This window comes from Glycine max, chromosome 10 (assembly GCF_000004515.6).
Source record: "Glycine max cultivar Williams 82 chromosome 10, Glycine_max_v4.0, whole genome shotgun sequence".
Classification (NCBI taxonomy): Eukaryota; Viridiplantae; Streptophyta; class Magnoliopsida; order Fabales; family Fabaceae; genus Glycine; species Glycine max.
This window is the reverse complement of record NC_038246.2, coordinates 41269329-41326617: the sequence shown is the minus strand read 5'-3', so window position 1 is coordinate 41326617 and position 57289 is coordinate 41269329. Positions and strand designations below refer to the sequence as shown.

General features: G+C 32.1%; 4 protein-coding genes and 2 pseudogenes across 6 annotated transcripts; 3 read left to right on the top strand and 3 right to left on the bottom strand.

Moving 5' to 3' along the window:
• Positions 1 to 15456: 15456 nt before the first annotated feature.
• On the bottom strand, positions 15457 to 21775 carry LOC100780404 (pyruvate kinase isozyme A, chloroplastic). The gene is made up of 6 exons (XM_003536151.5): positions 21075 to 21775; positions 20786 to 20876; positions 20507 to 20700; positions 18363 to 18484; positions 16685 to 17163; positions 15457 to 16121 (listed from the first exon to the last, which is right to left on the bottom strand). The coding sequence occupies exons 1-6, from the start codon at positions 21597 to 21599 to the stop codon at positions 15820 to 15822; spliced, it is 1713 nt and encodes a 570-aa protein (XP_003536199.2). The 5' UTR covers positions 21600 to 21775; the 3' UTR covers positions 15457 to 15819.
• Positions 21776 to 22810: 1035 nt separating this feature from the next.
• LOC100779870 (ADP-ribosylation factor-like protein 5) lies at positions 22811 to 24593 on the top strand (annotated as a pseudogene).
• A 305-nt stretch (positions 24594 to 24898) lies between these two features.
• On the bottom strand, positions 24899 to 29617 carry LOC100779336 (guanine nucleotide-binding protein subunit gamma 2). 2 transcript variants are annotated; one of them, XM_003536149.5, is made up of 4 exons: positions 28965 to 29617; positions 25230 to 25282; positions 25084 to 25128; positions 24899 to 24996 (listed from the first exon to the last, which is right to left on the bottom strand). In XM_003536149.5, the coding sequence occupies exons 1-4, from the start codon at positions 29097 to 29099 to the stop codon at positions 24909 to 24911; spliced, it is 321 nt and encodes a 106-aa protein (XP_003536197.1). In that variant the 5' UTR covers positions 29100 to 29617; the 3' UTR covers positions 24899 to 24908. The 2 variants fall into 2 exon arrangements, with proteins under 2 accessions (XP_003536197.1, XP_014618733.1); XM_014763247.3 differs by having other exon boundaries at positions 24899 to 24991; positions 28965 to 29611.
• Positions 29618 to 34842: 5225 nt separating this feature from the next.
• Positions 34843 to 38758, top strand: LOC100778811 (2-methyl-6-phytyl-1,4-hydroquinone methyltransferase, chloroplastic-like; annotated as a pseudogene).
• Positions 38759 to 39483: 725 nt separating this feature from the next.
• LOC100526848 (uncharacterized) lies at positions 39484 to 42289 on the bottom strand. 2 transcript variants are annotated; one of them, NM_001248024.2, is made up of 3 exons: positions 42188 to 42289; positions 41812 to 42028; positions 39484 to 40236 (listed from the first exon to the last, which is right to left on the bottom strand). In NM_001248024.2, exons 2-3 carry the CDS (start codon positions 42001 to 42003, stop codon positions 39877 to 39879), a joined length of 552 nt encoding a protein of 183 aa, NP_001234953.1. In that variant the 5' UTR covers positions 42004 to 42028; positions 42188 to 42289; the 3' UTR covers positions 39484 to 39876. The 2 variants fall into 2 exon arrangements, with proteins under 2 accessions (NP_001234953.1, NP_001387322.1); NM_001400393.1 differs by having other exon boundaries at positions 41812 to 42272.
• Positions 42290 to 49143: 6854 nt separating this feature from the next.
• SCAM-4 (calmodulin) lies at positions 49144 to 51013 on the top strand. Its single transcript, NM_001250973.2, has 4 exons — positions 49144 to 49309; positions 49453 to 49610; positions 49770 to 49850; positions 50549 to 51013. The coding sequence occupies exons 1-4, from the start codon at positions 49234 to 49236 to the stop codon at positions 50684 to 50686; spliced, it is 453 nt and encodes a 150-aa protein (NP_001237902.1). The 5' UTR covers positions 49144 to 49233; the 3' UTR covers positions 50687 to 51013.
• Positions 51014 to 57289: the final 6276 nt, after the last annotated feature.

Genomic DNA, 57289 nt, shown 5'->3' with positions numbered 1-57289 from the left:
ATAATTATGTAATATTTTTGGGTTCGTCCCGCTTAACCCGCGGACTGTGGGGGTTTGGCTCGTGAAATCCACGGGTTGCCCGTAAGTCCGCTTAATCCATGGTTTGAAAATCTCACCAACTACAACACCTTAAGAATTATGTTTAATCCAAATCTTTCATTGTTGACTTATGATATTTTGAGCATCTAAATTACAACTATGACTTCCAAATCGGTATTTAGTATTGGATCATGGGTGCTTGACAAATATCGAACTAGGTTTCTTGGTGACAATGTGCAAGCCTTGATATGTACTAAAAATTAGTTACTAGGATTTGATGAGCAAGGTAAATAATATGTAATAATTGTTGTCTTTTAATCACTTAACTTGAGTTGATTCGAATATTTATTATCGCTTTGAGTTTTAGGAAAAGAATATGAAGATGTGAAGATGGAGAAGGTTTAGGCTACTTCAAATATGAAATTATTTGTTGTTAGAGATGTTTAAGTTTTATATTTTAGATTTATTACTTGGATTTTTTTTGTCACGACATTATTTATTTTATTGATGTAATTGACTAATTGTTGATATTTTATTTATATTTGTGTTGAACTTAATTTGATTGTGTTGCATTAGTATTGAAATTCTTTTAGAATTAAGCCCGCAAACTGGCCCGTTTGATCTGCGGGATCCACGGGACGGGAGCAGATCAATTTATTAGGTCCATAAAAGAATGCAGGACAAACTTACCCGGTCCACTACTAATATGGGCTTATACGGACGGGCGAGACGGACCGACCCACTTACCCACTCATGACTAGTATAATAGAGAGGTGAAAAGGTCCTCATTTATTAACTAACATTGATTATTTCTTAATGACAGAATCTTGAACCTTGACCATTTTGAGAGGACGAACTCGGTTTTACTAATTCAAAGTCTACATAAGCGATTTATAATTAATGAAATGTATTTTCTTTTAATATTTGTAGTATTTACCTTGCATACCAACATATACAGATACAGTTATGGTGTACAGTAGATTAAACGTAAAAACCTGTACCATCGAAAGCAATAAGATGCTTTTAATGTAAAAACCCCAAATTCCTAAGGCGTTACTTCACTAAAAATAAGTCATATCCGTATGACTAATTAATGTATTATCCAAAATCATATTCGTATGACTAATTAATGTATTATCCAAGATTAGAAAAAGTATATCTAATATAATTTTAAAATATATAATTTTTTTAAACAAGTTAGGGAGAAAATATTATGCATTAGACAAGGAAAATTGTAAATATTTTTTTCTCTAACGTGTTTTAAATTAATCAAGATAAAGATAAAAAATAAATATTTTGAAATTTTATTAGATATATTTATTCTAATATTGAATAAAAAATATACTTGTTGTAATGTTAGATAAAAGATCATTATGAAATCAGTTTATTAGATATAATTAGAACATTTTATTTTTTTTTAAAACAAAGAAAAAAATATATTAATAACACTCAACTTTTTCATAGGAAATAAAGAGATGAGGACTCTTCTACAAGTGGTCAGTGCTAGCTAGCCAAGTAGGAGGCTGGCACGTGAAAAGTGCTCTAATATTGACGATGCCACGATGGTGAGAAAGATTATAATAGGAAAGAGAAGACTATATTTAGAATCATGAAGAATAGAAATTAATTAGGGATAAAAATGTATTTTAAGAAAATATTAAATTAAACATAAAAATATTAGATTTGTAAAAAGATACTTTAACTTTAATTGTAAAAACCAAAATATTAAATTAAATTCTCTGATGTAATAATGTAAATCAAATTATATCACATAATTGAATAATATATAAATTATATCAATGTGACTTGTTTTCACATCACATAAAAATAACTATCAATTCATGTACATAATTATATAAGAATACACATTTTTTTTGAGTAATTATGTAAAATTTCTTATTTGACACTTAATTTCTAAAAGGATAGATTATTTTGAGATAAAATGTTACTTCTTATTTTGATTCCATGCTCAAACCAAAAATCAAACTTCAGTTATGGGATCCAAAATTACATATATATTGAATTTTATGACCAGGCACAATATCCAATTAAGAAAGCCTTCCATAAAAAAAACTAAGAAAACCTTAAGCATCTCACATTAAAAAGAAATAAAAGGAGAACCTTAATTATAATTAAGATAGAACCAAAAGGGAAAAGAAAATGCTGAATTTTTTGTTTAAACAATAAAAATGCGGAGGTTGATGTAGCAAGCTAGAGAAATTTAATTACACCACTTTTTTTTTTTAATTGTACCAATTACCCGGCCGCAGAGAAAGAAAAACAAAATTTTTATGAAGGATATAAGAGAACGGTAATTTGCATGCATCAATTTCTTTTTGGGACCTCTTGTTTTCATTTTTCAATTTACTTAACCATTAGTAGGTTTAGATTAGTTTTCACGTACTTAATGTTTTCGTTTCTTTCAATCTTAACTTTCGGCGTAGGAAGGTTTTATGTCATAATTTCCATGGAATGTCCAGATCAATCAAAGTAAACTAGCTAGCCTGTTTTATATTGATTGCCAATGTAATGAGCAAAGTAACTTATTTGGCACTTTCTTAAATTTAATAACTTTCACAGAAACGGGAAGACACATATTTAAGATTCATCCATGTGACTTTCATTGTCTCACGAAAAATAAACACACACCGTTAACACCTACGCAAGTTCTTATATATTAATTCCATAATTTACTTCAATTTTTTTTCCATGAAAGTCTTTCTATGGATAAGTTGACCTTCTCCAATAGGTAAAATTGCAAATACATAAGGTCTTTGCACCGTTTTTCCCGAGTAAAGTTTATAATAGAAATTGGAAAAATATAAATGTGCCTTATCTTTATCTAATAATCTAATACACCTACACAACACAATTCTTACACTCTTCTTTGATACAACTAACCCAATCAGAATACAAAGTCATGTTCAACATACATCACAAATAATTGCTAGATCAAAAAGCATGATCATGTAGAGAGTCAAAAATGTGGGTGACCACCCAACAGAAGCAACCGAAAATTAGAGAAGAGCCATCCACCATTTAATCACTTAGCTAAATAGAGAGAGGCTATTGGCAGACATGTTGGTCACTGTCCACACTCCCCAAAAGTACCTCAATAGTTGGCCTACCATTGCATCATTTAGTATTTACCCGTATACCTAGTCAAGTGTACATATCTTGCTCACCTAAGAGAACCGATTGCAATGTCATGTTTGTATAATTTGAAGCAATGTGCCACATGAGATTGGACCCACTTTTGTTGATTCATTGCAAACATTTGATTTTCCTATGAGTTGTATATATAAAATAATAAAGAATGCTTTGTTTGACCTAGTTAGTTCCACTAATTGATATGGATATAGCAGCTATAGTCCAAAGACAGCATTTAATTATTCGAACCCTCTTTCTTATCGGTCTATCTTATTATTTTATTGCGGTGCCTTATTGATATAAATTTTGTGAATTATATAATAATGGCTCTAATGCAATAATTATGAGTGTACTTGCTCAATCTTCTTGCTTACGGGAAGTTTGAACTCCTCTTGCGGGTTGGTTTTCCTTATTTAATCAAATCAAGTTATAAGTGTATTTGTTGTGAATATGATAAATAACACACCACAATCAAATGTGTGGCTTATCATCACGATAAATGGCCGCTTCACTGTGGGTTATTCTAACTATAGAGAAATTAGCATTTGTTTGTATCAATTGCAATAAAAGTTGGTGTCTCAACCATACTAATTTTTCTAGGCAGATAAATAAAATAAATTTGCAGATGATGACTGATAAGGACACAAAGTGTTTGATAAGGAAGGCCAAACATGACATGATGCCCCAGACCCCAGACCATGTTCCTCCCCAGCAAAACCATCTTTGGGATTTTGTGGTGAGATTTTTGTTCGGTTTGAGTTTAATTTTCACATCCTATTAACATAAATTTTTTTGTATTATCAATCAATCAAAGAATTATCACTTTTTTAATATAATTATTATAAAAGTTAATAGACGCATTATCCATGATTACATGATTGTAATTGAATGCCAATACAAAAATCTTAACACTTTAACTACATGCATTATCCATGATTACATGATTGTAATTGAATACCAATACAAAAATCTTAACACTTTAACTACATACGATATTTACTCTTCTGGTTGAGTTTTTTTCCCATGTTAAAAGCCAAACACTCGGCTTCATACCAAGATTGTACCCTATGATTTGATTTGAGCTCTCGGTTATTGTGCTCAAATAATGCCACATTTTAACTGTTGTATGATGATGTTATACACATCATGAGCTGAAAGAGTCATGGCTGATGATGAATCTGTGAGCCACATAATGGTTTTCCAAATGGGGCCCATCCGTGATGATGCTATAAGAATTTCACAATATTACAAAATCCATAAAAAATAACAGCTTCTTTCTTTTTTTCCTAGATGATTTAACCGGCCGTTTGAATCAAGTGATTTTAACCTCAGCAATAAATATCTTCTCACGTGTGATGATCAAATGTTCAGTTTTGGATGATCTCTTTGTGTAGATATTTACTAACCAAACCCAACTAGGAATTTTAACTTGAAGACTATGAGGACCTTATGTCATTTGTCAGTGACCATAAATAATAATGGGTAGTGTAGCAGGTGTTATATGGTGGTGCTTTCAAGTTTTCAAGTCACCTTCACATCTTTTTTCCCCAACTTGAAATTGCAATTGCGGGTCCACTGAATTATGGAGTTTGGAGTTTGATAGTTTGAGCCGAATCTGTTGGCCTTGTGTGGTAATTTGAAGGCCACTTTACTACTATGTGGTTTCAATTGATTTCACTAGGATACTTCTGACTCATTACACAGCATTCTAGTTACTCTTGTATCAGATAGAAAGATAATTTTTGCACCACTCATTTTATACATATTTGGTGCTGCGCAGCACCATATAAATTCAGTATACTCTGGTTAAACAAATTCAAGATGTTATAAATGTACTGCATTGATTGTTAGGACCGAGCTCTTCTCAAGAAAAGTTAATTTTTTCTTATAACTTCTTAAAAGATTTAAATTTTAAAAAATAAATTGATGAACTAAACATGCCTTTAATTGTAAGCAATGTGCGCGAAATGATGTGAGAATAAGGTACCTTACCTTATAGGTTGTGTCTTTAACTTGACTGAGAGATATTATTTGGTTCATGAATGCATTGGATATACATGTGAAATTGGTATGCAGATGAGCATCTTCTCTCCCTTTTTTTTTTGGATTTTTAGATGGTGGGCTCTATTTGATTTATTAAATTTCTTCTTTCGTTTGTTCTGTGTATCTTTAGGTTCTTTCCGGGTTCAAGTTAAAGAGAAAAGAACAATAAAGAAGGAACAAAAAGAGCAGTTGTACCCCTTCAAATTTTAATTGTAAAAGTTAAATAGCCACATCTGGAGTTTTTGCATTGCTTGGAAGTAGCTTAAAAGCATTATAATAATACTGCACATATATATGACTTTTATCAACGTAGTTAAGGTTACTTACGCATCCCACGTCTTTTTTTCTCTCTTCCTTTTTGGCCCTTTCCCCTTTCTGGGTGGGGTTGCCCTTGCCCTGGAAGACAAACAAGCCAAGGAAGGTACCTGTTCAACAGTTCAAGGGACCATATAATATAGCAATTTTAAAAAAATGACTCAGTCAAACAATTTAATTACCCACTGCAATTAAGTTCATTTACTAGACAGATGACATTGAATAAGTTCATTTATACTATAGGACTCAGTACTGTACCCAATAGATTAAAAAAATACTAGTACTATAGTACTAGTACATTACATTTGATGTAACATTTTATAATAATTTTAAATGTTATTTTTGTTTTTATATAAAAAAAATTAACAAATTTTGTTGACGGGATTTTTGTTCACTTAACTGATGCACCTTAATGAAATCTTTTAAGTGGGACAATACAACTTCCCATCAAATTTGATCAGGGATTTTCATTATTTTCCGTTGAGTAGATGCTTTGTCGCTTTTTAATTTAAGTGTGCAGAAGGCACAACAACACCTTGCTTCAAATTTCAGATTTCCAACTTATGAATCTTAATAATAATAATAATAATAATTAGAGGACAAGATTTGGTAGTAATGACATTATGCCCCCATCTATTTTCTATGCTCTCACTTATTACGGCATAACCTATCATGTTGATTTTTCCTTTGCCGTATAGTATATTGTGGTCGGGTACATAAGAAAGAAAACCATTGAATAATTCTATTCTTTATCCGTATTATGCATAATTGTACGGAAACTCTTAAACTTGACTAATAAAGAATGTTCTAAGGTAAGCATTACATTATGTAAAAGCATGGACAACGTGTTACCAGTTTCTTGGAAGAATAAATTTGTCAAACTCAAACCTTTAACAGTTCCTTTGTGAATGAGCTAGCACCTGTCCGTTTATGATTTTAATCGTTGAGTGACTTTGTAGCGTGCATTCTACATGCTTTTACCTGAAAAGAAAAAGACGAAAGAAAAAAACTGAAGTAAATGAGGTTCTACTCAAAGCCAATCCTCTGAACAATACGAAAAATGAAGAAACGTTGCTTTGGTAAAGTTACTCATTTTCTTTCCTCAGTCTACTGTAAGGACTTAAAATTCTTCAATCACACTAGGAGTATCCCAAAAGTATCAAATCTAATGTTGCTCAGTGAAGCAACATGAGGTGCATACAAAAAATTTGTAGCATGAATACTGTTCTGGATATCTAGGCCTACCCTAAGTCCAATAAAATCCTCCCATTAGCTAGCCCAATGAAGCCCAACTACACTGCCTGGCAAATGGCAATGGCATGATGCCCGTGTTGCTAGGTGCACCAGGCATATTGCTTGTGCACCCAACATCAAAACAAAATTCCAAAAATATTTTTAAGTGTTTTATGCTTCCTTTTAAGTATTTTTTTTATATAGCTTACGGATTGGTTAATTCGTATGAGTTATACGAATTATATAATTCATAAGAGTTATATGATTTTTTTAATTAAAATAAATATTAAATTTTTGAATTTTTTAAATTATAAATATGTTAATATGATTGTTAAAAAAGAAACAATAACTATTTTAAAAAAATTAATATATTTACAATTAAAAAAAATACTATTTAAAAACATAACACAAAATAATATATTTTTATTTAAAAAATAAACAATAACTATTTACAAAAAAACAAAACAATATATTTATATTTAATAAAAAAATAACTATTTAAAAACAAAAAATCAAAATAATATTTTTATAAATAAAAAACATTTACCATTAAATAAATAAATAAAATCAATTTATTAATAAATTAAAAAAAACATACAGATTAACTAATCCGTATGAGTTATACGGATTAACTAATCCGTATAACTCATAGATTAGGTAATCCATATGAGTTATACGAATTAGTTAATCCTTTTAACTTAATTCACATAACTCATACAGATTAGGTAATTCGTATGTGTTACATGAATGCCAAATGTGATCTTAAACCACGAAAAAAAAAAAAAACCTTACCTCCATGGCGAAAAAGCACGGCGATGGTGTAGACAGCCTAAAGGAAGCCAATGGAGGTTAACGATGATGACGACACGACAACGATAACCCAGAGACAGAGGAGGAAGAAGCTGCGTTATGGCGGAAGCATGTACGAATAACGCAAAGGAGATGAGAGAGAGGGTTTTTAAAATTCAAGTGAAGGATATTTTTGTCACTTCACTTAAATTGCTGAGTGCACAAGCAATATTACTGGGTGCACCAAGCAACAGCCCATGATGCCCCATCCTTATGTATTTTCAGACCGCTATTGTCATTAGTATGAAACTCAGGCAGTTGCTTCCTGCACCACATGTGCTTCTTGCACCAATTCAGAATATAATCTTAGATTTCGGATTAACCTTTATGGAATGTAAAAAGGATGCAAGAAACCATTCATTAGATGTAGGATGCAACTGCCTGAAACTCGTCTGATAGTAAATGTGTGAATTGGAGTAATTACACCAATCCCACTCCATTTCATCTTGCACTTTTTTTTATACAAAGTTAGAACTTACATCTTCTTGCATACTTTTTTTATCAATAAAAATTAAAGATAATGTCATCGTAGGAATTTAAGTGTGAAGAATTGTTACGCCTTCTTGCATACTACTCCAACTAGGTTGATCTTAGTAATATAATTTTGCACCTTTAAATACTAAATAACCATTACACTTCTAAGTACATTTTCTTCTAAATGTTGCAGTTATACTTCTAAATATTTACTTGGATGTCAGAATCTTGCAAGTGATCTTCATCGCTTTAGAGTGCAGATCTGCTGCAGTCAAATGGAGCAATCTTTGGCACAATAAATCAAGGTTAGTATAACACTTTATAAGTCTGACCACACTAGATCTCTTTTTTATGCATACTCACATTTATTTTATTATTTCCACAGCATAAAGAAGGAATTGCAGGTTTAATAATAAAACAACACGTTACGTTTCATTATACAGCTTAAGTGACTTGGTATAACTAGTAGTAGGCTTCAAGTTCTCTCATTGAGGTCAGGATGTTAGAATTAATGTCTCATGTATATGTGACTTATGTAGGGATTAATAAATAAATAATTAATAATTAAGGACTAAACTGTAATTGAATTAAATAGGAAAAGTTTTTGAAGATAACTGCTATCAATACTATCAATATGAAATGATTCATTTCATTTTTTAGTCGATTCAATCTTATAAATTGATCATTTTGGAGAAATAAAAATTGAGTAATTTTTGATTTTTTGTTTTCTAAAAAAAATATAGCACATAGCACATTTAAGATAAAGAATAATATATTTTTATTTATTTAGAAAATATCCAAACTTTGATCCCTAAAATCCCATAAATAGCTCGAACTGTATAACAACAATAATCTATTTTCGCTCGAATGGTTTGTAGAGGAACCCTACCTTCTCTGCTACTTGATGTGAGTAATGATTATAAAAGGAGGTTAATACCCACTAACGTGAAACAAAGTTCCCTTCTTGACAAAAAAGTTATCTCTCATCTATAGCCATCATCACAACCGTAGAGAGTTAGAAAGAATAGTCTAAGGCAGTAAAATCTTGTTTATCTCCTCTTCCAAGAAAATCAAAGCACACCGAAGAGAAATCTTCCTATGAAGAAAAGTACGCATTATGTGTTTATTTATTGTTTGTGAGAATCATAGGTTTCAAGATCCTGTTGATTTTTTATAATTGATAATCTAGGAAATCCCTTAAAGTTTTACATGTGGTATCAAAACATGTGCTATGAAATTTATGATTCTTCAAGAATGATTTAATTTCTCCCAATTATGCATGAATCCTAATTATGAAATTTAGGAATTTTTTTTCCGCTGTAAGTATGAAGCCTTATATTGAAAAGGGTATCAATTAAATTAGCTTTCAAATCACAAGTATGAATGCGGAAAATTATATTATTTTGATTGCGTTCAATGAAGAAAAACTTATGATGTTTGTATGGGTACTTCGAATTGTATATATTAAATTTGGGAAAATATTTTAGATTTATCGTTTTGTGTTATCTAATTTAATTTTATTATAATGACTAGTGTTGGTTTTTCCTTTTAACATATATTGAATGTGGAAAAAAACACTGCCAGTAATGGAGAAAGCATCCGCCATCAACATGTAAGTTCATGGTTGGCAAAGGAATTTTGAAATTGCTATTTGCAACCTTTTTTTGCTATTTTCAATCCCACTTGCTTATTTTTTTTTTTCACAAAAATTATTATTAAACGTGATTAAAGGATTGAAAGTTTATATCCTGTAATTAAATTAACGTGAATGCTTTGAAATTATTGGTAGCAGTAAATATATATATGCTGCATATTTCTTTGAACGTGTTTGAATGTAAAACACAAATAAATATGAATATTATTTTATGGCTTGAAATAAAATTAATAAAATGAATATGAATTGTTAATAGCAATAAGTATGTGCAGACTGTATATATTTGGTTAGAATTAAATTATGTTGAATTTTTTAGTCACCAAAGTGGCCAAATTTATAAGATTATTTAATTCCAAATTAATTATTATTTCAATTACTCATACAATAATGGATGCTAAATTATATGATTATTGATTTATGGGTAATTGAAATTCATTGTTATAAGGCATTTATGGATCGTCCAAAGGTTGATTAATTATTCTTATAATTAACGAATATAATTGTAGGCGATTTGTGTGTATCATTAGTTTTATTTATATACCCAAAGGAAATAGATACTACTAATTGATGCATATTTAATTGTCAAATAATGTTACGAATTTTTATTAGCATCATCATGTTTGTATGTTGTGTGTTGGTGTATCACCCAAAGGAGAATATCAATATACATTGATTGTTATATGAATGAATCATATGTATGACATGTATTTTATGTTTTAAAACACTTCTGTGAATTTTATTATGTAATACGTGTTTCTAATTCACTGAATTCTCATGTATCATTTGTGTCAATTTTCATGGGCTTAAATTCTCTGACTGGAATGAGCAAGTCCAATTTCACCTTGGTGTTTTCGATCTTGATCTTGCTATGTTGGAAGAGAAGTTTGTTACTATTATTGATGTTAGTAGCAATGAAGAGAAACCCACTATAAAGCTTGGAAAAGATCTAACAGACTCAGTCTAATGTAAATGATAATTACTGTTGCAAACAACATTAAGACAACTCTCCCTAAAATCGAAAGTGCTAAAAATTTTATGGAATTAGTGGGAGAGCGCTCTTAAACAACTGATAAGTTTGTTGTTGGGACATTAATGAGTACATTGGTCACCATGAAGTTTGATGGTTCACGTACTATGTATGAACATGTCATTGAGATGACAAACATTGAAACAAGACTAAAGACCTTGGGAATGACTGTGAATGAGAACTTTTTTGTTCAGTTTATTTTGAACTCATTATCGTCTGAGTGTGGCTTTCCAAATGAGCTATAATACCATGAAAGATAAATGGAATGTGCATGAATTGCACATTATGTTAGTTCAAGAAGAAACGAGACTTAAGAATCAAGGAAGTCACTCAGTTCATTATGTAAGCCACCAAGGGAATCAAGGAGCTGGAAAGAAATTTATGAAGAAGCATGATAAAGGCAAAGGGTCATTAAAGATCAATGACAACTCTTTGCAAATCCAGAAGAAGGTATTAAAGAGCAATAATTGTCAATTTTGTAGGAAATCAGGACATTTCCAAAAGGATTGCCCAAAGTGTAAGTCTTCGTTCGAAAAGAGAGGCGAGCTTAATGCTCATGTATGTTTTGAATCAAACTTAATTGAAGTTCCCCATAATACATGGTGAATTAATTCTAGATGTATGACTCATGTTTCTAACACTATGCATGAATTCTTTACAATCCAAACCATAAGCCCAAATGAGAAGTTCATCTTCATGGGGAATAGAGTGAAAGCTCCAGTGGAAGCAGTCAAGACTTATTATTTAAAACTCGACACTGGACATCGTTTAGATTTACTGGAAACTCTTTATGTACCTAGTTTATCTAGGAATTTAGTTTCATTATCTAAATTTGATGTTACTAGATACTCTTTTAATTTTGGTAATGAATGTTTCAGTTTATTTAAACATAATCATCTCATTGGTATTGGTGTTCTTTGTGATGGTTTATATATATTGAAATTATATGGTTTGTATGCTGAAATTGTTTTAACTCTGCATCATAATGTTGGCACTAAACGTAGTTTAGTGAATGAACGATATGCTTTCTTGTGGCATAAACGTTTAGGTCTCATTTTTAGAGAAAGGATGGAAAAATTAATAAAGAATGAAATTCTTCCTTATCTAGATTTTACGGATCTAAATATTTGTGTGGGTTGTATTAAGGAAAAACAAGCAAAACAAACAAAGAAAGGAGCTACAAGAAACACTCAGGTTCTTGAAATTTTGCATACTAATATTTGTGAACCTTTTGATGTTAGTTCTTTCGAAAAGGAAAGATACTTTATCACCTTTATTGATGATTATTCACGTTATGGTTATGTCTACGTACTGCATGAGAAATTTCAGGTAGTGGATGTCTTAGAAATTTACTTGAATGAAATAGAAAGACAATTAGACAGAAAGGTGAAAATTATTAGATCTTATAGAGGTGGTGAGTATTACAGAAGATACGATGAAACTGGGCAACACCCAGGTCCATTTGCTAAACTTCTTTAGAAACGTAGCATTTGTGCGCAATACATAATGCCTAGTACACCACAACAAAATGGTGTATCAAAAAGGCTTAACAGAACTTTAATGGATATGATTAGGAGTATGTTAATCAATTCAAATTTACTCGTATCTTTGTGGATGTATATTTTGAAAACTGCCACGTATTTGTTGAATAGAATTCCTAGTAAGGAAATTCCAAAGACACATTTTGAACTGTGGACAAATAGGACACCTAGTATAAGGCACTTGCATGTTTGGGGTTGTCAGGCAGAAATAAAGATTTATAATTCGCAAGAAAGAAAATTGGATGCTAGAATAATCAGTGGATATTTCATTGGTTATCTAAAAAAGTCAAAGGGATATATGTTTTATTGTCCTAATCATAGTATGAGAAATGTCGAAACTGTAAGGTTCACTGAAAATGGTGAAATTAGTGGAAGTACAGTTCCATGAGAAGTGGAAATTAAAGAAGTTAGAGTGTAAGTTCCTTTAGCTTGTGCCTCTATCAGTAAGATGATTGCTCATTTAGTTATTGTTACAAACAATAATGAAGAAGCACAACACAATAATGAGTCCATGATACATAATGAACCTATTATGGAAGAATCGCAAGAAGTAGCATTAAGGAGATCTCAAAGAGAAAGGAGACCAACTATTTTGAATGACTATGTGGTATACCGACATGAAACAAAAACAAACTTAAGCATTAATGATAATGATCCAGTTTTGTTTTCACAAGCTGTAAGCTATGATAATTCTGAGAAGTGGTTAAATGCCATGAAAGAAGAGATAAATTTCATGGAACATAATGATGTTTGGGACCTTGTACAATTACCAAAGGATTGTAAGAGAGTTGGTTGTAAGTGGATCTTCAAGACTAAACATGACTCTCATGACAACCTCAAATGTTACAAGGCTAGACTTGTTGCTAAGAGATTTACTCAAAAAGATAGCATTGATTACAAAGAGATGTTTTTACCGATCTCATGAGAGGATTCTTTCAGGATTATCACGGCATTAATGACCCATTATGACTTAGGGTTACATCAGATGGATGTGAAAACTACCTTTCTTAATAGAGATTTAGAAGAGAATGTTTATATGGACCAACCAATGGAGTTTTCAGTTGAGGGAAATGAACACATGGTTTGCAAACTAAAGAAACCAATATACAATCTTAAAGCAAGCTTCCTACCAATGGTATTTGAGGTTTAATGATACCATTATTTCCTTTAGATTTAAGGAAAATATTGTTGATCAGTGTATGTATTTGAAGGTCAGTGGGAGAAAGGTTATTTTCTAATTTTGTATATTGATGATATCTTTCTTGCAACTAACGATCTTGGTCTAAGAAATTTCTCTCTAGAAACTTTGAAGTGAAAGATATGGGTGAGGTAAGTTATGTGATAGGGATAAAAATATTTCGTAATAGATTACAAGGATTGTTAGGCTTACCTCAGAAAGCATATATCAATAAAGTACTAGAGAGATTCAAGATGGAAAGGTGTTTAACATCACCTGTTCTAATTTAAAAAGGAGACAAATTTAGTCTCGCACAATGTCCTAAAAATGATATGGAACGAAAACAAATGGAAGCAATTTTGTATGCATCAGTTGTTGTTGCATTTAAAAGCTAAATTTGTAGTATGTTTTAAGGCTACAATTCAAGCTAATTGGCTGCGGAACTTTATTTCAGGGCTTGGAATTGTCGACAGTATTGCTAGACCGCTGAAAATGTATTGTGATAACTCTGCAACAGATTTTTTAAGAACGACGAGTACTTTAAGGGTGTTAAACATGTGGAATTGAAGTACTTTGCCGTGAAGGAAGAAGTTCAGAAACAAAGAGTGTCAATAAAATATATTGGCATAAACCTTATGATAGCTGACCCTTTGAATAAGGGATTACCGCCCAAGACATTATAGAACATGTTGAAAGTATGGGCATTATTGTTATTGATGATCATTAAATGTAATTTATCTTATGCATTTTAGTGACACTCTGAGCTTAATTATGATATGTTTCTGATTACCTGTTCTCTATGTTTTCATGCATGTTTGTGTTAGAGTAATGTTAATAGATTTTGTCTTGAATGAAGACATTATGTTGGACCAATTATGTACTCCTAACTAATGATCATATTAAGGAAAAGACTAATTTATAGTACATGGAAGGGACTATGTCGATTAGATGATGTACAATCGTCATGACTCGAATTGGTTCCTATCCTTAATCATGAAATTATTATGTACCCAATGTATAAAATGATTTAGTCATTTTTTTAATGCGCATTATGTTAATTTAATCTATTTATTTATTTAGTTCATAATGTTTAGTAGTCTATGTACATGTGACTTATGTAGGAACTAATAAATAAATAATTAAGAATTAAAGACTAAATTATAATTGGATTAAATAGAAGAAGTTTTTGAAAGTAACTGCTACTTAATGAGAGTAGTGGTTATAAAATTGACGAGAGTAGTGGTTATAAAAGGGAGTTAATACCCACTAACGTGAAACAAGATCCCCTTCAAAAAGTTATTTCTAATCTATAGCCATCACAGTAGAGAGGTAAAAAGAATAGTCTAAGGAAGTGAAATCTTGTTTATTTCCTTTTTCAAGGAAATCAAAATATACCGGAAAAAAATCTTCTTATGGAGAAAAGTATGCATTATTTGATTATTTATTGTTTGTGAGAATCATAAGTTTCAAGATCCTGTTGATTTTCTATAATTAATAATCTATTTTCTATAATTAATAATCTAAAAAATCCCTTAAAGTTTTACACAGGATTCACGCTACTGGGTATGGTGTTTAAGGCTTCCAAAAGTGGAATACATTGTTTGATTTCATCTGATCATGGGAGGTTTCTGGTCTAAGAATATACTAATTTAGCATAATTCCAATAACTGCACGTCAATGGAATTAAAATAAATAAAACATAGTATATTACACACTGCCAATTTGAAGAACATAAAATCTCAACTGAAATCACGGCCAAATAGAGAAAAATAATAAAATAAATGAGAAAAAATAAATGTGGATATGTATAAAAAAGATCTAGTGTGTTCAAGTGCATAGTTTAAGTATTATACTCACCAATGAGCTACTTGCTGTACCAAATACTGCTTCATTTAACTGCTGCGGATATGCACTGTAACATTTAGTTTACACAGGACAAATACATTGTGCATAATGATAGGCAACTACAATGGAATCTTTATTGCAACCTTCACATTTTAGTCAACATTGAAGTGGACAGCTAATATCATGATATAAACATAGGAAATGCATATGTGCCTTACAATTTAAAAGGGTAACTACGCTATACTATCTCACTCGACTAAAAAAGACATCTAGAGCTTGAAGGTGTATGCAATAAAATAAAGAACTTCAAGGCCATAATATTAACTCTCCCAAACTTCAGTAGCGTCCTATAAATTAAAATGACAGAACGACAAAATTCATTCGTGTAGTCTCTGCCCATTTTAGTCCTCTAGCAGCATCCCAGGTTTTGAACAAACGGCTATGTTGGCTTTCAGAAGAAATGAACATGTTCTCAAGGAACATTCATCACTTGTATTGACTGCAACATGTCAGAGACGGCAACGACAAGGTCACCTGATTTGATCAGATTTCTGGCCTTGAGCAATGAAAAGGTTCTGTTGAGATTGCTCTCCATATCATCTGTGAAGCTCAAGCGGAAAGGTATCAAGCCCCACTGAAGATTCAGACGCCTACGCACAGATGAAGTGGTAGTAAAAGCAAAGATTGGGCAGTCAGGACGGCAGCGTGACAATAGAGATGCCATGTGCCCTGTCTTTGTGTACACAAAAAGTGCATCCACCTCTAAATTATTGGCTGCCAAAGTTAAGTCTCAAGTTAGCATACATCATGAAACAACTAAAAAGCAAACAAAACTGAAAATTAAGAAGAGCTTTCGGGTTCTCTTGAACATTAGAAGAGACTGAAAATTACATGAGTAAAACAAGTGTTTTAACCAGTCATTAATCATTATATAGTGTTTCAGATATGAAAACTATATACTGTGAAATGGTCGTCAAAGAATATCAATGGTCAAGAACACAATCAGCCTGTTATATTATGGTATGAAAAAGACAAACAATAATGAATTATTATTAAAGACTTCCAGCATATACATTTCTTTTGTGTTTTTTTTTGGAGGAAGCATATACATTTCTTTAAACAGACATTCTTACAGAAACTATCATGGTTTTAGGCTCATTGCCTTGATTATAAAACTTTTAACAATAGGAAAGTAGTAAAGCAACCTATAAAAAATAATTTAAGTTTGAACTTTTAAACAGTATACACTGATGCGGCAAATCAAATCAAATATGCAACAGTGAAAGTCATAAAAAATAAGGAAAACAAAGAAGTTTTAAGGCTTAAAGACGGCTTACCCATCTTAGCAGCTGAATTGCAGATTTCTTCAGATATCTTCTCTGAAAAATAAGACCCAACCGATGGGAGCAACATAGCTTCATAGCGTTTCTCTTCCCTCCACCATTTCTCAATTCTCAAACTGACACTCCTTAAAACAGTTAAGGCCTTCTCAGGGTACTGGCCCATGGCTGATTCACCAGAAAGCATCAAAGCATCAGCTCGTTGCCTGACTGCTTCAGAAACATCTGCAACTTCAGCTCTGGTAGGTGTAGGGTACTCAATCATGGATTCAAGTAGCTGAGAGGCAACAATGACAGGCTTATTCAATTGCCTGCAAATTTCAACAATCCTTTGTTGAGCAGATGGAACCTGTTCTAAAGGTATTTGAGCTCCCAAGTCTCCTCGTGCCACCATAGCTCCGTCTGCCGCTAGAATGATCTCTTCTATGTTCTTCAATGAGTCAATACTTTCTATCTTTGCAATGACAGAAATATCACTGTCACCAGATTCATCACATTACAGTATGTTAATCTCAACTCTCAATGTTAGCATATTAAAAAATATATATAATAAAGGCGACATTGAAAACAGTGCATAAAATTGTATGAAGTGCTGATCTTAACAGGATTAACATTAAAGGTCATATTACAAAAGCACAGAACTTTCACCACTTTGTCCTCCAACATGTTTGGTATATGCAGGTATTTGTGCAGAAACCCGGGACCATATTGTTAGGCACTGTCCTGCAGTTATTTTTGTTTGGAATAAGCTGTTTGAGATTTTTGGAGAATATTGGGTCTGTTCTAAGGGTTTACATCAGTTCCTCTTGATTCATTTTAGAGGTTTTGGCTTGGGCAAAGATGATAAAATTGTGACATTGGCTTGGGCATGCCTTATAAGGACCACATTGGCAATATTTCTAGTCCATGTGGGATCTCAACACACCACCTTACACCAAGAAATAGACATTTAGAGCATAGTTAAAGGAGGCCAAATCTGTTATTGAGCCTATCTTAGAATTTGGACTTAGGACCTAACTCAACCCCACAAAGGTGGCAAAAGGCATGCCAAAGGAATTGAGATGAAGAACCAGTGAAAGGGTCAGAACCTCTTGGTGTTTGAAGGGAAGGCCCCTTTACTCATTTGCATTCTTTACCACCTTATATTTTTTAGATTCAGGTAAGGTGATAGACTTTGCACCTCACTGAAATTCATGTGGTATTCAACACAAAAAGGAAGTCTCATTAAAGGGTTCAAAAAGCATGCCAAATGCAAAAGGGCAAGAAGCACCAGGAGGATTAGATCATCTGGTGTTTGAGGCAAGGCCGCCCTTTGAACACACCTGTCAATAGCACCTCTGGTGTCTGTTTGGTTCAGATAAGTCATTTGTCAAAAAAGCTAACTCAATATGTAGGTCCACAGAAAAGGATCAAGGCACATTCAAATATTGAGACACAAATTTGGAGGATACGATATATGGACATAAATCTAAGAAAGGAGATGAAACTGAATCTGATATAATTCCATAATTCATGAAACTCTGTCAATGGTGTTACTTGTTAATTAAGATTCCTTAATATAACAAAAGGGGTAAATAATAACAGTATACTTCTCAATGGTGATAAAATAATAGTACTAAAAATTATGTGTTGCTAATAACTTTAAAAGGAAATAAAATAAAAGCTCAGTGCATACCTATCACGAGATCGTGCAGCAATATAGCTTTTAAGATGAGTAATAACTTCAGCAGACTTGACAAATGAAATAGCAATAAAATCAACACCCTCAGAAATACCAAAATCAATGTCTAACCAATCCTGCACATGGAAAATCAGATAAATGAATTACATTATTTGGGACAGATGGTCTTTCTGATTAAAGGAAAATTGGCATCAATACATGAACCACCTGAAATCTAACATGAATGGTTAAAAGCATAAAGCCCCCCAAATTTGCATGATAACTATTAGACTTTAGAAATCACCACCGATCGACAATGCAGCATGGTAAATCACCTGCCATTACCATATACATTGAAAAGGTTCAAAATTTTTAAGATCTTGGACGTGGTTTTGTCATCAACTTGTCATGATCCAAGATCAATACAAATCATAGTCCACATGTTTCCCCCAAGGCCTACAATGGGTGGACAACAACAACAAACCCTTATCCCACTAGGGGATGTCGGCTACATGGATCACACGACGCTATTTGGTACGATTAAAAACCAAAGTTTCAGAAATATTATTAAGTCTAAGATCTCCCTTGATGATTTCCTCCAACATCCTTTTCAGTCTCCCTCTCTCCTTTTCCCCGAGCTAAAAATCATGCAATCTACTCTTCTAATTGGTGCCTCTTGTGGCCTTCTTTGTACATGCCAAAACCACCTTAACTGATTTTCTGTAATCTTTTCCTCAATGGGTGCTACACCAATCTTCTCTCACATAACGTCATTCTATATTCTATCTTTCCTTGTATGACCACACATTCATTTTAACATTTCTTGTATGACCACACAATGGGTGGATAATAGTGCAAAAAAAGTTATCAATTTGCCCTTGGTGATACTGTTAGGGAAGGGAAAAATGGTTAAGGATAGTTAGAAAAATTAGTTAGGGGATCAGTTAGATAAATTGGGGGAATATAGCCTAAATTAATCCCTTGAGGAATCAAGCAACATGGTTATCATAATCTTTCCCAAAACCATTAGATTGCTCTAATTTTGGGTCTTCATCCAGTACATGACTGGTATATCGGAGTCATACTAAAGCTGGAATCGCTTGAGCACTGCCTTACAAACTCAAACAAAGTTGCTTGAGGGTTGCATAACTTCCACCGAAGCCACCAGTTGAAAGCACAGCTTCTAAGAGTCTTTACAGCCCTTGGTAGCCTCTCTGCCTCAAGTGTTCCTGTTGCAGCAAAGTACTCCTCCACCTTGATCAACCACACCCATATGCTTCATTTCCTTCAAATTCTAGAATTTTCAATCTTCTCCAATGTCCTTGTTCTTCCTTCCTCCAACGCTCAAACCTCTTGATAATTTTCAAGAATTTCAACCTCTCAATGCTTTTCCACTTTTTCATCATAGAATCCAGTACCACGGTTCCTGGACCAGAGCTCTGAAACCAATTGATAGGAAATGGAATCTCACTATTCAAGAGAAAAAAAACTTAGATAACAGGGCTCTGGTTACAAGGGAATTTGCAGGTATAGAAAATGAGAATGAAATAAAACCAGACAGAGAAGGAAAACTTCTCTGCCCTGTAGCTACAATCATTCTGAAACTATCAAATGATTGCCTTCCTCTCTCATTTACCGCTTCTTCCCTTACATCTAAGCCATCATCTAACTTTACCACAATTCTTCCTACACTTGTTGCCATGCATGCAAGTTTGTTATAGCCTAAATCCCTCTTTTTCCCTTCCCCATATAAGAGTGCCTAACACTTACAGTTTAGAATCATCACAACCAACATGTTCCTTCATTGTCAGACCATTGGCTCTGTATGATAGTATCTATTCTAAATTCCTAATCTCTGCATGATATTCCAGGTCAGTAGCCTGATAAGAACTGTATACAATAACTATAAACCTTTTGTATAACTCGATAAACTCATGGTTGCTAGAGTTCTAGGGACCTATGCACACCAGTAGCTCCCAACTGTGACCTAGGAATAGGATTGAATAATACAACAATAGTAATACTATAGCATCGACAAGCTTCATTTCTTCACTTAAGGCAAAGTTGATGACAAAAATAGATTTTATTCTTTGCCGGAAAAAAATAGCAATGAAGAGATGCAATGCAAGGAAGCAAAAGGCAAAGGAGGAATTGACAACCTTGGAAGAAATAGTAGGAAGCATGGCATTCCTTTCTCGCACCAAACTACCATTCCTCCAGAATGTGAGATTGGCCCTCGGCAGCAACAAGCCAGGATCAGTACAACGGCACTTAACATCTGGACCTATCTTCTGAATCACCTCAAACCTAACCATTCCTCCATCCACCAAAAGCTCATCCCCCACTTTCACATCTGCCACATCACAATCACATTGCAATCATTAGAGTCTAACAACAAACAAACAAACAATAGATAAAATTTGGTGAAGTTAGTTAACCTTCGGCAAAGCCTTCATAATTGACATTGATGGTGTGTTGGGGAAGAGCCGAATCGAAGGCTCTAACACTGAATGTCCAGATCTCACCGTCCTGCAAGCAAGAGAGTAACACAATACAATGACAATGAGTACTGAATTTTTTATTTGGTAACCATGTTATTGGTATAGAGTATCCGACCACATTTTTTCCCTCACAAGGCTCGAACCCGAGCCTTGTTGGTGAATGAGTATTGAATTGAAGAAGTGATGATAACAAAAAGGGGAAACTAATTAATAGTAGTAATAGTACATCGGCTTTGGCGGAGGAAGCGCCGCCGAGATCGCCCATGTGAATCTCGCTGCCTTCTGTGTCCATCATGATGGCGACGGCGAAGCCCTTCTCGTGGTTGAGCCGGCGGACGCGGTCGATGACCTCCTTGTGCCACTCCCTGGTGCCGTGGCACATGTTGATTCTGGCGACGTTCATGCCACCTACGGCGAGGGCCTCCAACTTGCTCGAAGCCGCACGTGGCAGAGGCCCACAGTGCATCACGAGCTGGTTCCTGCGCGTGCTGGTGAAGCCGTTCTCCTGGAGCTCGGCTTGCGTGTCGGAGTCCACCTCGATGGAGCTCGGATCGGAGGGGGGCGGGGGGGAGGGGGCGCCGTTGTTGTCGGAGACCAGGGTTTCCGGGGAGAAGGAGGCGCGGAGGGAGAGGAAGCGGCGGTGGGCGGCGCGCGGGAGGAGGAGGGTGGGGGGAGGGAGGTGGTTGTGGGTGGGAATGGCGGTGGGGGGAGGGGTGAAGAGGCGGAGCTGGAGGGAGTGTGAGACTGACATGGTGGCGCGTGGCGGAGAGATAGAGAGGGAAACGAAGTGCGAGTTCGAAGTGAAGAAAGTATAAAGTGTTTTGGGTTTTGAGTGTTGTGTTGTTATTAACGGAGTTGCAGTTGTCTCTAAACCCCAACTGCGGAGACTACGAGGTGAAGTACTGTGATGTGCTGGCAAGAAGTGTGTTTTTCATTAGGGTAAATGCTATGCTACTACTAGTACCACTACTGTATAAGTAAAAAATATAAACTAAGAAGAATTTTAATACAATATACTATCAATATAAATTAAAATATTTCTAAAAATACGTATAACTTATTTTTAAGATTTTTCAAATTTAAATTTGTTATTATTAGGGATATTAAAAGTGGTGTGATGTGTGTTGATCGTTGTTGTCCGTGTTAGCTAATGAACAATGTCACTAGGAATTTCATTTTTATTTTTATTTTTGCACTTTTTTTAGGGGGGACTATTGATATTATATAAATAGGAATATGCAAACAAAAAAAATATAAATAGAAATAATTTGTGAACAAATGTTATGAAGATTTGTAATGGAAGTAGAATAGCATTTAAATGTGTTAATTGGTGACATTAATTTGTGAATAAAATAAGATAATGTTGAATTGAGTGAATCTCACACCAGCAACAATAGTATCATCTCAACCCACATCATATTCTAGGCTTATATTGATGACCATGTTTTCATCTCATTTCATTAAAATGTAAAAGACACACGACATAAAGGATATATTTTTGGGTGAAAAAATTGTAAATTGAAAATACATTTTATTAAAGACTACAAGTGACCACGTGAGATAACCTTGTCATCTTTCTCAAAGTCACTCATAACTCACAAGGTTTGAATTCAACGGTTAAGTTTGTATGTTTGAAAATATATTTATTAGATAAAATATATCTCTTAAATAAATATCAGTATTTTTAAAGATTACTTCTTAAGTCTTAAAAGAATGTTATATTTACTTTTGCTTAATTTTTTTAAACAAGATGTATTTTATGAAATTAAAAGTTGAATAAATCACGCATAAAAAAGTATATGAGGATAAAATTTATAATAAAACCATTAAATTTAAACTACAAATTAGAACATAAATAAGAAAATGATATTTTTTGTGTGTGTGTTTGGTTGCACCAAACGAAAATTGTTGAATAAATAATTAAAGTTTTCTACGTGGCAGCGACATCAATGCGCTCCACGTCATTCTAAAGTTCAAGACGTAGTTCCTTTGCTCCATGGATATCCAAATCAAAATTGTAAATTCGTTCCCAAATCGGAAACTGGGGTTCCTTTCAATTCAACGGTTCCAATTCACACAGCAAACAACTCCAATTCTCTTTACAATCTAATCAGAAACAACGGTGTCAGGTTCGATAGAATCGTTCTTCACGTTTTTTGCTCATTTTATCAATATGCAAACTTGACATTCTGATTCAACGCAAGCTCGATGCTTTTTTGGTTAAAAGTCAGGTTTTAATATACCCTTTATGTTCCTAATTAATGGGTTTGGTCTGCTGATTGTTTAGGTGATTAATTCAGAAGCAGATAAAGGATGGGAGCAATGATATCGAGGTTCTGGTTTATGTTATTCCCTGCAAAGGAGTATAAGATTGTGGTAGTTGGATTGGACAACGCGGGAAAGACCACAACCCTTTATAAATTGCACTTGGGTGAGGTTGTCACAACCAACCCTACTGTAGGTAGCAACGTGTAAGAGCTCGTCTACAAAAATATAAGATTTGAGGTTACTATTATCACTTTACTACTTTATTTATTGATATATTTTGTTTTAATGTGTTAATCTTGCTTCAAGGGTTTAATGTTATATTTATTTGTTGCTGAATATGTATGTATGAGTACGAGGACTTGTCTATTCTTAATCTTTCATTAGTCTAATCAAAGTAATGTCCGAAACAGCACCCTTTGGCCCTTATTAGACTAGACCCCCTACTTAGTCTTGGACATTGTTTACTTGTGTGTCTATTTTTTTAAAATGCTTGGCTAACCTTGATTCTCGACATTTCCAACCTTCAATTTGCATCTGATGTTGAATCCTAGGCGTTTCTGTATGAACTTAGTCTTGGACCCTTCGCTTTGTCATAGTAAACAAATGCTACTGTGTTATGGTTAGTAAATTATTAATAATTGTTGAACTATGCTAATCAAGATTGCTTAGAGATATTATTTTTATATCCAATTTTCTCTATTAATATTTATAACAGTATACTATTCGTATTTTCCCTTGCTTTCTCTTGCAAACCAAACAAGGGAATTCCCATCTCTACTTCCCTCTCCTTTGAACCAAATGCAGTATGGGAAGGGGGGAAGAGATGTCTGAAGTTGAAAACATCGTTCTACTTCCCTTATCTGGGTTGCTAGATAATTATTTTTCCCCTTTTTCCATTAACAATCCATACTTGTTTTTAAACTACATTAGGTATGAATATTTGGAAGCTTTACTGTAGTGAAGGATTAAGACATTACTCATTACACTTTATCATTCATTTCAGGTTTGGGATCTTGGTGGACAAGAAAGACTGAGGACATCATGGTCAACATATTGCTGAGGGACAAATGCTGTTATTGCGGTGATAGACAGCAGTGATAGAACCAGGATCACTATCATAAAGGATGAACTTTTTAGGTTGCTGGGGCATGAAGATTTACAACATTCTGTCATTCTTGTCTTTGCTAATAAACAAGATATCAAGGATGCTATGACTCCTGCTGAGATCACTGATGCACTCTCACTTCACAGCATCAAGGATCATGATTGGCACATACAAACTTGTTGTGCCCTCTTAGGAGAAGGGTTGTATGATGGTCTGGGATGGATTGCCCAGAGAGTAACCGGCAACACACCAAGATGATGTTAGGTTGCTGAAAACTTAGAATGAAATTCATTTTTCTTGTATTGAATTTGTCATAAGCGACAAATTATATGTATCATTTATACTTCAAAGAGCCAAGCTAGATTATAGATTCTTGCAGTTTCACTTTGTGTAATCAAACATATCATTTACCAAAGATCTGTGAAAATGCCTTATTCCACACGCTTTGCAATGGAATATATATATATATATATATATATATATTGTCATCATGTGTTGGTAATCATCGTCTCAGCAATCAAGCTGTCATCTGAAACATAAAAACTATGTATTTGCTATAATTGTCATCCGCACAAGGGAGCATTCATGAAAATTTGCCAATGACAATATTTTTTCAAAACTCATTTAGACCAATATTGGATTAAAAGGGGGGGAAGGGGTGGGGTTGGCAATTAGCATTGATCATCATCAGAGAATCCAGCATCTACAGCAGCTTTTAGAATCTTGGGGGCCTTCAAACCATCGATCCCATGCAGGACTTAGGGGACCAACTGTTCTGTCACCCCCCCAAAAAAATTGTTACACGTCAAAGATAGCACGTGGTTGCAGCATAAATAAAGGAAGTTCAAATAAGAGATCTTACGATGGTAGTAATGGATCAGGTTTTGTTTCTACATTGCTGGGCATTCTGGCAAAACAAACACCGGATGGAAATTCAAAGTTAAACCAACACAAATTATATACATTACACATTAACAATATCAAATCATTTTCTACTTCTAAGCTTACACTTTGCACGTTGTAGATGCTTTCTCCGTCTTTTCAAGTTGTTCCAACTCTTCCTGCATTCATTTTATAATGACTATTGAGCATTGAAACACTTGCAACCCAAATTTGAAAACTAGAACTAAATACAAGTCATGGATAAGAGAGCCTAAGAACCACAATCAGCCTTTCCTATGAAAAGCTCACCAGATGGCTTCTTAGACCTCCCATATATTTTCATCAAAGACTAAGGAATTTAATCCTACAGAAATAGTGAAGATACAAACATAATAATACTGAAACTGAAAGGCAATGTGCATGCCAAACAGCCATAGATCAAATGGCACAAATCCCTTACTGTAAGCTCTAGATCCCAGGATGGAATCCTGCGCAAGCTGCGTTTCCTGCATCCTAATTCCTAGCCTTACCACCCCTCTCCTGAACTCAGTCACACCTAGCCATAGGGAAAAAAATGTGGAAAAAGGAAAAGGGAAATGTAAACAAGACCACATGGAAGAGGATTGGACTACCCTTTGGTCAAGTGCTACAACTACAATTACCTTCCCATTTCACCCATATCTAGTCATCTTGATCAGAAAACAATATTCAGTTCCACGTGGTATTTTGAAACTTGTACCTTTCAAAAAATATGCACGAAAGAGATTTCAAGTCCTTGGAATTTTCATATCCCATCTCCCTAAAGACTAAGATACAGAGGGAAAATAATCAAACCAATACAAGACTCCTAACAATGAGCTTATGCCAACTATGAGAGATATAATATAAACAGAGAAGGAAGCAGTTTCATAGGTATATAGTAAAAAAAATAAAAATTAATCCTCCCTGTCCAACGGTGCAATCCACTTAAGAACAGATCTACATAGTTGACCTTGACCACTTAAAGCATTAACAAAAAAATCAACCTATATATCTAAGAAATTAATGGTTGCTTCTTTCTATCCTCTCCATGAATGAAGTGGGCCAGATGATGAATACCAAATAATCTTAACCAGGTAAGGACTTGATAGCATATTCCAGATCATGAAACTGTTATTAAACAAGATAATAATATTTGAGACAAATGATCACTAAAAAGTTAGAAGCGTCCCTTCATCAACTCTATTGGTCATTGGCAAATCACCGAAAAAGCCAAAGGAGGGGACAGTGAATGATGTCGGCAACATTATATTACTCCTAGTAACCTTGATGCCGATGAAGTTAATAGCACAGAATTTTGCTAGTTCTCTGAACACTCAATGATATGATTGCTTAATTGCATATCCTTAACCAAGCAGAACAGGAGCTCAAAAAGGTGTTAGCAATGATCTATACAGTTTGACAAACCCTCAATTTGATGTTTCTAAATTTCCTTCACACCTAAATTTGAATGTTTTAGGTTGGTAAGGATAAAAGCAGGCAACAAATCTAAATCAAGTTCTTAGAGCCTTCTCTCCATTCCCCAATTCAATATGCAGAACCTTCTTGTAAGTGATCTAAAATATCAAATTTTGGTTTCTAATTTGTCATAGAACTTACAATTCATTATCTATACCTTCACCGGCTCATATCAAAGAATAAGAACCCAAGAATTGGAAGGATTTTGGTGAAAAATCATATTCTCTCTGTAGTTTGTCCCATGTTTTAAAGATTGCTAGTTGAGAAATGGAATCTCAAATCTCAATTATTTCCAAAAGCATGGTTGAAATATTTGAGTAATTGATGCTTAATTGCTTATAACTGTACAAAGTAAATCAAAACAGTAGGGAAGTAATAAACTATTGATAAATGAGAAGCAAATGCAAACAACAAGATTTATTTTGGAATGGATGTCCTACTTCATGAAATTATTATCCCCCAGTTCCAATAAACAGTCATCAGAAAATAACCTAACAAAGAAGGTACATTCATATATTAAGCCAACTATGTCAATTGCAATTATATATAAAAGGAGGTAGACTAGCTAAATTTCTCCGACTTGTTTAACTTTTTCCCATGAACAGAAAATGCTAAAGTTGATTTGTGCACACTGTTGTTAAAATAACCATCTTAGTGCCGCCATAACACTATCACGTGACATTTTTCAACCCCTTTGCCTTAGGCAATCTATGAAGGGAAGCCCACTATGGCGGCGTCATATGCCATAATGGTGTGTATATAGGGCGGAATTTTGGCTATCCACCAACATTGATAAATTTGTTTGTGCATAAACAAACATTTGGAAAAATCAACTGAAATTTTAATACAGAAAACTTCATAAAATTTTCAACCGGCAATATTTGTTGTTAGACAGTTATCAGTCATGATAACTTGGATAAAGTTATTAAAAGCATGCTAGGTTCCATATCTTGGATGCGATTTTAAGAAGCTAATAGTTATAGTTTTCATATTCCAAATGTGATTCTTCTCATCAGGTCTTACAACGTCTAACCTTTGAAACGCAGCAGCTGAGTTTCAACAAATCCATTCAAAAGTCAAGGTGCATATTCCATTTTTGCACAATTACAATTATGAATCACATATGATTTTTAAAATTCTACTGCCGTTTTAAATAAAGTAGCCACTAGTAATAAGAGTGATAAAGTAAATTGTAAATTTAGAATTCATCTCAAAGAAAAAACGGTGCCTGAGTGCAACTAAATGGACTTTCTGGCAGTTTCCTACAAAATGAAAATGCAAAGTTGTCGAAACCGTAACTTACGACAGGAGTAAGCAAGAAACGACACAAATTAAAGTAAAAAAGACAACAACAGTTTAATTATACTATATCAATCATTAAGCTTCGGCCACTGTAATGATAGGTTGACAAGCGAAGACTTGGGAACGGTAGTTGATGGATCTTTAACTGAAATGTTCACACATATTTCAAAAGACAATTTTGTCAGCTAAAATCGCATTTTGTTCATCAAGAATAACTGATAATCATACTCAAACACCATTATAACGGCGTAAACAATTAATTTATCAAAACATTAATTATGATTACTGGAATGTATTCATTGGGGAAACAATAACTGAACTACCAGTTTGGTCCTCCAAAGATACACTTGACATCAATCTGATCTTCCAAAGATTTGCAACATCAAATTAGGAATCCTTAGATTAAAAAATACACAAAATCAACTCTTTTGTCTAGCTATATATGAGATCAACTTGAACCATTTTCATGTCAATTTAAATATTCAGAGGACTGATTGGTTGTCAAAAATCTTTGAAGGACCAAATTGGTGTAAATGTAAGTGTATCTTTTGAGAACCATGCATTTAATAAAACAACTACCCTTTTAACTATAAGGAGGCCACCCTATGGTTGAGAATCACGGACCACAATAACATGTACTGTACTTCTCCAATCTGAACATTAATTTCTTAAACAGTGTTTCCACAAACAAAACTCATAAATCAAGCTGACAGAATAATAGTAGAATACACCAGCAATCAACCAAATATTTTTTTTTTTTTGTTAATTTGTAGGCAACGTCATCAGGTTCACAGATAGCATTTGTCTCTGATAATACCGACACACCAACAAAGAAAAGTTAAAACCTTTCCCAAACTCATTTTAGCATCTCTCGTTCAGAAGAACAAAAAAAAGTACACCAATCAAAAAGCAAAGCAAAGGCTAATAGAGAAAAAAAAACGACACAAAAAAAGAACAAATAAACAAACAAACAGAAAAAAAAAATCACCACCCCACCAACGAACAAAACCCCAAGATATTATAATGATGATTTTTAAGAGAAGAAAAAAAAAGAGTACGTACCTCTAAGAATCGTGCTTCTTGCTCCAAGCGTTTGAGTTCAGCATGTATCCTATGTTTCCCTCTTGTATCTGCTGAGGACAGAGACTGAACCCTGTGGGTCATGGGGCTTGCGGATTCAGGCCCACCGGATTCCATTTTCCGAGAGTGAATTTGGTTGCAGTGGAAAATCTAAAATCTTAAAATCCATAGCTTGGTTATGATTATGAAAGAAAGGTGATTAAGTTAGAGTGCATTGAAGAAGAAATCTTTGATGGACCCCATAATCAAGTGTTGGCTAAGGAATTGAAAGTGGAAGAGTGGGTTCAGAAAACAATAGAGCAGGATCTATGCGTACTGAAAACGCAGAGACAGACAGATCACAAGGGTGTTGTGTTTGGTGAAGAAAGAAAGCATATAAGAGAGAGAGAGAGAGAGAGAGAGAGAGAGAGAGGAGGGGGTGTTTGGAGTTTGAAAAAAAAATTTGGCTTCAAGTGTTGAAGTGGAAGTTGTCGTTTTTGGGTGGTGTTGGAATTCGAAGACATTAACAACAAAGCTGGTTTTCTTTCGAGTTTCTCATTCTTTCCAAAAAATACTTTTTCTCTCTTACTTTCTGACTTTGAGATTATGTTTTGATTTTTGAGCAGTGTCACGCGGTGACAGTGTTTACACTCTGTTTACTGTGGCCGTTTCGCTCTCTCACTGCCTAATATGATTTGGTTTTATTTTATTTTATGCCAACAAGCAAACATGTTACTTTTGCTTTCCAATTTCCATTTTTCTCTTCATATTGGGATTGGACAAGTGAGATTTTTCAGTTTTTAAGGATAGATAGATTAGCTGTCTATTTTGTAAGTACGAAAACAAATAGAGTAAATGAAAATATATAAGAGAAAAATAAAATAAATAAAAATAGTATTTAATTTAAAAATAAGAAAATAAATAGAAAACAAACTAAAAAAATGTTTTTGAAATTAATTTTTAAGATAAAGATTGGATTGTTAAAGAAAAACAATCATCTTTCTTTAAAAAATAAAAGATTATCATTTAATAAAAATTGTGATAATTGATTCTCAGTCAATCATTGGGACATATAATTTCTTACTTCTCCTTTATTTATTTTTTTTCTCTTTAATTTCTCATATACCAAACGATCTCAAATACAAGGTATTTTAACTTTTCCTTTGTTTATCTTTTTATTTTTTTTTCTCTTTTATTTACATCCGACAAATCACATATAATTTCTTACTTCTCCTTTGTTTATGTTCTTTTTTTTTTATGGTTTCTCTTTAATTTCTCGTATACCAAACGATCTCAAATCCAAGGTATTTTAATTTTGAACCCGGATTTTTGCAACACAAAACAGGTAAATCCATTTGCTTTAAAAAAAGTAAAAATTCAAAATCATATTTCAAACACCATTTTATTATATTTCTTTTAATACTCTTCCATAGCATAGAAAAAAAATTAAATGAAAATACAACACTACTCATCACAAAAATATCTACTCTTATATTATACTCCTTCTTTCCCTTTTTTTTTCAATGCTTTGAGTCTTTATTTTTTCAAAACAATTGATGTTTTTGAATTTGGAAGTATAATTAATGTTTTTTTCCTCAAATATACTCTTATTTAATAGTCATTACTAGTGGTACAAGAATCAAAGATCAATGTACTAAATTAGGACATTTTAGTCCAAATATAACAATATTGTAGTCCTATTAAATATTTTTTTAACCCATGTTCAATAAACTTAAACATCAAAAGAAATGGGAACAAGAGAGTAGATTAAAATATCTTGACTAATGCTATGTTATTAGTATGTGTGCAACAAAATTTGTATCCTTAAAGTAAGTTTTTGATGAGTTTTATCAATAAAAAAATGGTTGAAAGAAAAAAAACTTCAAAAAAAATGACAGACAATTTTTTTAATAAATATTAGTTATTAATAAAATTAATAAATATTTTATATGAATAATAGGGTAATAAAAAAAGATTAAAATATCTTGAATTATAATTTTTCACTCTTTTACCTAAAAAAAATAACACAATAAAAATATGTTCTTGAGGATTGAAAAAAAAAATGAATATTGAAAAGTGACACTCTCACCTCTAACTTACCACACAAAGGAAACTTATCTTTGTGTGTAATCTTTCTAACTGCATTAATTAGTGTCAATCAATCATAAAATATCATATTTTATCCGTAAGAATTAAATCTCTGTTTTTGTCTGTCCTTCGTCCGTTATACCCTGTTACTACTATACTGTTTGAATTTCCACCTTGCAAGTGGTACGGTAAAAGGACATTAATTTACCAAGAAGTTGCCCTTGTACTAAATCCCACCAATTGGATAGTGCCACATACAATTTGAATGGATCTTTTATGTGTATTTTGACTGGATAGGTTTATACAATATTTTTGCTTTTTACATATTTAAACTTTTCCTAAGCATAATTATATTGAATAAATTTATTTAGAAATGAGTAAATAATGCAGTTCTTATTTTTTATATGATAAATTTTATAAAAATTTCATTCAATGTTAAAAGTGTAATGTTAATGTTGTTTGTCGGGATGTTCACTAATAAGTTCAAATCGATTTTGATCACATTTGAGACTTAATCAAATCAAATTTGATCGATTCGATTTTCACAATTTTTTTAAAATCCAATCTATTCATGAACAGTTTGATTTGGTTCTGACCAATGAATTATTCATTTAAATTTGATCCTTTTTTTTTAGAATTATTATTTTATATTATGAGTCATCCAAATATCCAATATAATTAATACAATATTATCAAATGTATGAAAGTAGTAAAATTGATTAATTTAATATCATCAACATAATATTTTAAAATAAATTAATACAAATTAAAAATAAGATATTATTCAATGAGATTTATTATAATAGTCTGAGTTACAATTATTTCCTGTAAATTAATTTCTAGCTATAATTATTTGGTATAATCAAATTTGTTACAACTAGATTTATCGAAACAAATGAATAAAATATGTTCTATTCATATTATAAACATGACAAAAAAAATTTAATTACAAATTTTTTTATCCTATTAAAAAAAGTGAAATAAATAACAAATGTAATATTAAAAAGTTTGAAGTCCAACACTTAAAAAAAAGAAAAAAAAAAGGAGGGAGATTAGTTGCCATACGATGGGGAGTCCATGGCGTGTGAAGTGGGCAATGTGGTCCTCTTCATGGTCAACTGAGAAAAACCAGGCGTGACGCTTACTAATCTTAACAACATAGCATTAATTAGGTGAAAGAGGAAAGCATAGCATATCCAATTAAATTGTTAATTAAGTCTGTGTCATTATTTATAGAGTCAAACAATTGTAGCCTTTCTTGAATTAAAGCCTTCATCTTCGTTGTGATTGGCTTGGTCTACGCTACCATCGTCCTCATCACCAATACTATGTAGTCTTAACTATCACACTTGAATGTGGTATGTGGGACACCTTCTGTTAACTGTTCATGTAACTTGAAATCATTAATTTCCTTACAAGACAGTTTTTTCTTCAGTATTTTACCTTGGCACGTTGCTGCAAATTGCACACTTTCTATCTTCCTTTTTGCTTTATGTAAAATCATAAATACTGTTTGAAAAAATTGTTATTCATACGGTTGTTTCTCTCCATTTCCTTTTCTTTCATTAGCTTTTGAAAAAATAAATACTATATATATCATCTTCATCTGATTTATTTTTCTAAAAGCTTATAAAAATGTAAAACAATGGATCTGTTGCCTGCTTGCCCCTTTCTCTTTAGTAGTGGTAGTATTTTTTTTATAAAAAAATATAATATTAAGATCTAATTCGATAGAGTGAAATAAAAAATAAAAAATAAATTAAGATAATTTTTTTAAATTAAAATAGAATACAATAATGTGGATATCATGTTTATTTCTCTCATCTTTTACTTTCTTTTTTCTCCAAACGAACACACTCATACATACCTATTATGATAATGTTAATGTACTTATATAAGTATCAAAATTCAAAGCTAGTCGACTTTATTGGAGCAGGGTCTAAGGCCACTTATGCATAATTGTATATTTTCTTAGTATAATAATCTAGTACCATAGAGACTAGTTGTATTTTTAATTAATCTAAATTACATAAATTAAATAATTTTAAATTTTTATTTTGAGTTAGGAAATGTTTATGTTTGCATTCAAAAAAATAAAATTAGAGACATACAACAAAACAAGAAGAGATATGTATGAATGGTGAAGACTCATATTATGATTTTGCATGTACCATTTTCTACTAATTTCTAATTCAATTCAAATATCCCAGTTATCAAATAATTGCCTAGAACTTCTTAATTTAATTGTCAGCCAATGGTTAAAGTCTTAGAATACTCTTCCCCCTAAATTAACCTTATATTGATCATTTGGGATTCAATTTACTGTTAAGGATAAACATTAGAGAGATTTGTATAAAGGAGGTTCATGCCACCAGTTTGGTCATGCAAGTTTTATAATCCCTATCATTTTACATTTTAGTGAATTATTAGTAGATGGTCATTGACATGCAATTGACTAAGAATTAGAGTGATCAATTCTAACATAAAATAGAAAGCCGTAAAAAAACACAATCATTTGAATAACATCAAAGAACTTTCATTAAAAGAGAAATTAGGGTACACAATACAACTAATCACAATTTGAGGCCTAAATGGTTTAGCGAACCATGGTCATAGAAAAGTCAAACAACATACAATATGCATTCGAAATAAAAAAGATTGAAACCTTTACAAATTAGGACTTCCATTGTTTCCTGATGCAATTCTCATCTCAAAAGTTCTTGTTGTTCGTAAATAAAACAAAGTGTAACCTAAAAGGCCATCTAAAATTCTATTTATAAAGTGCAAAATAAACTCTAATGTGAAATTCAACATGGCTTGTGATGGGTCAGCACAAGACATGCTGAGTAGCATGGTCGTGTTGGCTGAGCATGGGTCATGCTTGGTAGCATAGCCTTCTATGAGAAATGGGAGTGTTAATTCAACACAGGTCGTGTTAGGTCAGCACGAGTCGTGCTCAATAAAAATGCTTAAAATCTCTCCTTCTCCTAACTCTTTTGGTTTTTTTGTTCCTTAATTGTCTTTTCTACTCAACGGTACACACTTAACACATACACATGAGCTCTATAAACAAAATAAGTAAAAAATAAGACAAAATGAGATAAAAATTGAGGTTCAAACACAATCAAATAACGAGTCTTTCGCTCTCAATTATATTTGGGTTTGTGAGAACTATCACACATATTGGATTTTAGCCTAGTTGGTAACAAAAATAGTTAACCATTAACATAATTAAATCAGTAAGTAATTTTTTCTTTATATTTCATCAAGTTAAAAGCTTAGTTTTTCATAAATTTAAAACATTTTACCTAAGTAAAACTTTTCATAAATAAGTCCACTTACCGATTTTTAGTACTATTTCTCCCAAATTAGATGCATTTATCGGTATTTTTCTGCAATATCAAGCATGGTGACATAACAGTAACAGCAATTTAAAACATTGGCTGTGCTTATTAACTGTACCAAAAACAGAAAAGAAAAGAAAAATCCAAGAAATTGCGCTTTCATAGTTCATACGATGGCAACTGTTCGTTGATGAATAGAACAAGAGAGTAACAAGTAGTGCCAGGTAAAACTGATCAGCGCAAGCTCCTGTTATGTGGTGCATATCCACTTATTCATTGCAGCAGCACCAAGTTCCGTGTCTTTATCTTTCACTGCATAATCCTTAATAAGCCTTACCATTTTCCAAGTCACTTTTAATCTCTCCATACCATCCTTGTCTTGTTTCTATAATATAAACCACATTGAACCATAGTGTTTCTCCAACTTTTCTGATTGTTGTTGTCACTTCATGGCCTACTTAATGCTAAGTGGTGCTGAAAGTACAAAGCTCATTAGTGGTAGTGGCATAGCTCCATCTGGGTTTGGCTCGGTTGGTCTTAACTTTCATAAGAGGTGACTTCTTGAAGAGGAATGTCGTGTCATATGGTAACAAATACATGACACCCAGATGCAGCATCTCATCATTGAGTCCTGCTTCTCAACCTGGATTCAACAAGGAGGCATTTTGGTTCTACAAGTTTTTGGCTACTACTGTGTATGATCATGTCATAAACCCTTGGCATTGGACTGAAGACATGAGAGATAATGCCTTGGAGCATGCTGATGTCTATGACCGTAAAGTGAGAATGGTGGATGTTGAGGGAGGAGCTGCATTCACCACTCTTGGAATAGTGAAGCATGTGGATGCTAAGAATGTTACAATTCTTGACCAGTCCCCTCACCATCTAGCCAAGACCAAGCAAAAGGAACCCTTGAAAGAATGCAAGATAATTGAGGGTGATGCAGAAAATCTTCCATTTCCAACTGATTATGCCGATCATATATTTCTGCTGGAAGGTAGCATGTGGTGACAATTTCTTTCTTTTAAAGAATTTTGTTACTGCAATTAAGATTTGGTTGTGTTAGTGAGTTAGAGGTGTAGGGTTCCAAGTCAAAAGATAAGGTACATTTAATGCATAGTGGGAAATGAATTTTTACCACTAATGTTTAAATAATTTAAATGCAAAGTGAAATATTGCATTTTATTATATAAAATTTATTTGAATGAATGCATTAAAAATTATTTTTGTTTTAATTTTCAAGAGAACTTATTAATTATAATTAGTAACAATCTTCACTATAAATAGAGAAGAGAATTAGTGAAGAAACAACACACATGTAGAGAGAGATTGTGATAAGAGAAATTGTGAAATAAAGTCACTTTGTTGAGAGAAAAATATCTTTGTGTGAGAGTATTATCATTTCTTGTAATCATTGAGTAGGGTACTCGGGTTTGTAGAGTGATAGACTATTTGGAATAAATTATAATTTTGTAATCATTTTTGTAATAATGAAATACTTTTTGAGATGATTCTGTGGACGTGGGTAAAAGATGTTGAACCACGTTAAATTCTTGTGTTTGTTATTATTTTTCCTACAATATAATCTTTGTTGTGTTCTCATAATCCTTTATGGATGTGAGTAATTTTGACATTTTTCTAAACACGCTTCTAAGAGAAAATATAAGAGAAAAAGAAAATAAGTTTATTGTTTCTCTAAAAGATAAGAACATCTACAAATTAATTAATGAGAAACTTATTTTAACTTATGGAGAAACTTTTTTTTTTTCTATAAAAGTATTTATACATAGCAAACCATTTAACTTCATTGTTTAAAGTTAATGTTATGAGTTCTCTTGCATGGATTCGGAGTTTGGAAATATAAGTCATGCTCGTGGGAAGATTAATGTAAATTTTTGCATTTAAACTGTTACTAGTTTTAGTGATATTTATAATAGAATAGTGGATAGCTGATGCTAACTTGGGCTTTATAAGATGGACTATGACTAAATCTAAGTCTTATAAAACAAATTAAAATATTAATCTTCATTCATGAATCATGATTGCTAGCATCTTTTATGATAACTAAGTCTTAGACTTCATTATCATTAGTCAAATAACAAAAAAAAAAAAAAAAACTAGTCTCACTCTTCATGATAGCATGTTAGCATCTTTTACAAAATGGCTCATGTTATATGATTATGTTGTTCAGTATTGAATACTGGCCTGACCCACAGCGTGGCATTAAGGAAGCATACAGAGTGCTGAAAATAAGAGGCAAAGCATGTATCATAGGTCCTGTATACCCAACTTTTTGGTTATCCAGATTCTTTGCAGACATGTGGATGAACTTCCCCAAAGAGGAAGAGTATCTTGAATGGTTTAAAAGGCTGATTTCAGAAATATCAAGTTGAAAAGGATAGGTCCAAAATGGTATCGTGGCGTAACACGACATGGCCTCAACATGGGTTGTTCTGTGACTGGAATCAAACCTTTGTCTGGGGACTCTCCCCTCAAGGTAATGTAAAATTTTCCTTCTAAACACAATTACCATGCTCAGATCCTTGTTGTGAACTTTTTTATTATATTGTCCTCACAGTAGGATTATGTTGCACACCAAGAAAAATGTACCTAGGAGAATAATTATCTTGTACACCAGAAAAATGAGATTCACGGTTATATTGAAATGGATTAAGTGTATTGTTGACTGGAGACTTGAACTTTTGCCTAAGATGCTTCTTAGAGTTAAAAATAGAACCTTTGTTGAAAAGAATTGGTTTAGAAGTAGGCATACATGTTTGTTTAGAAGTTGTTAGTCTTTGGAAGGACTTGGTTGCTTGCTTTCTCCTTTAACCAGAACAATGCTTACTTTTAGTTGGATTGGGATTTTGAATGCTATTTTGTGTACGGAGCTAAGTAAAAACCAGAAGATTTTTTTTGGAAAAGAAACATTGCCTAGTCACTTGAAACCTTTTCAGTTTGCAATGATGGGTATATATCGGAAATACAGGTGTGAAGTCACCATTCATCAAGAGTTGTTGTTTTTGTGTTGAACTTTTGTTGTGTGTCGCAGCTGCTTTTGCGCTGCCCTTCTATATTATCTAGTCTTGTAGAAGCAACAACTGAAAGGGAAGGAACAGTCTCTAAATGTGGATGGATAGAAAAGGACAATTAATTAACTGAGAAAGCAACCCTATGTTTTAACAGTTCAGACTTCAGAGTATTACACTATTACCTGAGGGAATCAATTTGATTCTCTCAATGAATATTATGGGGCCAAATTAAGGGTGTTAGGTAAACAATGTGAAGCAATGAGCCAATGACTTTGGTGCGCTTGGATATACACTTTAATTAAATGTTTATTTAATAAAGTATTATTTTTGCGTTTTAAAATTTTACCACAAAACTTATTAAAATAAGCATTTTGATAAGTTACATAAAAAAAAAAACTTGTTGAAATTACAAGTTATTTTACAAGTTCAAATAAGCTGTCTACAAACTCTTCTAAACACTCCCTTATGCATATTACTTTAGGTGGCTAACTATGTAGCTCTGAGATTTTCGTTGTTAGATACAGTTTCTTTAGCAGCCAGCATTACGTCCATAAATCCACCATAATTTTTTATCAATAAATATTAATTATTAGTTTGTTAATTTTTATTAACAGAAGAATTATTAAACATGTGACTTTTTCATTTTTCTTTAACCATCCAACCAACGTTATATCTCCATAATTCCACCGTATACTTTTTGTCAAAGAATACTGTATAAGACAATGTTCACCAAGAGTGTAATATACTTTGTTTTGGAGCTTGTTTTCTCTATTTTTTTTTTGTTTAGTGCAATTTTGAAGTGTGATTATGTCTTTATGCAGCTTGGTCCTAAGACAGAGGATGTAAAGAAGCCAGTAATTCCCTTGTTGCTTCTCTCGCGGTTCATTCTTGGTACAATTGCAGCTACTTACTATGTACTAGTTTCAGTTTACATGTGGATCAAGGACAAAATTATTCCAAAGGGCATACCCATCTAAGATTGGAAAATGAAGTTGGGGTAGGATTTGGACTTGTACATCTCTAAAATAACTATGATGGTAACATATGATTCTTTCTTGCATTTTTCCGTCTTGTCAACTTATTAGGGAAGAGTTGACATATCTGCATCTAAACCGTTTTGCCTTGTGCCACTAGCTAGCTTATAGCAGATATGCCAAATTTGATATGTATATAATATGTGAACATGCTAAGCCTTTAGTAGACAACTATACACAATGTGCCAGGTTGCCTCAGCATTGTCTGGAGGAATCAAACAAAATAGTGTGCTCTTTTTGCCTACGGATAAGACACTGAAGACAGAGTGATGACTACGTTAAAAAACAATTATTTTAACATAATTAAGTTTTGGTGACCTCCAAAAAACAGAAATGTGTTTTGATGAGTTTCTTTTTTAATTTTCATTTACACGGTCTTAAAAATAATTCTGATTATTGCAGAATCACATTAGCTTTTGCTTAAGTCAATTTTAAAAGTGAACTTGGATCTCTTTCATCGGTATTAGTGTAAACCATGAATTTAATATTTGTTTAGAGAACCGCTCTTGTGATAGACATTTCCATTCTTATCTCACACTTCTTATTTTTCCAGGGAAAGTGTTTTTCTTTAAAATAAAAATCTTTGAACGAAACCCATATGAATTGAATAATTTTGAAAACAAATTTTTTATTGTCTAGAGCATGTGATCCCGAAGTCTTTACTTTCGGAGACTCTTCCGTATCAGGGTCATTTTTTTCTATAAAAACAAAGAACATTTTTATGTAACATTTATATGCAGAATCCATTTTCTACTGAAAGAGGAGATCAGTATTTAACAAATACTTAGTTTCTAGAGTCGGTTAACATGACTCCTGATCATAATTGATTAGCTTAAATTCATTTACATGTTGCCGTTTTGTACCTTGTAAATTACATCATTGTAAGCTAAATGCAATCGTTCATTGCATCAACTGGTGACTGCACAGAAGGTGCAGTACATAAGCTTCTTGTTATAGCAATCAAGAAATATACAAAACTTGGATAAATTCTTTATATTTTTACAAAGTTTTCAAACCAAACAGTAACATGAATGATTTTCTAATATTAAAGTAACTTCCATCAAACACACACACACACACACTCACATGTAGAGTATCTCATGAAAATAAGACGAAAAAAGTAGACAACTATATCTGAATGATCAAAATTGTTTTAAATAATTCTAATCTTAATCATTCAAATATGATTAAAATTCACTCCTCTTATGCTTTCATCTTACTTGAATAATAAACTTGATCTAAGGATAAAAAAATGTGTTAATCAGATTATTGAATAATCTTTTTCTTCATAGCAAATCAAACACATTATCTTTGCTTGACTCTTTGAAGTATAAATGATACATAGAGTTTTGTCCTTTGTCATATAAATTCAACACAATAAAAATGAATCTCATCCCAGGTTTCCAGCAGCACAACATCATGTTGGGGCTTTGCCAGTTACTCGCTGGGCAATCCATCCAAGACCATCATACAGCCCTTCTCCTGAGAGAGCACAGCAAGCTTGTATATGCCAATCATGATCCTTGATGCTGTGAAGTGAGAGTGCATCAGTGATCTCAGCAGGAGTCATAGCATCCTTGATATCTTGTTTATTAGCAAAGACAAGAATGACAGAATGTTGTAAATCTTCATGCCCCAGCAACCTAAAAAGTTCATCCTTTATGATAGAGATCCTGGCTCTATCACTGCTGTCTATCACCGCAATAACAGCATGAGTTCCTCGGTAATATGTTGCCCATGATGTCCTCAGTCTTTCTTGTCCACCAAGATCCCAGACCTGAAATGAATGATAAGTGGAGTGAGTAATGCTTCAACCTGCACAGTGGTAAAGCTTAGAAATATTCAATATCAAATGTTGTTAAAAACATTCATGTGGATTTCTATGCAAACCAGACCCATCCTTTCACCAGGAAGCAAACAAAGGACTCAAAAAGGTTTAAAATGTCTGCCTACACCAAAGTCTAAAGAAATAGAAATAAATTCTACCAACATCTGGCACCCTCCCTGTTTTCTCACAAAAAAAATGATCAAGTATTTTCTTTGTAGGTGAGCTCAGCCACGTGAATTGATTGATGCAATTGTGCTCTCCAAAAAACACTTGTTACCAAGACAAAGTAAAGAATATATTAATGTGATTATCCCATGTTCATACAGAAGCCTAACATATAACATCGAATGCTAAAATTGTGGTTGGAGTTGTAGAGAATCAAGGGTAGCCAAGCATTAGCCTGTATTTCAAAAACCATTTGCGTCCTAAAAAGCTTGCTCAGTGTATACAAACAAACTTCGTTTATTGGGCTAACATGTTTGGCAAAATTGTGAAGAATCAATTTTGCAGTCCAAATCACAGTTTTGACATGTCACTTTTGCAGTGAATAAAAAAACCATGATCTCCATAATTTAATAGCATTTATATATCATTATTAGGATGAATGAGCAAGTTTAATATTGCCAAAAAATGAGAATAATGCGATGGATGAGTAGTTACACAAGACAAGATAGAATTAGGAATACAGTCATTAGAGAGAAAGTTGGGGTAGCTCCCATTGTAGAAAAAATGGTAAAACTTTTGTCTTGGATGATTTGGACATATGTGGGGAAGACCTACAGTAGGGCAGTAAGGAAGAATGGCCGATGGAAGATAGTCTAATAGTTCAAGGGAGACTGAAGATAAACTTGTCAAACCCAATTGGGAGACATCTACAAGTAAACGACCTACTTTGCACTTAATACATGACAAAACTTTATGGCCTTATATGGTCCAAGTAGCTGACCCAATGCCAATTTAATGGGAAAGGACTTTGTTGTTGTATACTTGCACATATAAAAGTGGTAATTATACACAAATAGGATGGATGAGAGCATGTTGATTTTGTAATTACCATTGAGCAGGCATATGATGAGGTTTATCCAATCAGGCATTTATCAACATGTTTGAAGTTTGAACATTACCTTTACCAAAATCATTTTTAACCAAAATCATATTTACAAAATCAAGAACATTCATTCTCATCCAAGACAGGTAAACAATGTCCAGGACAAAGTTTCATGTCTGGTCCAAGGACCACGAAAATACAATTTTCATCAAAACCTAACAAACATTAAGGCAGAACTCAAAAACTACGTTATGTATGTTTTACGATTGTCGGAAGTTCTAAAATTAAATTTGAGTGCTGATAAAATTAACATCTTAGAGCCTACTATTGCTAATAAAGACTAATACAAGACAAGTCCTCATATCGTACATATATTCGGCAACAAATACAGGTAACATTAAACCCTTGAAGCAAGATCAACACCTTAAAACATAATGAATGAATAAATAAAGTAGTAAAGTGATAAGTGAAGGGACCTCAAATCGTATATTCTTGTAGACGAGCTCTTCGACGTTGCTACCAACAGTAGGATTGGTTGTTACAACCTCACCCAGATGCAATTTATAAAGGGTAGTGGTTTTTCCAGCGTTATCCAATCCAACAACAACAATCTTATACTCTTTTGCAGGGAATAACATGAACCAGAACCTCGACATCATTGCCCCCATCCTATATCAACTTCTAGATTAACACCTATACAATCACCAGACAAAATCCATTAATTGGGAACACAAAAGGGTATCTGAAAATCTGATTTCCAATAAAAAAAAGCAACGAGCTTGCGTCGGATCAAATGTCAAGTTAGCAGATCGATGAAACGTGCAAGAAACATGACGAACGCAAAGATCGAACCTGGCACCGCTGTTTACAAGAAGAATCGGAGTTTGTGGGAGAAAGGGTTAATCGAAATCGTGAGAACCCCAACTTGGAATTTTTCAATTTTTGTTTTGTTGTATTTTTTACTACTTTTCAGAATTAATAAACAAAACATTGAGGCTTCCTTCCTCGTATGAAAGAGTGTTAGTGGCCGGACACGTCAGCTGTAAGCAAAATTTTAATCTTTTATTTATTGGGCCTCTTTGTTTAAGTTATTTTTTAAAAAAAAATACAGTATTTTTTATAGATAAGCAATTTTCTATTTTTTTATGTGTTTGTCTAAACTATTTAAAAATATTTTTTTATTAAAAAAAATCATGTTTCTTTTTAAAATATCACTTTTTCTGTAAAAAAACCAAACCTTTTAGAAAAAATACTTTTAAAAAAATGTAAACAAACTTACTAATGATTTAAATTCTTTTTTAAGAATTATCACTTATCACATTTTTACATAAAAAAATTATATATTTATCTTCCTCATGTCAATAACACTTTTTTATTATACAATAACAAAATTCAAGTTTTGAATATAATTTTTCATACAAACTCATAGTTCTAGAAATATATTTTTGGAATATCTATATGTTAAGGAAAAAATTATAATGGATAATTAAAATATAAAAAGAAGGGATGGGTGTGCTTAGAAAAAATGATTGTAAATAGCAAGTGCCATTGTTTTCTAGCCCAGTCCAACTACAGTTTGTAATTTTTATGTTTAATTTTACTTAAATACTAAGACCTTATTTAAGGGGATTGATTTTGGTTATATTTGAATTAACAATATGTTTGCTAAGTTGATACAGTTTTATGCCATGTGTTGTGTATTTTTTTTTAAAATTATCAGCTAGAAAATAAAGATTACATTTGATAATATTTGAACAAGACGTTAGAGTATATTTGTTTTTAACTTTTTATGCTCATATTTGAAAGACTAATCTCCTTTTTAAAAATATACTAATGAAAGTAGCACTTCTCCTGTTTATACCAACATATTATATCTTTTTGTTAAATATTAATATGATGTGATAAGATGGATAGATAATTATATTCTATAACTATGTGGTTAAAATTTCAATTCTAAAGTTCATGTGTATAAAAAACATATGTTAAAATGGTTAAATCCTTTAATGAACCTAAATTCTTCGAGAGATTTGTTTTTCATTGTAAAATGTAGAGTAATCATATTTTATGGCTCAACAGTGAACTCTTGCATTAACAGTTTGCAGCAGTCTCAATTGAAACTGACATAGGAAAATTATACATATTTTTAATTAAGTTTTAATTTTAGGAATACTAATGTATTTTTTTTTTCTTATAATTGTTTTCTATCTTTAATCGTAAATTAAAAATACGGGTGTTACAACAAACACTAGGGCTTTGGGATTATGAACAAAAATAAATAAATAAAAAGGTTGGGGATGAAGGAAGAAAAGGGTACGTGGTAAAACAGGGAGGTGGGGTAAGGGCTCACGTAAGATTTTGTTTTTCTTTTTCTAAATATGGCTCACGGAAGATGGCTACGAATTCAAAGGAAAGTTTAAAAAAATATGACAACATTTCATTCAATTTAGTTATTTAGTTTTTAATTCTTTATTTTTTTTGGGGGGGGGGGGGGGGGGGTGGGTTTAGTACTATCGATCTTAGGTTTTCTAGCATTTAAATTAACTATGAAATTAATTTTTTTATTGGAGTTTAATCATATTTAAAAAATTTATCCTTTACCCCTTCCCAATAGTATATTTTAATGCCTTTTATCTTTACACATAGAAAACATTCAATTTAGTCTTGTTAAATGGAAATATAGATTCCTGTGTGACACTTAGTGTGTCGCACTAGCATCTAATCCGATCAACTTTTAGAGTTTTTTTTATTTTTTATTATTTCCTTAGATCTAGAGACTAATCTAATATCACCTCACAAATTTAGGAATTAAACTAATCATTCTAATTTTGATTCATTGTTACCTTAGATAAATATTTTTATATTATAAATAATTAAAAATTATTAAAGTAACAATTATAAAATCAATACTCTTATTATATGCATCATTCTTTTAAATAGAGCAGCAAATCTTTAGCAGTAAAAAAAAACCTAAATTGTTACATTATCGTTACATTTTGATTAAATTCTAATTTTCATGTCACTAACTCCAAAACTATAATTAAAAGGACTTTGTTTGGCCTGGGAGAGTTCAATTTCAATAATTATTTTGAATGTGTGATTTTTTTCTCCTCCTTAGCAATATTGGGTGTGTTAGTTTTCAGTGTTTTCTACTTTCTGAGACATATATTAAACGTTAATGTCACTTTCACGGCTCATTAATATTCAATGTTGTTGAATGGCTAATCTAACACAATTTAGTAGTACATTAAGTATCTCAGAAACTTTGATTCTTTAGATCAGTTATAAGATTAATTATCAATTAAAACTTAATCATATTTAAAGTTGATTATTTTTTTTCTGAAAGTATATCTTATGGAAATCAGATTCAAATTCTTTTCTATAAACTTATCTATGTTATCAACTCAACTATACACATTCTATGACAATTTAGTTGTCTATGAAATTTATTTGATACTCCTTTATTAGTGAATCCTGATTCCTGGGTATGCTATAAATTCATTGGCTTGATTTTAAAGGATTTGATCTCCCACTTTTTGGAAAGACTAATATATGCATTACAGCCATTGTCCAGCTAATGCAATAACAAACATGCCAGTCACGTACCACCTGATTAATTATAGAAGCGTAACTCCTGAATTGTTAATGGCCATTATAGTATTTCTGAATCTGAATCTCTTACGTACTTGATTTCATTCTCTTCTAATGTTAATATCATCGTATCTTCATTGGCATTAACACAGTAATCGTGTCAGGGGACACATAATTAAATTCCCATCCATCGAATATATCAAACTTGCTGTTCTATTAGCTAGTTTCATGCATGCAAGCTGTTTTTTTTTAAGATACTAACATTAATCAGAAAATAAGTTTCAATGGCATTTCTTGAAGTTTGGAAAATCTATACATACAATAAAAAAATTATACGTACATTATAAAAATAATTTTACATTCTCATTCAATCATAAAATATTATATATGTTAAACTTTTTAACTTTTAAAAATTATATTTTAAAAGTCTAAATATAAAAAATAATTTATAATTAAATAAGAATATAAAATTACATCATCATTCAATTCATAAAAGAATTACACTACTAATGTCCCCTATCTTTTGAACTACTTAAACAATTCCCTCATTTTGCAAATTATTTTTACTTTTAAAACACAAACTCATTTGTACATATACTTATGCTACATAGCTCATATCTTGACATAAATGCAAAACGACTACCGAAAGATTTCAATGTAATTTTTTCTAAATAATTTTGTAAATTGGGAGGTCGAAGTTTTTTTAAGTCATAGGAATTGAAAACATATAATGAGAGATTTATAATAATACATGTGTCTCATTTAGTCAACTAAACTAGATTTTTTCGGTTGCCCAAGCTATTTTAGTTATAAGAGAAAATATAGATTTAATGGATAAATTTTTTGGATGATGATTTGATGGATAGATTATTACTACTATGAGTCTATAATATATAGCTTAAAATGTATAACTTCCGTTCTTTTATTTTTTTTTAAATACGTGGTTTTAATCTCTTATTTTTTAATTAAAACATTTTGTTTTTTTTTTAAAAAATCTATAATTTTAGTCCTTTTATTTTTAGTTGACACATTTTATTTCTCATTTTTAAAAAATCAATTTTAGTCCCGTTGATCAATTCTAAACTTCTCCATTGTATACTTATTTAATTATTTTATAATAAATTTTAAAAAATATTTATATATATAATAAACAAATAATTATTAGTCAATGTTTATGTTATACACATATCAACATTTAAAATATGATTAAAATTGAGAATATTTTAAAAATAGAAAACAAAATGTTTTAATTAAAAAATGAGGAATTAAAATCGTAAAATTTTTTAAAGTGAAAATGAAATGACTCTATTAGAAAATAGAAAAACTAGAAACATAAATTTTAAAAAATGAGAAATCAAAAATTACATTTTAACCTATAACCTATAGGATGATATTGATTAATAATGTTTAGATCACTTAACCTAACTTATATTCTTACAAATTTATTTGTTTATTCTGATCAAAGGCAGTATATCCACGCCGAGACTACTGGATTCACAAAGATATTTTATTTGATCGCAAGTAACTAACGAACTATATTTTGTACTTTTGTAAACCTCATTATCTATAGATTTAAAAAATATATGCTCACTCTTTTACCATCAACAATTATCAAATTGTATTTTATTCTAGGTGATCCTATTTCATAGACGTGGATCAATATTAGCTTAAATTATAACATTGCTATTTGCTTGAGGACATTAATTGTATCTATTGTTTAAAATATGCGACTGTATTTTAAAAGCATAAGAAACTAATAGTTTGATCATATTTTGGATAGTGGACTACTGGACTTCACTGTCTGTGGATAAAGAAAAAAAATCATAATAACGTGTTTAAATTCCTTTCCAAAAAAATAAATAATGTGTTTAAATTTTTTAATACTAGTTAGATATTTTTTTATAAATAACTTCTAAAATGACACTCTAAAAATATTATATTTTTTTAACGTTTCAAAAAAAAAATCCTAACACATGTATTTCATAGACATCTCCACCCTCCGGGAAGAAAGGAAAATGGAAATCGCAATTGCATAGGATCAGAAATATTGTAAACAATTCATCCAATGTTCCAAAAATAAAAATCCAATTATTAGTATGTGGTAGTGTGTCTATAACTCCATATTTATATCCTCTATATTAAATCAATAATCAATATACTACTAATTAATTTCCACGACCCCAACCCAACAGTTCAAAGTGCCAACTGGTACATTGGTACGACACCTCTTGTTAGATCCTTTACGAACATTGTTATTAGAAATTGTATTTGTATACTAAATAGATAGATAAGAAGAAAAAGTGAGATGATATAAAAAAATAGATAAATAATACAACTCAATTTTTATTTTCTACTTATTTGATATGCGTATGAGTTTTTCAACAACAGCTGCCATACTTCACTGATCCAATAAGTGAATAACACACCTCACTCAAAGTAATTAAATAATAAATTAAATTTCTGGTATATTTGGATTGACAATAGGAATTCACGTTGAGAACAAAATGATTTGTAAAATTACTAAAAGCAATTATTTGTTGCTTCAGAAAATTATATAAGTGAGTTCAAGTCACCATCTTATCAAATATGTACTTAGGATTGGTTTGATAGAATGGTGGAAAATGAAAGGAAGTTATTCACATAAATTTTTTAATTTTTCCTTCATTTCTTCTCTAATCAAACAAGGGTTAGTGTATTTTTGAGTCCCGGTTGAACTCTCTTTAGTTGTTTCAATTTCTGCATACAATGTAACATTTAAAATTTGTACACCTCACAAGGTCAAGCTTTTATAAGGATTTTAACTCTTCTAAATTAAGAAGGAATAAAATAAATAATTTCAGACGTTAATAAGAAAAATAATGATTAATATTTTGATACATTCATAATTCATTATATTATATATACAAGTCTACAATTGATATTTTCTTACCAACTATTAAAATTTATAACCTTATTCTCTAAAGTGAATTGGTAACTTCACAGAAGGCAAATCCTATTTGTAAAACTCTATTTCGTCACCCGAAATTCAATTTGTGACTTATTGTTGCGTTAAATTCATAAGGTGGCCCGCACCTTTTGTGAAAGAAATATTCAAAAGATTTTCACGGTGAAATGTCGAAAGGCACATAGTCGGCTCGCAAAAGTTATTTTGCCAACCAATAACAAGAAAGAAACGAATCATTGTCCTCCAAAAATAACTTTGTTGTTATTGTCTATGACTAAGACTAAGAAACAATGAAGAAAAGAAAAACGCACTTACCCATCTTCAAAATTAAGAAATGACACAGTAAGGAGGGGGTGGGAAACGATGGGTTTGAACAAAAAACAGAGAAAATTAAACCAAAACCAAACCAAAGAAAGGTTCATAAGTCAGTCTATTCTTGAATGAGGGGACCCCTAAGTAACACATTCTTCACACGTTGTACATCCCATTTTTCTTTGGTACAACACAAACAACGCGTATGTATGCGTGTTTCTTTTCATTTTCATTCCTCAACCGCGTTGACACTGTCATCTGACTCATCTCCACACATTACCCATATCACAAGGAACACGCAAAAGAAAAAAAAACTTCATTAAATTTCTATTTCCCTCCGAGGCCTCTTTATTTTAAGTTTAATTGAATTGGATTCTACATATTACTCATTGATAAGATTCTTACCTCTGTAGGAAAAATCAAACTCACATACTTACCGGATGAGTCTGTTTCTTACCGAGGACAAGCTTTATTAGTGTCTGAGTCAGTCTTCTGGTGCAAGCAAAGCAACCAGCTAGCGTGGTCTTTGGGTGGGTGGTGTGTGGAAATTGGATATTGATGAGAACGCAGACTCTACACACCTCCCCATACTCCATACTCCATACCCTTTTCAAGTTTGAATTAATCCCTTCTTGTTTTGTCCCCTAAACACCAAACCCTTCCAGCTGTCAAGATTTTCTCCGTATTATACTAATCAAATTAAATATCATCATACATTAAAAAATCATTCAGCGCATTTAAACCATCGTGCCCCACCCCATTTGTACTATACTACTATGTAACAATTACAATTACAATGTGATTCTTTTTTACACAATAAAGCCACGAGTATGGCAACAAAATGCAAGTCATATAGTACTTAATTTGACTCGGTAAATTAAAATTTTAAAAGAAATCTTGCAAGACTAGCTAGCTAGCATCACCTAAGTTCTACATATAGCCCAGCTAAGATTGAGCTATACTCAACTCAACACATCATTCTCTCTTTCCCTCTCTATCTCTATCTCTCTTTCTCTGTCTCTTTTCTGGTTGAAGTTTGAAAGACAAATACACCATGGCAGATATCCTGAGTGAAGAACAGATTGTTGATTTTAAAGAGGCCTTTGGCTTGTTTGACAAAGATGGAGATGGTGAGCAAGCTTTCTTATTCAGTTGAATTCCTCTTTAGATTGATGCAATTCTCTCATCTCTATCATATATATATATATATATATATGTATGTATGTATATGCATGTTGGTGGTTGTTTATGAATATTGTGTGCATCTTCTTAGGTTGCATTACTGTGGAAGAACTTGCCACTGTCATTCGGTCATTGGATCAGAACCCCACTGAAGAAGAGCTCCAAGATATGATAAGCGAAGTCGATGCAGATGGCAATGGAACCATTGAATTTGACGAGTTCTTGAGCTTGATGGCCAAGAAAGTCAAAGTAAATTATGTTCCTTATTTTCCAATCGTTGTTATACATACATAACATGCCAATAAGTCCTAATTTGTTCATATTTGCATGTGTTGCAAAAGCTTCATATACCTTTTCATCATACAATAACCATAGACTAAGTTCATTTATGTGTTCCTTTTGACTTAGGACACTGATGCAGAGGAGGAGCTCAAAGAAGCTTTCAAGGTTTTTGACAAAGATCAAAATGGCTACATATCAGCTAGTGAGGTATACATTTTATTTTTCTTTTCGGTGGCATTAGTTTTCTTTCTTTGATGTCAACGTCATTTCAAATATTCATTAACAAATTTTTTTAAAAAAACATATTCATTAACATGCAAAAATTTAATAAAGTGCTGAGGGTTTCTGCTAACGTGAACAATGCAGGTAGGACCAAGTGGCCAGGATATGCTTGCAAATTAGTTTACAGCTATTTTTTTCTTTAAAGTGTCAGAGCTCTTGCCATTTTTTCTCTTTACCTTAATAATATATTGACAGAGTTTTCAATTTTTGCCATTTTTTAAATATAACGAATGCAATTTGCAATTATATATCAGGAGTTAAAAAAGGTCATGGCCTTTTTTACCAAAGAATCATTTACAGGAGTTTTATTTTATTTTCCACATTTTAAAAATTATTTAATTTTAGTATTATTTACTATTTAGACTTAGGCATGCAAAATTTTGCAATTTTTATATGTAAAAATTAACAACTAGGACAGTAGACCGTACGTTTCCGCATGCAATGAATAATAGCTGTTTGATTAGAAAATGAATTGGGGTATTGACATTTGAGTTCTGTAGAGAATCTTACGTTTATCTTTCTCTCTCTACGTATATAAGTGTATACACACACTTACATACACATAGCTACCAGTATACTATATGTGATAGTAAAATTAATATATCTTTCTGTGTTGTGTGTAGTTGAGACACGTAATGATCAATCTAGGGGAAAAACTAACCGATGAAGAGGTGGAGCAGATGATTAAAGAAGCAGATTTGGACGGTGATGGCCAAGTTAACTATGAGGAATTCGTCAAGATGATGATGACCGTTCGATGAAACACTCTCACCTAATTAATTGGATTGGACACAGATTTGTTATTCAAAATTCATTGGCTTCCAACCTCCCAAGAAATAAGTGTTCTTTCTTTATTATTGTTTGTTGTATTGTACTATTATTCTACTTGTACTTAGTAATGACCAAGCAGTAGATTGGCACCCCCATTCCATTTGATCCATTCCAAAATTAAATTACTATTCTTGTAATTTTAGTTCAGTACATTTTCTATCCTCCGAGAGTAAGAAACCCAAGGAGCATATCTACCATTAATTATGCATGACTTTTACCAAGTGCCATAGTTCTCATACTTTAATCAAATGGTGGCTGGTGGGTGTGTTCCATGGATTAAGAAAATTTCTGAATCACGGACTTGGAAAATGGACCTGCACATAAATTTAATGCTACATTAAATTTATAATAAAAAGATTGATTCTTGTTTTCCATGATCTAACTTGGAGCACCCTTTTGTCAGTGAAATAAAAAATAAAAATAAAAATCTAGCACCTTTTTGAATCACGCTTTAATTTTAGATTTTGACGAAAAAACCAATCCTTGGACTTGACCATGAGTCCGTGACTTCTAGAAATTCACTCGGTTGGTCATTTTCTTGACTTTAAGGAATTGCAGACTCATTCTTTTCCATGTAGTGGCATATAAACAGTTCTTGAGTTGTTATACACAAAGATAATAATATCAACAACTCAGAAAGCATCGTGGTGATCCCAATAATGGAATTGCAAACAGCTCATGTCCTGAATTGAACTACGTTGAAATTAGCCGTCTCTTGCTATGCAGCCGGTGGCTCTTCTTTTTAATATATATGTTTCTTACGTTTGGTTCTCAAATGTTATTAACAACAGAGTCCATTAAAATCTGACACTTAAGTTTTAAGCCATTTTATCTTATTTAAGTGACACAAAGCCAGGTTCTTATAGCCCCATTGACATGACCAGGTAATTAATATGTTGAATTGTTGATGATACCATATTTGATGTTTCAACAACCATGACTATTCCAAGATTTCTAAACCAATATTTTTGGGGATCATAACTAGTTTTTAATTGGTTTTTGTAAATGAAGTCACGCATTATCTAGGAAAAGGAGCATAACAACTAACAAGAATGATGTAGTATAATTAGGAACTGAACTCTTTCCTCGTGCAGAATCAGTTTCACATATTTGGTTTGAACGAAACCCCTCAAACTCTTGCTTTGAGTTTGAGGCATCTTGTCACTAGTCATGTTAATATCTTCTGTTTTGGAAAGAACACAAATGCTAATTCTGAACTTGATTTATTTGTGAGAGACTCTTTATTGAGCAGCATGTTGGATAATTGCCTTACTTAGAAACACACATTTTCTTACTAGGCCAAGTCCATTTCAATGTTTTTGGTCTTGAATCTACATGTTGCACAAATTTTAAGCCATGATAGTAATTTGATTTCACAGTGGATAAGAATTGGTAAAATACATGGAAGGCACAGCTCATGGAATGCGAATGATACTTTTACTATTTAAACTTTGAAGTCTTTATTGAAATACGTCACAGTCACTTGTTACAATAGATAACATGTAGTTTGAATTTGAACATGGACTGGAAATACAGACAAACTACTATATACATATTTGAAAAATATTCTGTTTCAGGTAGAAAGTAAAAGCCTTCAAATGTAATAAACAGAAACTTGTCGATCTAACTTCATGTGGCACTGTTGAACTTGAACTCTTGAAGAATCTAACTTGTCAACTGTGGAGCCAAAGAACTTGATGAGTTGATGTTGTTTAATTTTTACCATTCTGTGGCTTTCATGTTGGTGGCAGTAAGACTTTTGACCTGATTTGCAATGTCATGTTAGTAAGTGTTAACAAAGAAGCAAGAACTCTGCAAGGTAAAAGATTCCAAAGTCAAAATTCTAAAGAGCCAAACCAAAGTTCTATATATGTTGTACCATGATGTATTACTAGATGTATCCATACCCAACCACCGAATTACAATGCATGAGACTAATTGAAAACAACGTCTTGACTATCTAACATTCGCAAAAATCCCATTTGCCAGTGAGAATAAAATTAGGTTTAATTATCAATTTGATCTTAAATTATTCAATTTAATCTTTAAATTTTTAGAAGATTCAATTTGATTATCAAATTTTTAAAAAATAAATTAATTTGATCCTCAAATTTTAAAAATAATTAATTTGGTCTTTACATTATTTCAAATGGTTCAATTTGATTCAAATTTTAAAAAATTTGAGAACAAAATTAATTCATTTATAAAAATTTGAGACTCAAATTAATTTTTTTTAAAAAATTTGGGATCAAATTAATTATTTTTAAGAATTTGAGAATTAAATTAAACATTTTTAAATTAAGAACTAAATTAAATAATTTAAAATAATTTGATTACCAAATTGATAATTAAGCTATAAAATTACTATACAAACCAGCTAAACCCCTTTATCCTTCTCGAAACATGATTCGTGTATCCTCAAATGCGCAGATGCTCCTGCATGATTTCGTCCTGTTGCCAAAACTATTATTTAGCTTCTTCCTTTCCATCTTTTTTATCCTATTTGTTTTCATCTTTCATTTTGAGTCATTTGTCCGTATGATAAAGTAACGGAAAACATATACATCATCTCCTCCTTTCTTGTATTACTAATTTTTATCATCTATGTTTTATAATGATACAATTAATGTGCCCAAAAAAGTTCTTAGTGCCGCGATGTGAGTACACAACTGATAAATAGCCGTAAGCTATCACTGGTCTATCTATGATAAGTATCTGCACACACATAAGAGAAAATAGGGAAGATTAACATGACTGTCGGATTACAGAACTCATTTAACCTCTTGTGACATAAAGGCTCTTCCTCCTTGGTGCGGCGCAACAAAAGGTTCAGTTGATATATAGACCTTACTAACTTACCTCCCTTGTGTATTTATTTATATTTTCAAGAATACCCTTTATATATTCCCTATAACAATGTGAAGAAAACAAGCACTACTACAAAATGATGATTCCACATCGTCTCATCTACATCGATTATTAAAAAACTGTTGTAGTAAAACATGCGTTGGTATTTTTGAAATTAAAAGTATGTTAAGGCGTTAACAATGGTTTTATAAAACCGCCTTTGATGTGTATGTTACAAAGACATTTTTATACAAACCGTCTTTGTTCATAAGCAGACTACTACGGGTTTTTAATCAAGTGACAATCAAGTGGGATGGTACATGTAATGGATGCTTACTTGAGTCAAAATTCTTGCTAATCTCTTTATCTTTTGTAGGAGATTTTAACACCATTTGTACATGGTAGCCATATCTATCCCAAAGTTGTTGTATAAAGTTATATATATATATATATATATATATATATATATATATATATAATTTTTTTTCTCAAGTCAATCATCTTGTTTGGTTATTAGTCATTTCCACATTAGTCATACATGTGACACCCTCTACCCCACACATATATATACTAATAATAAAAGGAATAAAAAATACGAAATTAATTAATAATTTTTAAAAACATTTAAATCAAAACATTTCAAAAGGATAAAAGACTCACATTCATTTTTCTAACATCATAATAAAACTTGTCCAAATAAATAATAAAATCATCTCGACTCAAAACAAGGTCGTCACAGACTTCATGCAATTAATATAGAAACTTATACCCCAATGTCACATACATAACATTATGTTCCCGCATCCTCTAGGATGAGATTCTCCATAGTCATCCACCTACCATCTGCTCCCACGAACACAAAGTTCGTGATCATCACAGGATCCAAACACAAAATAGCACACGAGGAGTGAGTTATCATATTTCTAGCTAATAGAGGGAAACAAGACAACATAGATATACATATCATATAAATGAGATACAACTTACTTAAATATAGCTCACGTCATTCCACCACTTTATCGCGTAACATCACATCACAACACAACATGTCTCATTCATTTTCACATCATTCACGCACTCAAGGATCAAAACACAATATCACTAAATCAATCAATATCGATCAATACACAAGCATTATGCAACTGATACACTAAGACTCAATCATATATGCAATGTGGTACTATGTTAGTGAAAAACCTCGTCAGGTGTCTAAGAGTACATGACAAGACAAATCACACACTAGTAAGTCAGGTCACTCTCACTAGGTAAAATCATAGGAAGACCAATCAGGATCACGCTGTTTTGCGAGAATGCTCCAACCATGTGGGATTGACACAGGCTTAAAGGAACACTCAAAAAATCGAGTGTATGTACCCCCAAGGCCTACACTCCGAAGAGTCTGTCAGGGTCTCTCCCTCCTGATTCAGGTCCAACCCAGAAAACATTTTAACACACAGACTTTATCTATGAACTGTAAAAAACACATGACTCCTCAATTGTTCTCAAAATAATTTTATCTCGTCGTGCTCGTGATTAAACTCGTTGGGTCCCCTCAGTGGTTCCCATCACAATACTCATCACGTATTAACTCGTTGCCCCTAAAGGGTCTTATAGTCGTGTGATTGTCCAATTCATAGCTCACAACTCAATGCACACTACATCTCAATGCACACATATATTACAAGTCAATACACACTTAATTTATCTCATACACTCGGTCTTAATCACAATGGTACAATCTCAATTTAACATGCTATCACACCTCATAAATCATATACACTTTACCTATGAACTACGCAATACACACAACTCCTTAATTATTCTCAAAATAATTTTATCTCATCGCGCTTGTGATTATACTCGTCGGGTTCCCACAGTGGATCCCATCACAATACTCATCGCGCAAAAACTCGTCACCCTTAAAGGGTCTTACAATTGTATGATTGTAGAATTCATAGCTCATAACTCAATACATATGTATTTCTCCATTCATCACAGGTTCAATTTATCACATACTCACAATTTGAAGCACAATTTCATAATCTTAATATAACAATTTATACAAAAGGTTTATCACAACATGGAGAGTAAAACCTCTCAAATAATTTCATACAATTATATCAAAATCAATTAATCAAAATCATGGGTATAAAAAAACAAAAACACGAAGAGCACTCAATTTTATCAACCAATTCACATCAGGACATCAATATTATATTTATAAACATAAAGGAAAAACTATAATTCAATAAACATCCCAAAATAAATTCCAATTTAATTCTCTAAGGATCCCTACACATGTTCATTCTAACCTCAATTGCGATAAACTAATCTCTTACCTCTAGGCCGGCTCACATGTGTATTTTTACAGTGATAGCAGCATCTCTAGTGGTTTCCTGTGATTCCTTAAGTTTTTTCTCTAATTTGCTCTGATAGAGTTTCCAAGCGTTAGAGGAAAGGAAAAGAGATTAAAGCCTTCATTTTGCACTGTTTTCGTGCGATTCACTTTTCTCTCTCTATGAATATTATTTCAGAAATCCCAACGGTGAAGATGTGAGGAATTGAATTTCAAACCACGTATCAAAATTGCATGATATTCCAACAATTAACGAGTCTAGGATCATAGTTTTACTGGGACAAGTTTGGGTCTTAGCGGAAAAAGAAAAGCTACAATGCGAAGGGAATTTCTCTCACCTCCAACATTATTTCAAAATTTCCGTCGGTGAGAATGCTAGAAATTGAGTTGCGAACCTGGTTCTGAAGTATCACGACGATCCAACGGTTAACGAGTCTGAGGTCGTCATTTTACTAATACATGTTTGAATGCATGTGGGGAAAAAAGAGCATTTTAGGAGGAGAAAAAAGAAAACGAAAAATTAAAAAAAGAATACTCACAACCTATTATTTACTCTATTTATTTATTTTTTATTATTTTATAAAAATAATATTTTTTTGATTTTCCTTCAAACCATTATTATAATACAAATATTTCTTCTTATTTATTTAATTATAAAAATCTCATTATTTTTTGAAATTTTATTTATTTATCTTAAAAAACCTTTTTAATTTATTTAAAAAAATGAGATGGTACAACACACGCCTAATTCACACAAACACATACTTAAATTGCTGTCTTAAGTTCGTCCAATAACCTATCAAACGAAAAGTTGTATACTAGTTCCTAGATATCAATTAGAGTGAAAACTATTTCATTTGCAATCTACGAGAACGCACGATAAAAGATAAAAATATTTATTTTTATATTATAGATTAGAATACACAATAAAAAGATTAATTATTCCTAAGTCTCTCACTTTTTTCATTCTTTCAATTAGATTTTCCATATCTATTCTCTTCACTCCTTCAAAAGTGCAATCCACACATTTTTCTTGTAATTAGCCAAAAAAATTATCCCTAATCATCTCAAACTACTTTTTTTTAATTTGTATATTTGATTTTTTTTAATAGTTTATATTTTTTAATCTATTTTCTTTTATCGTTATTATAAATTGAATTTCAATTTTTTAAAAAGAACTTGTATTATAAATAATGTTATGTTATATCACAATTAAAATTATTCATTATAAATCCACAGTATAATTAATTTATATTTAAATATATATATTTATTATAATTTTTAATAATATAAAATAGACATTTATCCTATATAATGTATAGACAAAGAT

Bases quoted from the DNA above. Each gene is read 5' to 3' on its own strand.
- SCAM-4 (NM_001250973.2), top strand. From the start codon at position 49,234: ATGGCAGATATCCTGAGTGAAGAACAGATTGTTGATTTTAAAGAGGCC. The intron at 49,611-49,769 runs GTAAATTATGTT...CTTTTGACTTAG, and splicing joins TGATGGCCAAGAAAGTCAAA to GACACTGATGCAGAGGAGGA. The intron at 49,851-50,548 runs GTATACATTTTA...TGTTGTGTGTAG, and splicing joins GCTACATATCAGCTAGTGAG to TTGAGACACGTAATGATCAA.
- LOC100779336 (XM_003536149.5), bottom strand. From the start codon at position 29,099: ATGGAATCCGGTGGGCCTGAATCCGCAAGCCCCATGACCCACAGGGTT. The intron at 25,129-25,229 runs GTAAGCTTAGAA...TTGTTTTGCCAG, and splicing joins GCATCTACAACGTGCAAAGT to AATGCCCAGCAATGTAGAAA. The intron at 24,997-25,083 runs GTAAGATCTCTT...GGGGGGTGACAG, and splicing joins CCTGATCCATTACTACCATC to AACAGTTGGTCCCCTAAGTC.
- LOC100780404 (XM_003536151.5), bottom strand. From the start codon at position 21,599: ATGTCAGTCTCACACTCCCTCCAGCTCCGCCTCTTCACCCCTCCCCCC. The intron at 20,701-20,785 runs GTTAACTAACTT...GTGATGTGGCAG, and splicing joins TTATGAAGGCTTTGCCGAAG to ATGTGAAAGTGGGGGATGAG. The intron at 18,485-20,506 runs GTTGTCAATTCC...TTCCATGTGCAG, and splicing joins TTCCTACTATTTCTTCCAAG to GATTGGTTAGACATTGATTT.
- LOC100526848 (NM_001248024.2), bottom strand. From the start codon at position 42,003: ATGGGGGCAATGATGTCGAGGTTCTGGTTCATGTTATTCCCTGCAAAA. The intron at 40,237-41,811 runs GTCCCTTCACTT...CATTCATTTCAG, and splicing joins ACAAGAATATACGATTTGAG to GTCTGGGATCTTGGTGGACA.